At 36.7% G+C, this 72,089-nt stretch overlaps 2 protein-coding genes and 1 long non-coding RNA gene across 3 annotated transcripts; 1 reads left to right on the forward strand and 2 right to left on the reverse strand.

Moving 5' to 3' along the window:
* Nucleotides 1-28,026: 28,026 nt before the first annotated feature.
* Nucleotides 28,027-29,638, reverse strand: LOC114526801. The gene is made up of 3 exons (XR_003687364.1): nucleotides 29,551-29,638; nucleotides 28,841-29,030; nucleotides 28,027-28,580 (listed from the first exon to the last, which is right to left on the reverse strand). It is a non-coding gene; the product is annotated as an uncharacterized LOC114526801 (long non-coding RNA).
* LOC114526800 lies at nucleotides 29,040-29,936 on the forward strand. Its single transcript, XM_028548318.1, has 2 exons — nucleotides 29,040-29,240; nucleotides 29,572-29,936. Exons 1-2 carry the CDS (start codon nucleotides 29,179-29,181, stop codon nucleotides 29,912-29,914), a joined length of 405 nt encoding a protein of 134 aa, XP_028404119.1. The 5' UTR covers nucleotides 29,040-29,178; the 3' UTR covers nucleotides 29,915-29,936.
* A 27,275-nt stretch (nucleotides 29,937-57,211) lies between these two features.
* On the reverse strand, nucleotides 57,212-57,961 carry LOC114526799 (nucleoporin GLE1-like). The gene has a single exon (XM_028548317.1). It carries the CDS (start codon nucleotides 57,959-57,961, stop codon nucleotides 57,212-57,214), a length of 750 nt encoding a protein of 249 aa, XP_028404118.1.
* Between the last annotated feature and the right edge of the window lie 14,128 nt (nucleotides 57,962-72,089).

A 72,089-nucleotide genomic window follows, 5' to 3' on the forward strand; every position in this document is an offset into this window, starting at 1 on the left:
GGCATTGTACTCACATTTGCCCTTGAATTTGAACTTCGTTTTCTGTGGGTTTTCCCTGACTTGCCATATAAATAAGCTAAATTGTGGTAAATGATACAGTTTTAATAACATATATAATGTTCATTTATACTTTTAAAGTAAAATAATCGATTAAAAATGTGTGTACTTTTTGTAGTTTTTGAAAAAAAACACCGCCACCAATCCTATCAACTTGCCGTCAGTCACTTCTCACCATAGACTGCTCACACCATAAAAAACACCCGACTTACTTCCGGTTGACGTCCATGTTGACAAAACGTCGCTATCTTAGGCTCTCTAATCTATGATCAATTACTATCATTTGTTAATAAAAATTATATTTTATATCAGTTTCGATTTGGATTTAGAAAAGGCTATTCTACTGAAAAGGCTATTCTTGAAACTACTGATTACTTAAAAACAGCTATAGACAAAAAACTATATGCATGTGGCATCTTCCTGGATTTTTCAAAGGCTTTTGATACTGTAAATCATCAAATCTTACTAAGAAAGCTTGAAAAATATGGAATAAGAGGTTTGACACAACAATGGTATTGTAGGTATTTTAGTGATAGAGCTCAATTTGTTCAGATAGGAAGTGTTAAATCTAACAGATTGACAATGAAATGTGGCGTGCCCCAAGGTTATACATTGGTCCTTTATTATTCCTTCTTTACGTAAATGATCTCCAAAACGCATCTGAAGTTCTTCAATTTAGAATATTTGCTGATGATACAAATATATTTTATTCCGATAAAACTCCTCAAACTCTCAAAACTACTATTAATGAGGAATTAAAAAAAGTTTACCAGTACTGTGCATCAAATAAGATTTCAATAAACTTTAAAAAACAAACTACATGTTGATAACCTCAATAACTAGGAAAAACACCCAAATAAATATTCTTAATATTGATTGTAAAAGCTGCATTAAATTTTTTGGTGTTTATATTGACCAGCATCTCCAGTGGAATGCTCAGATTTCACATGTTCATAATAAAATATCTAAAAACGTTGGAATACTGTATCGTTTACGACGTTACCTTGACCTTTCAATGCTAAAGAATTTATATTACACTCTCATTTATCCATATCTGACGTACGGCTTGATGAGTTGGGACATTACTTATAAAACTAATTAAAAAAAATATCGCTTAAACTCAATAAATGTATTAGATATATTTTCTTCTCTAGCAAACAAGAGAATCCGGATCCATAGTATAGATTACTTGGGATTTTGAAGTTGGATAATTTAATAAAATTGCAAGTTGGATCATTTGTCAACCAAATAAGTAACAAAGACTCTGATCTCCCTGATATATTTTTAGACTTTCTTAAGCCAATATCTAGTGTCCACTCTTATGACACTAGATACGCATCTAAAGGTAATTATTATAGATCTAAGGTTAGAACAAACTATGGTAAATTTACATTTAGGATTTTTGCTTCCTAGCTATAGGAAAACATACCATTTGACTTTAAATTGCTTCCTTTTAATAGTTTTAAAAAGAATTATAAACTCTATTTGCCCATCAATCAGGACTGATTAGTCTTGAATAATTTGCTGATGATAAAAGAAAAGTTTATCTATTACATTATTAATACACAAAAATTGATATGTTTTTGCCAAATCTACTTATATTTATTAAACATTCCGGCAACCAGCTCGAAAGCTTATGCTCCTCTGGTTGCCGTTCACTAATAACTTGATTCAAACTGACAATCTTAAATGTGTGTAATCCAAATTTTTGTATATTTATATCCTTATTTTGTAAATTTCGCTAAATAGTGACAAATATAATTGATTGATTGATTGATTGTTTAATTAACTTTTATTTAAAAATGGATTTTATCAGTACGCACACAAGTGCATTCTCTGTAAGTCAACCACTGTCCAAACAGCTGTCAACTCGGTCACAACGGATTGTGCATCCTGCAAGGGATCTTTCTTATCAAGACTAGCTACTGTAACAAACCAGTGCCTGTTGATACTTTCACATAATAACTGGTACACAGCAACTCAATCTGTAAGTATATTAATGTCACAGTGAAATAATTTTAAATCATGTCAACTCACTCAACTATTCTTCTTTAAAGATTATGTAAAGTCCGTTCTGCGCATGTATTCTGCGAATAACAATGTTTGTTTACGTTGGTTATATAATCTTTACAGGATGTATGAGTCGTTTTAATTTGTCCTCATTCAACAAATAAATTCTTGGAGCATTCCTTTCAACATGATATTGCTTTCTTCTCGCAGCCTTATGATAAGTTATCTTCGTCACTCGCAATTCGAGCCTCTTCGCCTTGCGACATAAAATAAAATAATTGTGCTCCTGAACTGCTGTTTGTAATACAACACGCTAATATCGCATATCATTAACATCCATTAACACCCCACTGATGGAATGTGTTGCTGCGCAGAATATATGCACAGAACGGACTTTACCTCATATTTAAGGTTTAACCAAGGTTATTGGGTACTATCCAATATGAAGATTCTGAAATTGTAGTAATTTTTAAAGAAAAACTTTATATTCAAGTGGAAACAGTAATAAATTAGCGTGATTATAAAAGGAAGTCATCTATCGGTTATTTGTGTGGTATTTGGTGTGACGTCAAGTCCATTCTTGTTGAATGCTACCCTTGAATACCATATATCCACCTATCGATTCAGAACTCGCAAAAAGAACAATTGATAGTTTGTATGTGGATGATCTAAGCACAGGAGAGCAGAGCGACGACAAGGCCTTCACAACCTACCTCAAATTGAACAAGATCATGAAGATGGGCGGTTTCAACTTACCAAAGTGGTGTTCAAACTCGGCTAACCTTCGAAAGAAAATTTCGAAAGAAAGTATGTGGAATCCGAGTCAAAACTACAAGAAGAAAGTGACCGATCACGACACCAGAAAGTAATGGAAGAAGATCTGTCTTATGCAAAGTTATTGATGCTCTAGCTCACACCCAGGAGAACAAAAGGTTTTGGGACTCAACTGGAACTTTGCAAGAGATACATTCGTATTTCGGTTTGTAACATAACCAAGCTAGCAAATGAATTACCTTCTAGTAAGCGAAGTATTCTGAAAATCATTGCCAAGGTGTTTGACCCTTTACGTGTTTTTACTCCTATCTTTACTGGGATGAAGGTCTTATTCCAAGAACTCTGTAAGAGCAAGTTGGGCTGGGTAGAACCCTCAACGAAATTCGTAGTTTAGTACCAGTAGAATGTTGGTCCCACACTCCTGGGAGTGGTAACCCGGCAGACATTCCCTCACAGGGAGCAAAGGCATCGCAACTACAGAGTAGCAATACTTGGTTTCATAGTCCTTCGTGGTTGGTTAGCGATGAAACTAAATGGCCAGCATCTGAACCTCTTTCCCAACCCTTTGATGAATGCATTCAAGAGCTAAAGTTGAAACAGAGAAATTTATCAACGACAACTTTGGTAAATACTCAGGTCAATTTAATGTACTTAATTGATCCTAAACATGTATCCAGACTCCTGCGAATAACTGCATATGTAGTGAGATTCATAAATCACATTCAAAGGAAACCATGCCACACCAGTTCACCTAGGACTGCAGAAATCAAAGCTGCAGAAATCTTATTGATGAAAAAGGCACAGCGTGATATGGAAATAAAGCAGTTAGAAAGTCAACTCGGACTGTTTAAAGACGAAAATCAATTGATTCGTTGCAAGGGATGTTTGGGCAATGTGAAGCTTCCATATGTTACAAGATTTCCTGCCTTATTGCCTCGTCATCATTGGATCACCACTCTGATTATACAATATGGTCATGAACGTGTCCTTCATAACGGTTCGAAGGAAATACTAGCTGAAGTCCGACCAAAGTTTTGGATTACTAAGGGGCGTCAAACAGTTAAGTCTGTACTCTCTAAGTGCTCTGTCTGTAAAAGACTTCAAGGGAGACATTATCCAGTACCAGAATCTCCAGATTTACCATCATTTTGTGTTCGTGAGGATTATGCATTTAGTTGTATAGGGGTGGACTTCGCAGGTCCACTCTATGCAAGGTTATGGAGCAACGGGAAAAAAATAAATGACTAAAACTTATGTTGTGTTGTTTACCTGTGCGACTAGCAGAGCCGTACATTTGGAACTTGTTCCAAACCTCGAAGCAGAAACATTCATGTTATGTCTAAGAAGGTTTGTCAGTCATCGCGGGCTTCCTGAGCTTATGGTCTTGGATAATACTAAGACGTTTAAGTCAGCTAAGAAAACACTGCAAAGACCATTCGATATACCCGAGGTGAAGAACTTTCTGGTCAATAAAGGTATCGAATGGAGATTCAACCTTGCCAAATCCCCCTGGTAGGGGGGGGGGTTTGAGCGTATGGTCAAAGGAGTTAAAACTTGCTTAAAGAAAGTGGTTGGAAAATCTCAGTTACCATTTGACAAACTATCTACTATTCTCACAGAAATCAAGGCTGTTTTGAATTCGCGTCCTTTGACATACTCCTACAGTGATGACATCGAAGAACCTATTACACCCGCACATCTTATTATTGGTCGAAGACTGTTGAATTTACCTGACAGTAAGGTTCTAGAAAATGATAATTTCGAAAGCGTAAGCGGTAAAGTTGCGGTCCAAAGGCGTGCATTTTGGCAACGGTAGAAACAGGAGTATCTTGTTGATATTCGTGGGTTTCATCCTTCAAAAAAGGATGGTAATAGAGCATCACTAGTCCAAGTTGGAGATATTGTTTCGATTCGGGACGAATCACAGTTACAACAAGGATTGTGGTCGATGGGCAAGATTGAAAAACTTGTGGAGGGCAGAGACGATAACGTTAGAGTAGCTCGGGTTCTTCACGTGAAAAATGGTAAGCGAAGTTTGATTGAAAGGCCTTTACAGAAACTCTATCCATTGGACATACAATGCGCACAAACGGAATAAGAGAAGGTAATGGCAGCGCGAGGAGACGAAGGTAAGACTGATACGTTTCGACGAGTTATGCCCACGAGAGCTTCGGTGGTTATTGCGAAGGAACGGATTGGCTAGTATTTTGAGGACGAATAGTACACACCAGCCAATGGGTGGAGTGTAGTAACTTTTAGAGAAAAACTTTATATTCAAGTAGAAACAGTAATAAATTAGCATAAATATCGCCGAGCCAGTGCGAAGCACCAGGCGAGGGTACTAATTCCGCCCGGAGATTTTGATTACGCCCGGGAATGCAAATGCGAAATGAAAGTTGTCCGCCATTATGTCATGGACGTTGGGCGTTTTTTTAAGTTATGCGCATGCACGAGTTTAAGACGAGTTAAAACTGGTAACCAGCAAATGTTCGCAAGCGTGCGATTGGCTAAATTAAAATTTTGGTTCGCGTCAGCATAACTGATATTTTGAATTATAAAACTTTTTAAAAAATATTTTTCTTTGGATGGTTTTGAAAATATACGGAAAAATTCACTCGTAAAAATGATTAAAATGTGAAGTAGATGATGCTTTCAGATAGAAAAACTTTGATTGAAATAGATGGTGAAAAATATACGATTTTAAAGCATTTTTGGAGTGTTTTTGAACAGGTAAATAGGTAGATTTTGTATTTTAAAGCATGCAAGTATTTTGCAAGTTTAACTTGTAGATTTATCAACAAATGTATGACACCTCTTTGAATTTATTTGTCAATTTCGTTAAAATGATTTTGATTGGGAAAGCATTTATTTTTTTAAAGGTCAATCTGTTTAAAAAGGAATTAAAATTTCGCTAAAAATTGTAGTATATAAAACTATTCGTAGCACAACTTTATAATTGTAGACTTTATAATTGTACCAAGATATAGGATTTTACTTATACGGCTTCGATCATTCAGCAGAAATGAGTATTATAGAATTTCAGTGATGGAAATATAAGTTTATTGCTTCAGGCAAGGGGACTTTGCATGCAATGTATTTCTAGTAAAAGGATTTAATGTGATTGGTTAGTTGAGAACATTATTGACTCTCGCGTTGGTGTTAAGAAACAGTCATGGCACGGTGAATGATATTGATTCACGCTTTAAAGATCGAAAATGTATAGTATTTTTGTGTGTATGTCTGCTAAATTGGATAGGGAAATATAAGTACAAAATATCGAAGGATATAAGAAAGATATGACCAATATCAACCAAAGTTTTTATAGAAATGCCAAAAGATGACCTTAAAACTTTGGACATTAACTAAGTTATTAATTGACATTTTAGTCTTTTGTATGCTTATACAGGCTGTTCAAGTTTGAAATTGTATATTTTTCTGAATAATTTCCATCATTGTAAATACTTGCTTTCTAAAAAAATCCATTTTTGAATAAAAGTTAATTGAACAGTATCTGATTGTTCACTTTCATTATTTGTTCTATATACTTCCTAGTTTCTTTTACACTTAAGTTTTCAGTCACAACCATGTGCCTTAATTATCTCTTAGCTGCACCAGCAACTTTCACAATTAAAAATTCCTCTCCCAAATAAAGTCTGACATCTCCTATATATTACACAAGTTTTCTCAATTGGTCATGGTTAAATTTGAGATGTGTACGATTTTATCTCAAACAAGAAGCCTGTTCTGGCGTTAACTCAGGCGCACAAGCCAGTCTTTTTAATATAGAGCTTCTGAACATAAACAATACAGTTCATATTCGCATTTAGATGCCTTGCGAACATAAATGTTTGATCGCGAAATTCAGAAGCACATCGTACTTTAAAAAGTATAGAAGTTAAATTGTTCAAAAATGCAAATAAGCCGCATGATACATTCGCTTTGTCTTCCACTTTGGCTTTGGAATTCACGCTTATATAGTTATATTAAATCTTCAATCCTGTGCAAACTACGACATGTCAACACGCCCTTACATGACCACATCATCTTGTTAAATGGCGAAGTAGCAGCAATATTTTTGAAATAGGACCATAATTTACATGTATTAAATATATTCTTACTTCAATTCAATCTAAACTTAATCGAAGAACATGAAAAGAACGGTTTATTTGTTCCTCTTGGAGGAATTGCCGTATCATGCAAGCGAAATCAAATCACGCATTGGAAAATTAGCCAAAGCTGTGCACCAAAACTCTTGAGAGATAAGACTGGGATGTAGATAATTACGGTTACATACACATTTTAAATACTAGAATGTTTCACGCCATTTAAGACTTGCGACTAAACCATTAAATGGTTGAAAAAATCATCATATATCGAGTGCAATCACCAATCAAAGCAATCAGCGACACTGTATTTTAAGGCACAGAATATTCCTTACCTCTTGGTTGTAGAATTATATCCACTATCTTTTAAATGCTTTGAAAATAATTTCGATTTTCCCACAAGTAACGTACAAGCAATCTAATAATTTCAAGGGCTTAATCTTCTTTTTTTCATGGTAACTGAATAACGGTAAATTGTCCATATTCAAAATAACCAAAAGTTAGAGAAATTTAAAATATTGTGTGCATATATTCCGTATATATTATAACATTGTTTCATTATACATGTAATAATTCGATTAAATGATTACCATCATATGATATACACAGGCATTCTAAGGTAACATTGTAAAAATCTGTTAAATGTGTGCACCATTTTAATTTGTAATAAAGGCTACAGAACAGTTCCAATATACGATGACTTGTTATAAAGTAATTATTTAGTACTCTATGCAGGTAACGACAGAATCATGATCAGAATAATAAACACTGAGTACGGAATTCCTGATTATTTGTAGGGAAGTTTTCTTAATGTAGACATGATCTAACAAACTACCAGAGGAAATAAATGTGGGTTCGGTAACAATTTGGGTATAGTTTAATGACTTAATCAAAAGCGTAAGTGGTTGAGAATGATTCTCATTGAAATAGTTTATGTTAAAGTACCCTAAGACCATGTGAATGTTGGAATTACAAAGCACATATTCCAATACTTCCAAAAATTGTGGAACATTCAAGTTGTTTTTTCTATACAGTAAAAGGAAAGAACATGTTTGTTGTTGTTCAGTATGAAGCAGATTAAACTTTAGCGCATTTATCTAAGGTATATATTGATAATTCCCATTTCGAAAGTACTGCTAATACAGATTGCCATACTTAGATACTTGTCTGTGATATGATCTTGACGATATATTTTGAAAGCTTTTAAGTTCTCTGAAATTTCATGTAACGAATTGTTAGGTAAAAGTTGTGTTTCAGTAAATGCAAAAACATCAGATTTAAACAATTGACGATAAACTTGATATCCTTATTATGCTTTCTTAAAGTTCTAACATTTAAAAGAGATATGGTGAAATGTGAGTTTTCATTCTCCCTAATACTTTCTATAAAAAAATCACTAGAGTTTCGAAGTCTCTCGTATTCTTCGTCAACCTTAGGATTCGCCTTAGTGTGTTTACTTTGTATTTCTCCGAGGATGTGTAAAACTTGTAAAGATGTAACCATAATTACCATAATTAAAATATATTTGTTTATTCAACTGCATGCTAACAACTACATTTTGCAGAGTAAGACCTTGAACTTTGTGAACAGCGCATGCCCACGAAAGTGCGGTAGGAAATTGTACTCTCTGTATTTCTGGAGATGGTGCTTTTCCAGGTCTAACTTTGATTTTTGCAAGAACATGCTCTATCGGTACAACATGATTCTCTCTTGCAAATATGTTGGCAGTAGTGTTTGTCGTAGTTTTACCAGCTTTATCATCATCAAACTTAATATATAAAACATTTGGTTCATTATTGGAATTAATATTATTTTAACTATCATTCCAATTTGACCATTGATAAGTCGATCTTGTATGTTGATATTTGTAGTAAGCATTACTCTGGCGCCTTCTTTAATTCGTATTTCATAATCAAGTCCACATGTGTCATACCGTCCTCTTGCTAAAAGTTTATTAAAGTCTGCTTTATTGATGTTTTTTGGATGATGATATTTTGCTTTAAGAATAAAGAGAAGTCTTTGAATTTCTTCAAGCTTCTTTTGGTTATGTTCATTAACAGGAGCATTTTCAGCAAAAATATGAAGTGCATCAGATGGATAGTTTGGATAGGATGGTTCAATGGATCTTGACTGAATAACTTTAATATCATCTTCTGTATGGGAGGCTGTTCTGATTCTGTTAAGGAGTTCAGTGAATGCTTCATCGTTTTTTTGTCTCATGATTTCTGTTAGTTCAATCATTTTAAAGACACTCCATGGATGACAAGAGTTTAAACTTAGTTTTTGTAATTCTCGAACACTGCTTTCTTTTTTATTGGGGGAAGTTGATAGAAGTTGCCAACAGCTATTATACTAATGCCTGCAAATAAGGTGGAAGATGAGCATCAAAAAATTTCTTTTAATCGTTGGTGGATGTGTAAAAGAGTTGTGTTTCCCACGATAGAAATCTCATCTACTATAATAAGTTTTACGTCTTTCAAAGTGAGTCTGTACTGTTCTCTCCTTTGATCAGACATTGCAGGAATGTATTCATTAGCTTCTTTAGGAATAGCCAGTCCCGTATTTATAGTTGTTCCATCAATATTTATTGCCGCAACTCCTGTTGGTGCCATTAATAAAACAGTTGGTAACTCTTGGTTAAATGGAGGATGTCTAAACGTTTTAACTGCTGTGTAGTATATAGTTTTTATCAAATGACTTTAACCAGCACCGCCACCTCCAGTAAGAAAGAGATAGAACCATTTCAACAGGTTTCAAGCTATTAATGTTTTTTATTAATCTTCTACACCAAGACAGAACTATATCATAGGCTTGCCTCTGTTCTGGATTCAAAGATCTAACTGATTGTGTAGCTCATCATCAGAAATTTCTGATGGTTCTTCAGCTTCATGAAAATTAGATGAATATGTTTGATCTGCAGTTAATAGCTCTGTTTCTTCTCTCCATGAATAATACAACATGAGCAAGTCATGAAAGTATAGTCATGAAAGTTTCTTTTGTTTGGTGTGTGATAACTTAAAACAGCTTTAATTTTTCTACATTTTATATATTCATTTTTGTTCGTTAATTTTATTTTAGCGGGAAGACCAGTATCAACATTATCGAGAGTTGAGTTATGTGATTCAAGTAGATCGTCATCTAGACAACTAGGTTGAGAATCTTTTGTCTCAGCATCATCTGGTTTATAATCCTTATAATATAGTGTAGCAAATTGTGCTAAACATAAGGCATCGACAGATGGGATTCGATTTGGTCTTAAACTATAACGTTCACTAATATTAGACTTGAGTATATCATTGCTCTCTTCATCAAGTTCATCAAGCTCATTTTCAGTTTTGGTTACACGTATATAATATTGTTTTGGGGAATATTTTTCTCAACCACAATTCAGGCATACATCTATACACACATCCTTGTGAGCTAACTTCCCTTGTAGAAAGAAAAGCAGCACCAACTTTTTCAACCCATCTCTGACATTTGCTGCGTGAACAATAGCTTGGGAACACTCAGTTTCATCTATTGTGGAGTAGGAGAAAACGTATGTCACACATTTGTAGTGATTAAAAACTGGTTGTAAGTCAACATTTGCTGCAAATCCTTTGATACCAGCAACAAAGTAGTTGTTAATAAAACAACTGTCTACTGGCTGTTTCAGGTATAGGTCAAAATCAGAGTCTGCTGAAATTGATAGTGCTCTGTAGTATTCTTCTTCAGTAATAATATCTGCTGAATCAAAGATATTTTTCTGTGTTAAAGTTGCATCGTACTTATTGTTTTTTTCCCTATTGGGTTAATTTCACTTAGAAGTACCTTACAAAAGAAAGTTTCAACTCTGTGTTGAAAATGTTTTGCTTTAACAACTGGATTTACATTTAGCAATTGACATCTTTCAGCATAAGATAAGGCTTCAATTTCGTCTTCACTTATATATTTCTTTCTTGCATTCTAGCAACTATTTGAAACAACTCAGTCCATCTGAGGTCAGCACATGATAATGTGATAAACTATGTTGGAATGCCATGTTGTTTTACCATTGCAACAACTTCGTACATAAATTTCAGCCAATATGGCAGTGTACCAGGAATTTGTCTTAAGAACAGGTATGCTTGATCTTGACAGACCAAATTCTTTAGTTTATTTATATCTGATTTCATTTGTGATGCAGTAACCGGTTGCCCTTGGATCTTTTTTAAAGCTATATTAATACTATCAGCAACTTTCTTTTGTTCCACGAAGAATTGTGCAAAAAATAAATATTCTGGATTTGTAGCAAATCTTCCACTGAAATGCAACAGCCGAGCATTAAAGTATTTTACTGGAGATAACGATATTTTCTTCCATGTTTGTAACCAAAGCGTCCTTTTGGAAATAATACTGGGAAAGCAAGTGGTTCACATTCATGATCAGTCATTATTGATGCAGGATGTCTCTTTTCTCCTGGTGCAATATTATAAATCTCATTACTCAATGACACATTTACTTCTTGTAAAGTTACAGGATAGTCTGATAGAGTTAACTGTAGGCATGTTTCATGTGTAACCTGGCGATATTTATTTAATGGATCATCGTTTTCTTCATCACTATCATTATCTGGTAATTTATTGGAAGATGTTTTTGCAGGTGTATTATTCACCTGTTCCCTTAATTCTTTAAGATTGTCACTTCTATTATTTATGTCAATTGCTACACTGGAGTACAAATAATTATTCTGTTCAAGCCAATTCAAGGCATCTTGAATTTGAATTTTGAATTTATTTGAATTTAATGAATTTGCCATAAGTTACATACTATCATTGTAAGTATATGACAGGATTTTGAACAGGACTTACATCCCAATTGCAACGAAACCCTTAACATAAAACTCCGAAAAAAAATGTAGGAGAAGTAATAATAGTTTATATTAAATTAGAAAAAAATAAATAAATAATAAACAAATAAGTAGTACTATACTAAGGAGGACAATAGTCCAAGCACTTCGATGAATAAAAGCTATAAATAGCAGTCTTGAATTTTTGAATAGATTCACATTGTTTAACCTGAGATGGCAAAGTGTTCCATAATTTGGCTGATCTTATAAAGTAAGATTTCCTATATTAATCTGGCTTATGCTTTATGATTAGATTATAATTATTTACATCATAATTATGTGTTCAATACCTAGGCTCAAACAATGTCAGAAATTTATTGATGTCAGTGGTTACCAAACCATTTCTTGGTTTAAAGAAAAATGTTAGGTCTGAAATTTGTCTACGGTATTCTAAGGGTAATAAGATTAGTTTGGTCAATCTATCATTATACGTCATATTTTCAGGATAGTTCAGAATAAACTTGGTAGCTCTTCTCAGGCCATTTTGAATTAATTTCGCGTATTTCTTGGTGTATGGTGACCAAAGACTACTACCATATTCCAACTTGGGTCGTACAAGGGCACAGTAAATTATTCTTCTGGTTTGTATGTCTTGCAAATCCCGGAAAATCCTTTTTATTAGCCCAAGAGTCCTGTTGGCTTTAACAACAATTTTCTCAATGTGGTCTGCCCAGGATAAATTGTGAGATATAGTAATCCTGAAATCGACAAATGAGGGCACACATTCAATCAGTTGATCACCAAGACTGTAATTCCTGTTCATTTCCCGAGTTGACCTTTTCTTCGAAATATGCAACACTTTGCATTATTGCAAATTAAAATCTAATCCCGAACTGAGGCTCCATGTATGCAGACAGTCTAAATCGGCTTGAAGTAAGGTATGGTCATAACTTGAGTCCACCGTCTGGTACAATTTCGAGTCGTCGGCGAAAAGAGCAATATTCGAGTTATTACTAATGCAGCATGGTAGATCATTTACGAAAACCAAGAACAACAAAGGTCCTAGAATGGAACCCTGCCGGACGCCTGATGTTACTGGTAGCCAATCAGAGGAAACACCCTCCAGGACAACCCTCTGTTTTCGTTCAGAAAGATAACTCTGCACCTAGAGTGGGCCAGCAATAGTGGGCCTGTGATACCATGCAGCTGAAGTTTGGAGAGTAGCAAATTATGGGGCACTTTATTAAATGCTTTTGTTAGATCAAGATATAACACATCAACCTCTTTTCCACTAGCAACAGAGTTTACAATATCGTCATAGACCTCAACTACCTGTGTTAATGTTGATCGACTTTTCATGAAGCCATGCTGTAAATGGTATATCTGGGGCTCCGGATGCTTGATACAATGGTTAAATACACAGCGTTCTAGTACCTTAGAAATTGTATTTAGATGCGATATGAGTCTATAATTGGAGGAGAGTGTTGGATCATCGGTTTTTAAAATTGGCGAAAGATTTGCTAACTTCCATTCGGAAGGAACAAACCTTTGGGACAATGACAAGTTAAATAGCTTGCATAAAGATGGTGCAATTTCGGTCGACACATTCAGAAGAAGTCTGTTCGGTATTCCATCCGGTCCATGCCTTATTAGGATCCAAACTCATGAGTACATTAGTAACTTCACTTTCACAGTTAGCATATCTAACGGCCGTGCCTGGAACCCCGCTTGATGACTGGGATTGCAACAGCCAATGTTGGTCAGATGTAGTGAACACGGAGTGGAAGTATTCATTTAATAATTCTGCTTTAGCTTTACTGTCTGTTACAAATAATTGACCATCTCTAAGAAATTTTGGTGTTGGTTTTGTTATTGTAGATGATTTAATCACTTGTTGAATCACTTGTGGACGCACTGCTTCGAAATAAACATGACCTCTGAATTCAAGTTTACGTTTAAGTTTCAGCATTATTATACCAGATTTTTCTGGAGGGCATGGCAATACATTACATATTTTTCTGTTGTCCTTTTGGCATTACAATATTACAAATATTTTTTCAAAAACAATTCTTTGTGCAATAAGAATTTGTTCAAGTTTTTCTAGAGCTGCAGGTTCGGCTGGAATTTCGTCAACAGACATGTCGTTGTACACTGATTGACAAGGAATTTTACCTTTTGAAACCTTTAAATGACATGTTACACAAATATATTCTTTGTTGTCAAATGATGTTACGTTCGTGAATACAGTGTTTGGAATGGAATCATAGTTTTCTCTCTTGAGATCTCACAGACTTTCTATACAAAAGATGATTCCAGACCGAACATATGAAATAAGGACCTTCTCTTATTTTTCCGTCAAAGATTGCTATGAAATCATCCAGTAGGTTCAGTTGTTTAAAACAATTGTCAGAGCAGTTTTGATGTATGGCTGCGAAGCTTGGAAATTCACGAAAACAGAAGCAAAGAAGCTGGATGCTTTCCAATACAAATGCATGAAACGCATACTGAGAATAAGATGACCACAGACCATCTCACACCAACAAATCCAGGAGACCACAGGAGTGAACAGAACAAGTGATGAGATCAGACGCCGAAGGTGGAATTGGATTGGGCATATAATGAGAAAGAACAGAGTGGAGCACTGCGTCACAGCATTGGAGTGGAAGCCAGAGGGAAGGAAAAGACCAGGTCGACCAAAAACAACATGGAGGAGAATGGTTGAAGACGAAAGACGAGTAGCTGGGTGGAAATCATAGACGACTGTCAGAGCTTTAGCAACAAACCGAAGTGGATGGAAAGAGAATGTCAAAGCCTTATGTGCCTTATGGCACGAAGAGATATAGAGATAGAGATGAAATCATCCAATGTTAAATTTGACTATTTGCTTGACGCTCATGTTTTTTGCTCATTTTACTTTTTTCATGGTAAACTTCTTTCTCACCAGAGTCCATTGTTTCATAATTCATTGTGTCTTTTTCATGAAGTACCTTTTTTCACATGGATCGATTTCTTTGTATTTACATGAAGCTTCTTCACAAAATCGTTTCTTTTCTGCAGGACCCATCTCTTGATATTTAAGTTTCTTTTTTTCAAGAAGGACATTCTTTTTGTGAGAGTTCATTTCTTGGTATTTCATCTTCTTATTTTCAAGAAGGCTATTTTTTTCTGTAGGAACCATCTCTTGGTATTTACGTTTTGCACTTTGAAGCACTTCTTTTTTACTAGAGTCCATTTCTCTGTATTTACTTTTGTTATTTTCACTGAGTGCATCTTTTTTGCAGAGTGCATTTCTTTGTATTTACTTCTGTTATTTTCACTGAGTGCATTTTTTTTTGGCAGAGTCCATTTCCTTGTATTTGGTTTTGTTACTTTGTACGAGTGCATTTTTTTTCGCAGAGTCCATTTCCTTGTATTTATGCGCATTTTCATCAAGAAGACTTTTCTTTTGCATAGAATCCATCTCTTGGTATTTTAGTTTATTGCTTTCAACAAGACGTTTCTTACTTGTAGGATTCATAGAGCTATACATGTTTTTTCTATTCTTATTTTTTGCCTCCATCTGAGCAGTAGACTTGTGCTTCCTTAAGGTTTTTTGTTTTTCAGACTTCGTCATTGTGCCAGGAATTGATAAAAACTGGATGATACATGGTACTTTTTTAAGGTTAGGACAATTGCGCTTTATTATATCACATATTATTCTATTAACAAAATTACGCGAGTCAGTAAATTCTTCATAGATACATACACCACTTTCTGAATCGAGACTTAAGAAAAAGTATGTAGTTGTCTGTTTTTTAGGATATGTCTTATTCTGCATTATGCAACCCAATGACTCTTCTAAAAACCATAACAAAAATCCAATATTGTTCAAATTTGCCAATAGTAAGTTCTGGAAATCAAGGTTACTGAATTCAGCTGTTAACCAAAGTGTCTCTTGATACTGTGATGTATACTCTATGTTGATTTCAGAACTGCATATTTCTTTGCTTCCAGGTAAACTTTTAAAAACTGAAGAGCCGTGCTCACCGTTTTTAAACGATTCGTTCATCATCCTTGTGGCTTTTTCAGTAATAGCATTTAAAGTATTATTACTCCAATATTTAGTCATCATGATTGTAGAAAAACAAATAGAATAGATTAACGGGAAAAAAAATGGAAAATAATTTAGAAATGGGTTTTCATTTTATTTTTGATCCTCAATTATTGTTGTAGAGTAATGTACATTGATATCATTATTTAGTTTGTGCTTGTTTGGAATATTTTCATTGACGGTAGTGTTATTTAAATCATGTACTTGTTGATTACACGTAAGATTGGCAATCTTAACAGCTCTCATTTCAAACATACAGGGTGTATCAAAAAAAAGGAGACCTTTAGAAATCAAACTATTGTTAAAATTTGAATGCCTTTTCAATTGCATTTGCACATATGCTGAACCGTAGTGCGTGAAATATTGATGCATACATTAGAAAAAGAAGACTATTTACAGCGGGCTCAACCAGCGCTCCTATAAGAACAGGCTCGCAAGTTACTACAGCATAGATGAGGATTTTGATTGAACAAACTACATCTCAACATGTCGCAAGAACAAGTTCCAACATTCAATACAGACGATTCACAAACTCAAAGCTCTGATGTTCCTTCGACATCTGGAAACAACCCTGTTATTAATACACAGACGAGCTCGAGTTCTTCTGCTTCTACTAATAATACTAGTTCAACAACGGCGACCACTCCTTCGGCCTCGGCGACAGCAACAAATCTTACATCGTCAAGTACGCTTGAGGTGAGAGTTTCTTCCATCAAATTCATCGATAAACGAGTTTTATATTACACCGCGCCCTTCTTCACCGTTCTCCTAATCCTATTCATCCACTTCCGCCTTGTATTCCTGCATCGCTTTGCACTCGCAGTTCTCTACGCTCGTTTATTTCGTATTTTCCTTTCGTTCGATTTGTATTAGTATTTATCATTTGACTTTAGTGTTTAGCCCGGATAATTCCAAACAGATTGTGATTTGCTTGAAAATTCGCCATCATGATTATAGCAAGCTTTCAATTTGGCTGTCATTAAACAACAGTCTTCCTTGATCATTGGCCTCTGATCTTGTTTAATTTTATTACAATATTTGCCTTGAGATAATTTCAACATTTGGCTTTTGATTGAAATATTAATATCAATATTTGCCATGAGATAATTTCAACATTTGGCTTTTGATTGAAATATAATTTGCCATGAGATAATTTCAACATTTGGCTTTTGATTACAATTTTATAATTTGCCATGAGATAATTTCAACATCTGGCCTTTCATTACATATATATAATTGCCATGAGATAATTTCAACATTTGGCTTTTGATTACAATTTTATAATTTGCCATGAGATAATTTCAACATCTGGCCTTTCATTACATATATATAATTTGCCATGAGATAATTTCAACATTTGGCTTTTGATTACAATTTTATAATTTGCCATGAGATAATTTCAACATCTGGCCTTTCATTACAGTATAATTTGCCATGAGATAATTTCAACATTCGGCTTTTTTGATTACGGTATGATTTCCCATGAAATAATTTAAGCAACATTTGGCTTTTGATTACAATAAAATTTGCCATGAGATAATTTCAACATTTGGCTTTTTTGATTACGGTATGATTTCCCATGAAATAATTTAAGCAACATTTGGCTTTTGATTACAATAAAATTTGCCATGAGATAATTTCAACATCTGGTCTTTGATTATTGTATACTTTGCAATGCGCTTTGGCTTTTGACCATGTCTGATATAAGTACAATCTATTATCGTGATATGATATTAAAATTTCTCACTTGTCAGACAATCTGTTATTTTGCCTTCTAATTCAATTGCATTCTGCCTCTTATTTGGATATTTATATCAATTGTTAGTTATCATTTTTCAATTCTTTCCATTAATATTACAGTTACACTCTCTCACTATTATGATTCTTTCTACTCTAATATTTCTTCCTGGGTTGTTAGCTTTGAAAAGGGAGTCTAATTCCCTAGTCGGATTACTGACGCTTCATTGCTTTCATTCCCAGGGCTTCCACCTCTTTCCTTTTCTTCCCTTTCTGTGTCTTAATTATTAATTGTTATTTGTCTGTTTACTTGATTTTAATCTGGAGGCTCTGGGAATGAAGGCAAATATATATTATTTTGCTTATTCATAGCAAATCCATTTCTTTTCAGGGCAAAACTGTTACAGATTTAGCTAATCGTATTGCTGTACTTGAGAAGTATCAAAAACCTGATATTGATACTAGAATTAAAAACTTAACGGTTTATGGCACCAGGAAACTGGTTGATTTTGACCAATACACAGCTTTAGCCATGGCTGACACGCTGGCAAAAGAAGCTCAAGATAAAGCACACCCAAAAGCATCCTTTTTCAATGTAGCTCTCCTTGCTTTGCGTGACAGGATTGAGAAACCAAAGGCTGAATTCCATGCATATTTTATGACTTTATTTGCGGGTGATGAATACAACAAAGTTTATGATACCTTAGCTAAAGTGGAGAAAACCTTCAAGAGATCTTCCAAGTCCACCTCACAAAGTCCTGGGACTACTTCCTCAACCTTTCAAAACCGTGCCCCACGTCCTTCAATTCCTACATGTTACCTCTGTGGCATTAGAGGACATATTGCTCCACGTTGCTTCCGTAACCAAAACCGTTTTCGCCCTTACCCGTATCCTCCTCGAAAATCACAACCAGATATTTCCCAACCGTCAAAGAAATAATTTATTTGTTACATGCATAACAAATTGAACAAAGCCTATTTAATAGATATTAGATATTTGTTGACATATTCCACTTGTAATTTGTAAAAGTATTACATTACATTTCCTCCCTTCATGGTAATTAATGTTGTCCTTTTCTGTGTATTGCTTATAGCCTGCACCTAAACAGCCAAAATTAGAATATGTTGTACCATCCTGGCAAGTTACGCCTGGCTTTGATCCTTCTTCTGTTATTTCGCGTTCTCAACATGGTTGGGTTACATATGACCTCGCGCATCTGGATATATTGGAGAACTCCACCCTTTTGCCAGATAACAATCATATCTCAGAAAAATTTGTCCAGGATGTCATCCATGGTTTGCAGTTAGGAGATGTCTCCACCCTCGTGTTTCCAGATCCCCAACAGTTCATTGCTGGTAAACTTCACAGCTACCTTCCAGTTTGGGAACAAATAGCAAATACCGCCCCATATGATTTCTCACCAACAGTGTTAGATTGGATAAAGAACTTCGTCGATGTACATTATTTTTTCCAGCCATTCTCTGGAAAATATGCAGGGGGAAATTATAATTCAGCTATACCTCCTTCTACAATTTTTTACAATCTTCCTTCATGTAAAGGCTTTGCTCAATTCATATCAGATACGATTCTGGATCGTTTAGCCTCTGGTGCCATCTCCCTATGGGGCAGGGTTAATGAAGTTACTCCACCATATTTGGTTATGCCTCTGACAGTAGAACCATCTAAACCAAGACTTTGTAATGACAATAGGTTCCTCAACTTATGGATCAAAGATACTCCATTTCGATTAGATACCCTCCCTTCCCTTATACCCTATGTATCTACTGCATCCCATCAAACCGTATGTGATGACAAATCAGGTTATGACCACATCTTCCTTTCGCACGAAAGTAGAACCTATTTTGGTTTTCAATGGGGTGGATGGTTCTTTACTTCCAACACTCTCCCATTTGGGTGGAAATCATCTGCTTACATTTACCAGTCAACAGGGCTATTAGCAGCTCACTACTTTCGCTCGTTGTCCATCCCTTGTTCCCTTTATATTGATGACCGTCATACAGGTGAGCTTCTTCTGTCCCCCACAACCTCTACATATGCGGTGTTACCCTCAGAAGAAAAACGATCATTTTCACGAGCTGCCTCTGCCATCTTTATTGTATGTTATACTTTGGTTGCTTTGGGTTACTTTATAGGCCTGAAAAAATCCACACTAGTTCCCTCGCAGGTTGTTACCTATTTAGGTATGGGTGTGGACTCTGTCGCCCAAGCTTTCATTCTTTTGGATTCCAAAAAGCGTAACTTCTTATCGCTCGTCAAACATATTCTCTCGAAAACGCATGTAAACACGAAGACCTTACAGCGTTTAGCCGGGAAATGTATATCCTTTTCTTTGGCAATCCCTGGAGCAAGGATGTTCACCAACGAAATGAACCTTGCTATTCGGAAAGGCTCCAAGTCTTCCCGTCCGTTACCTCTTACGGGGCCCCTTCGTGATGAAATCAGCCATTGGCTGTTTTTGGAGACATGGGACAGTTCTCTCCCATGGCGCTCTCCGCAGCATCATCAAATAAAACTTTTTTCTGATGCTTCAAACCATGCTTGGGGCGGAACGTTTAGCTCCAATGAGAAACGTCTAGTTTCTCGTGACTACTGGAGTCCAGATCAAGGTTCTTTACATATTAATATTAAAGAAACATTAGCGTTAAACAATGTTTTACTTTCGTTTGCTCCCTCAATCAGAGATGCATGGGTGGATGTCTTTTCAGATAGCCAAGTGCTCATTAATGCCTGGAACCGTCAGGGTTCCTCTTCATCTGCTTTGGTTAAAGCTCTTAAGACGCTTTTCGACACAGTTACAAATCTTAACATCCATCTCAATCTGATTTTTATTCCTACTACCTTAAATGACGCTGATAAACCTTCTCGAGCGTTATCTTTAAATGATTCAAAATTGTCTCCCCAGGTCTGGCGTGACCTTGACCTCCTCTATGGCCCTCACACGGTAGATTTAATGTCTCTACCATCCAATGCCCAATCTGATTGCCAGGGTAACGTTTTACCGTTTTTCTCTCCTTTCCCCACCCCCGGGATGGAAGGTGTAAATGCTTTTGCACAGTCTCCTCCCTCTAATAAACGTTTGTTCTCTAATGCTTATGTTTTCCCTCCTATTTCCCTCATTCCCCACGTGCTAAGTTTCATTTGCCTACATCATATACAGTGTACTCTTGTTGTCCCTGATATATCTCCCAAACGTTCTTGGTGGCCACATCTCAATACCATCTCGTCTTCTTCCTCGTTAATTTCTCCTAAAGGCACGGTTGGCGTTGTTCTCCCTCCATCTCGAGATGGATTTTCCTCTAAATGGCCACTCCCGTGGGACCTATGGGTTTTTCGTTTTTCTCGTATGTAATTATTTACTTCTACTGGTTATCATATACAAATATTTTCCTCCTACGAGCTTTGTTATGAATGTTTGAAGACTATTGTTAAATAAAAAACAATTTTACATTATTGTTGTTTTGTATTTTACCATTTAGGCGTTACCTCCAGTCGCACGTCTTTTTGTCCATGCTGTCTCCTGTCCTACCTGCTCCTATCCAAATGACCACACCTTTCACTTTTGCCAGAACTGTGGTTACGTTAGGAAAATTGTAAATCCTCAACCCCCAAAGCATACACCTTGTTTTAACCTCGAGAATATTGATCTACGTCTCCACCAATTAAAACTTCGTTCAATGTCATCTGCTTACTCCAAGCAAAAATTATCCCTCCAGCAGGAATTAGAAAATTTTCTTTATGCCCTTCCCGGCCATCAAAACCTTTTCACTGCGACTCTGCACGACATTTGCCCATTTCTTGTTTTTAAAGATTGTAATGGCAAGACTAAAGTCCATCATAATGGATGTCCAGCAGCGGTCGGCCACACCGTGAATACTTGTCAATGCCCTACTCGTTTATCCTATAAAACTATCGACTCCTATATTGGTAAACTGCGATCAATTTTTAATACCTGTGGTCGTCAAGGCGAGTGGAATAACTCTCTTTTACTTGGAAATCCTGCCGCTGATTATATAGTTAAACATTACCTCAAAGCTGTTACCTCTGAGCAGTTACAAGCACACGTCATCCCAAAACAAGCGACTCCAATTTTCTCTGACAAGGTCTTGTTACTGGCCCGCTATTTTGACAAAAAGATTGCAGAGCCGACATTATCTCCCACTGACACCTTTTTATTAGCCCGGGATCAGGCATACTTCAAAATTCTGTTTTTTAGTGGGGATAGAGGAGCAGATTTAGGACAAATTAAAACACGTGAAATCGCTCGTTTCCCAGATGATCAAGGCCTTCTATTTAATCATATATGGGGGAAGACGTTACGTGATGGTGGATCTAATGTCTTTGGAATCCGGCGCCACCCTAACCATACCCTTTGCCCTATCAAAGGTCTCGAGTCCTATGTTGCCACCTGTTGAGAGCTATCCATTGATCTGAGTTTGGGATACCTATTTCGACCTACTAACCCCAAGGGAAACATCTTGGATAAACCATTCACTAGTTCCGCAGCAGAAGCGCGGCTTAAACTCCATTTACAAGCAGCACATCTCTTTGCTGGAGAGACATTACATAGCTTTCGTTCAGGTTGCGCTCTAACACTAATGTTCTCTGGATCTACGCTTGCCGATGTCCTCTCCCATGTCGGTTGGAAAAGCCCTGCCACAGCCTCCTATTATCTGAAGCTTGCGGATGTTCTACGGGCGGGGGCTCCGGCAGATTTACTATGCCAAAATAACGACCAAATACAACGCGCTGCTAGGGAATACTCAGAATATAACAGTCTTCTAAACTTTGTTACGGCTTTCCCCTCGCAAAATATCTTGAAACGCCCATGTCCTGATTAGCGCCACTCCTTCCGCTTTTCAGCGTTCTCCCTTCTGGACGGGTTTGGTTTTCTTTTGAGTTTTGGATATAGACAAGGAATCTTGTGGCTATTTATAATATTATTTTAGTTATCTTTTGCCCACTTTGTGTACATTAGTTGCGACCACATTTATCCCTAACTAAAAGGGGCGCAATAGAGACAGGTGTAAATAGTATACTATTTACAGCGGGCTCAACCAGCGCTCCTATAAGAACAGGCTCGCAAGTTACTACAGCATAGATGAGGATTTTGATTGAACTCTTACGGAATTTCTCATGAAGCATCAGATATACGCTTGCCTCAATGTGCCTCGCAAAAACATATTTATGTGGTTGTTTTTCTCCCACCCCTTCCCTCCCTATACTCCTCACCTTTCTTCCTACTGATAAGGCGACCACATTTATCCCTAACTAAAAGGGGCGCAATAGAGACAGGTGTAAATAGTATACTATTAGAAAATGAATTGACGTTTGTACACAAACTGCTCCTGCCTCCGCCTGCTCCTGGGAATTTGAAAATAACTTTAATAGCATAAGCAAAAATAACAACCCAAAAATTTTCAAATGACTAAGCACACTACCAGTACAAAAATGGTTCAACTGACTTCGGAGCAGAGTTTTTGTAGTCTTAACTTATACCCAGACTCGCAGTATAGCTGAGGTGCAAAACGCTTTTCGAGAAAGGTTTCGTGATCGCAACCACCCGTAAATAGTACAATTTTTTAAAAATGTGCGAAAATACTCGACATTCAGTTCTTTTGATGTTCAATTTATCAGTAATTTTCAATCCGGATCGAAATGTCAAGTTGTCAAGCTGTGTCAGATCAAGTTGTAATTCATTCCTGACTCATGTAAACATTTTAATATCCAGGGTTTGTAAAATGGAATGCTGAGCCATTCCAGATTCAAAGTCAATTCTAACATATGTGAACAGCCCTAATACTCGTACGCAGTGTTAAAAATTAATGGCAAATATTTGTTCATTTTTTGAAGGAACAGCTAAAACAATCTACCATGCATACTGTAATCGCTGTTATTTTGTGCTTAGTCATTTGTGCTTAGTCATTTGAATATTTTTGGGTCGTTATTTTTCTTTATGCTATTAAAGTTATTTTCACATTCCCAGGAGCAGACAATCTTGTGTACAAACGTCAATTCATTTTCTAAAGGTCTCCTTTTTCCAATGTATGCATGCACGCCATCAATATTTCACGCACTACGGTTCAGCATATGTGCAAATGCAATTGAAAAGGCATTCAAATTTTAACAATAGCTTGATTTCTAAAGGTCTCCTTTTTTTTGATACACCCTGTAGAACCAGGCTTATACAATTCAGGAGTTACCTAGGGAGGATCATTGACATGTAAATAAAAGATTTGAATGGCATGATAGTGTCTACGCCAATTTTAACAAGGTCAAGAAACAGTGCTAGTTTGTTTTTGCATCCATTAACAAAAGCGAGAACGGACCAGTCGATAGAGCTCAGATATCTACCAAGTTCTTGTCTTCGACTTGAACGAGTGTCTCTTCGAGTAACAAAGCGACAGCTAGATGTGAGCACAGGTCTTAGTTTAGGCTGCAATAGTAACACTGAATGGTCAGACAAGCCAAATGGTGGAAAGCTCTGCACCGATTTTTTGTCATAAAGATTGGACATGTTCGTAATTATGAGATCGAGTATCTGCTGGCCTCTTGTTGGGGCACTGACAAGCTGTTTCAGTTTGAATTGCATGAGAAGTCAACTGATATTTAAACGATTAAAGTCACCAGTGAGTAAAATTCCACACCCAAGATGACGTCCTTCGATGGTTATTAATGTTAAGTATTCTAACATCGCCTTATCACTGGCACCTTTAGGGTAATGAGTATGGTACACAGTGCCAATAATGAATCAGGGAATTCCTCTCGGTAGTTGTGCTGGTCTGACGTAGGTCCAAAGCACCTCGAATTCGTGATGGAATAAGTCAGTGAGAGCTTTGAACATGACGGAGTTTTTTATATTTTTACATACGGTTCTTTAGCAGTAAATTGAAGCCAGGAACATTAAGGTGATGCTTGCTAACAGAGTCCTTGGTCCAAGTCTCAGTTATTGAAATTTAATCCGGATTAGTATTGTTAGCAAAACATCTTAACTCATCGATCTTTGGTGCAAGAGACATCATATTGGCAAGAGCAATAGATGGACCAAACTCCTTTTTTGAACAATTGCCAGTCCGTATATTTGGTGTACTCAGACCTGGATTTGTAGCGATATCCCCAGCAAGAAGGATGCACATGACTAAATGTACACTTTTAAATACTCATCTGTCAAATACTTCTATTTAAACTTAATTGAAACAGATGAATACTTGTGATAAAATACTAGGATTTGTCAACTCACTTTAATATGCCATTTTTAGCTAATTCTTCCACATTTCGAAAATGCATATTTAAATTGAAATCGCAATATCTCTATCAAAACTGCATGAAAAACGTCATGCTATATATTAAAATTTAATTTAGACATTAGAGAATAACAAACATAACTTTAATTTAATAGCTATTTTAATTTTGAAGTTATACTCAATCAAACAGGTTAACTTTTTTTCCCCACCCGGTATTTCACGCCAATACAGACTTGTGACGACAAAAAATAAAAAAAAACAACAAAACAAAACCAGGACGAATTTTAAACTCTGTCGCTGACGCCGGAGTAATAAGTTTGTAGAAAGAATGTTCAACACACACAAACTGGAACAATTTAGATTCAAATGTTTATACATGTAAAACATGGATATCAATTAACAGAACACCCCACCTATAACAGAAATTTACACTGTCTATATACATGTAGCAAAACAATTAACAGGGTCCCCACCTTTTAGTGAAGTTGAAATTCAAGGACTTTTCCAGAAAATTTAATGGAAAAGACTTCAAGAACTGGAAAAGACTTCAAAAATCACCTAATTTTTACTGTTAAGTTCAACGATAGGGGTTGCAATTAGAAAAAATGGCATCAACAATGTCGCCAATTTAATTAAAATAAATATACTTGTCTCATATACAAAATATGTTCCTCAGTTTAACAGTAATGTAAACGAATTCACAGAGATCAATTGACAGAAATGTTTAACAATTTTTTAGCTCACACAGTTTTTCGTTCAGTTTCTGCTCTACTTGCTTTAGTGTATCCTTCTTTTCTTTAGCACTTCTGCGAAGACTGTTGGACTTTGCAATGAGTGTCAAATTTCCAGTTTTTTCAGCTTTTAATGCTGCTTTGTCTGCTGATTCTTCTAGTGACTTCTCATCTACACATAGCCTTTGTTTCTTTGTCTTCAGATTATCAATTTCGTCTTCAATTTACCTTCTCTTCTCTCCTTTCTCCTTTTCTTTGTTTGCTCGCTTCTGATTTTCAAGCTGAGTGATATACCGCTGTCTTGCAGCAGAGACAGACAACAGCAGACTCTTGTCAACTTCAACATTTTCAATTCCGCCAACAGCTCTTACATGATCACAAACACGTCTTGCAACATACGTTTCATCCTTCATGTTCTCCACTTCAATCTGTCTGTTGACAGAAAATCCTCTCTCAACAGAAGCTTGGCCATGAAGAAGGGGGAAAAATGTTGACCAATCAGGGCGTTTGTTGACATTTTGGTCTCTAGACCAATCAGATTACGTGGAATTTGCAAAATGTAAACAGAAGGAGTGAAATCATAACACCCTGTTCTAAGCCTTCTGCAGCAGTCAATATTTAGTTTTTCAATTTTAAAACACTAGAATCTGATAAAGCAATTCCTTTTCTACAATTTTGTCGTCGGATTTTTCCAGAATCGTCCTGGAGCGAAAATTATTTATGTTTGAATTGTCACGGCATGACCAGTGTAGATCACCAGTCCTGTCTCTAGACTCTACAGAAATTGCATTGTTTACAAACTGATTTCTCTAAAAAATAATGGTTACCAAGACGTTAACTAAATAATATATGACAAAGAGTGTATATTTACATTATAACTAACAAATATTGCTTTGCTTACTTTTTAAAATATTATGAATATTATATCGTATACAGCGGGGAAAAATCGCGCGCTTTTTCCGAAAATGTTTCTTTTTTCTCAGCGTATGCAAAAGGATACTACAAATTGTTAAAGTGAATAAAGTCTGTCAAAATGCCAAAATTTAAAAAGCAATGCAACAATCCGTTTCATAAAAAATGGTCGGGGCGTGAAGGAGAAAAGGTTTTAAATCTAAGAAATCGTGGCCTGCTTGTAATTTCAGTAGTTTTTGAGCAATATGTTAAGGAAGAACTTGGCGAAAAATCGTCTTATGGAATCCAGAATCTATGCGCAACATGCCTGCACAAATGCTTCACGAAACGGAAATTTACGCGATTGCTTCCTAAACAACAAGCCGACGAGTTGAAAAACAACGTGAAAAGCCAGGTATGACCTACAAAAAGCATTAAACTGATCAGTGAACTTGCTGTAATTATCAAAGAAAATCCGTTATTACAGAATGACAACATACTCTGGGCCCTCACATTGTAAATGCCCATACTTTTACATTTTAGAAATAAGTGGGTGGGGTGTGTAGGTGAAGAGCTGAAACCATATAATTACCTTATGGCCATTAGTATGGCCCTCAGAGAAAAAAAAGTCAATTAAGCACACTTGTAATTTAGCTTGTGGTATTGGAATCTTCTGCTAAAAACGAGATGAACAGGCAAGAATCTGAAAAAGAAACTACTGAAGTCAGCTCCCAAGGTGAAACTTCAACGGCTTACATCAACTCGCCTGTAGTTTTGAGTGGTGAAGAAACAATTTCCTGTTGCTCCAGCCAAACAATTGCAATTAGCAGTCAAGAATTGGAAAGCAATTCCAAAATTGTTACAGCCGAGCAAGAGTGCCAAACAGATGATGGTGTTTTTATGTCAATAGACAAATATGAAGAACTTGTAAAAAAGGCATCCTATCCAAATTTCAAAAATGATTTGAACAAACTCAGACCTGTCATAACAAAATTGGCAGAGCCTGAAATGGATCCAGATGTGTTTGAGATTATGTGCAAAGATATTGGTGCGGATAAATTATATTCATCCATACAAGAAGCCATAACATTGGATCCAATGTCTGAAAAGAGAAAAAATCTTAACAAAATGCGCACAATGGTCATAATCTACACCATGTTTATACTCACAATCACAAAAATGCAACTCATTTCAAGTCACGCTATCCAGGACACTGCAGCAGTTTGGAATCAGCAAACAAGGGCTTGAATCTCTACGGAATCTTGGAATTGTTGCACATATTAAGACAGTCAACATATTAACTAAATTAGCCTCTTCAACCCACACAAGTCATGTTGTTACATTCATTACAGATGCAATTAAGAAGAACCACAATATGACTACCACAATATTCACACACAACACCGCCCGGAGACAAAAACCCAGACTCAAGTGGTTCACATGGCAACTTTGCTTTTAAAAGTGTTCCCAGAAATTCAAGCAGTTCCACATCAAGGAAGTGATATACTACCAAAACATCCAGTTGAAATTCCTGATGTGAAAAACTTTATTTCCATTAACATGCCAAAATTAGCTAAAACATATGCTGAAAATATGCCTAGCTGGGCATTATCAAAATATTTTGATCCAGAAGCTGAGAGACAACGACTTCTAATTCATGATTATCAACAAGTGGAGAATCATAACATTACATGCATGGATAACACCAAACTGGTTGACAGCATCGAGTTACCTCTCAAATCTGTAGAAAATGCACTAACAGCTATAAACAAAATGCTTACAAGTGGCTTGGAAATTTATCTTAAGGACTTTATTGCACCCTTTGTTGGGGACTGGCCCATGCAATATTTCATTAGACAGTTGGTTTATTCATCATCTCCCAGTGTGCCAACAGTGTTGAAAAATGTGGTTCCCCTGATTGGTCCACTACATATATCCTTAAATGCAAGAGAATGTGTCTTATTGAATTTTCACAATGTTTTTGCTGACCTTTATGCTTTCATCTTTGGGAAAAAAGCAAAGCTGGCTAAGAAACCAAAACCATGGCGTACATCTCTGTTGCTTGAAATCATTTATGGCGGATGGACATTGATCAGGGATCTTATTCTCTCGATGTTCTACAAAAGCAAAGATATTCAGTTTTTAACACTGTTAAATCTTCTCGACAATTATATCCCATTGGTGTTAAGTATCTACTCAATTAACTTCAAGTGTAACAAATTTGAACTTTTTTTCCAGTCCATACTTCACTGTTGGGTTATGTTTGTAATATTCCGAAGGCGCCACTATAACAAAGCTTTGTTAATAACCCTGTCAACATTTCTTCATTGGCAAGAAAATGCTTCAACTATGCTTGAAACCATTGGTCAACATTTACCTGCATTCGATGAGTATCCAGTGGAAAACTTTCACTCAGTCTTGAGAAAACAAACCAAAGAAACTGATACAGCTGATGAAATTTCACGCAAAGCTAAAGAAATTGATGCTTGCAAGCATGAACTCCATTTCTTCCAATCTGCATTTGTTCCACCCAGAAAGCCAAATTACAGCAGAAAGCGAATTGACACCTTAAAAGTGAAAGCAGCAGAATTCCTCACCCTGAAGTTTGAATCTATTTACACCCACCCTAATTCAACAATTCAACAACCCCAAGCCCCTAGACAGCCAAAACATACCACTAAGTGGAAGCTACCCCACCTTTTTGGTGAGAAGATCATGACAAATAGAGTCCTTCCACTTGGATTTACATCCATCAAAAATCCCCCAAACCCAAACAGGTAAAATTATAAATTAAAATTCAATTGACTGAGCCATGGATGATGCAAATTTTAGGGTGATTACATTTACAAGCCAGTCAGGGTGAGTTTAGCCACCCTACTGAAATTTATAACAGACAACATAGGTATTAAATAATATAACCAAAACACATGAATATAAGCTCACAGTTTGCAACGGTGGGCTCCTCTGCCCTTAAGAGTCATGTCTTATCGTAATATAGGTAATAATCTCCTGCAAATTTTGCCTGACAAGCAAAGTTTTTATTAAAACCTGTACTAGTTACTAAATTGAAATTATATTAAGTCTTACTTTATATATTCCCTGTCATAGAAAGTGCGATTTGATCAGCTGCGAAAGAGTTAACCCTCTCTGGAACGTTTTCCGCGGATGTGGCCATTCATTTCATATCGAATGCCTTCTGCCAAATATTAGCAATTGCCCTGTTTGTGAAGCAACGTTGCTGTCGAGTGTTCAAGATCTCGGTACGACTGCAAATAATGCTGTATTTACTCCAGCGACCTACTTTGAACCCAGTGAAGATGAAAACGATGAGCAGAGCGACGACAGTGATAGCGATGTTGGAGAGACCGAAGACGAACAGAATAAAACAACTGTGGACGAACTGCTGCGAAAAATAAACCTTTGGCAAAGGCCATCCTCTGCATTGCTGTGAAAGGCAGAAATCGCAAGGGTAATACAGGCCTGTAAATTCCAAGAAGTAAACCGGATGTATACCTACACTTTAGTGGGGCGTTTCCGCATAAATTACGCTCGAGTTTAAAAATACAATGTCAAGGATTAAGTTTTTTTTTCATAAATCGGTTTAAATCGAACCCGGCACTCTTAAATCTCAAATTTGATCGTCTGTTAAAACACGACTTTGTCCAGATAATTCAAACATAAATAATTTTCGCTCCAGGACGATTCTGGAAAAATCCGACGACAAAATTGTAGAAAAGGAATTGCTTTATCAGATTCTAGTGTTTTAAGATTGAAAAACTAAATATTGACTGCTGCAGAAGGCTTAGAACAGGGTGTTATGATTTCACTCCTTCTGTTTACATTTTGCAAATTCCACGTAATCTGATTGGTCTAGAGACCAAAATGTCAACAAACGCCCTGATTGGTCAACATTTTTCCCCCTTGTTTTGGCCATGTGATAGCAAAAGAAGTTTGCGGCACAAATTTCAGAGCTTTTCATAGTTTTTATCCTTGGATATCAGTCCATGCAACAGAGTATCTACCCCTTCAGTGAGTGGATTGAATTCTGAAAATAAAGTGATTGCCCTCCACAATTTCATCAATGAATCGCATGTATTGTTGAATCATCTCATCACAATCCTCTTCTTTCACACGTTTCTGGCTAGCAAGGTACATTAAGGACCTTTTCAGCCATTTAGTGCACAGCTCTTTTGTTTCTGGGTTACACGTCCTCCGAGGATCCAGGAATCGGAGATTGGGCACAAGAGAATATTTCAGTGGTGATTTCTCTAGTAGCTTCTCAACAATGGATTTCAAGCATTTTTTACATGCTATTCTGAATTCAAGCACTTGTATCTGCATTGCTTGTTTGTCTGCAAACATCTGCTTTGTGATTCTTTCTGCACTGAAACCCACATCCACTTTGGTATGATTAACATGATTCGCATTTGCTTTTACATCAACATCAAGAAGCTTGTCAACAGACTTGACATCCTGCATTATATTTGGCTTCATAAACCTGCACATCAAACTCTTCAGTAACTGGTACAAGTCCTTTGCAAAGAAAGGCACCATTGGCTTATCTGTCTGATAGAGTGTTAAAAAAGGTGTTACCTCCTTGCTCACTGAAAGCAAAAAGTTGATTCTAGCTACCATCAGTGAGTCCTTGACTGTTTCCTTGATCTTGTCAAATGATTTGGTGGCAGGATCTGGGAATTTTTAGCTTTTTACTGCCTGAACATATTTTAACATGTCAGGAAGGACCTCCAATGCCCTTTCCAAAACAGGCTTGTTTTCCACCCACCGTGTTTTGCAAAATTATTAGCTTTCAAGAGAATTGTTTAAAAAAATTTAGATAATTTTCAAACATTTTACTTACATTTATAATGAGTGACCTTGATGGGGGCATTTACACATAATTGTTTCAGTTGGTCTCTACACAGTTTTTGTATAGGAGTGTCATCAAATTGCAACAAAAATGAACAAATCACATTTCTCTCCAAATTTGGGGAAAACATTAAAAATGACAACTCAAAGGATATTAAAAGATATAATCTAATGTTACAAATATCTTAATGAGTAATTAGCCTTCTCACGCCGCCATTTTTGGGGAACTTTTATGTAAAACCAATTATGTAAAACCACCTGATGGCGACATATTATTTTTGGGGCATTTCATGGTAAATTTGCTCTGTAAATGGTTAGTCTATTCTGAAAGTTTAAATTCATTTTCGAACTAGGGATCCAAGGATAGTGCAAAGTTTTCATGCCCTGTAATACCTAAGCAACTGTACGTTTGTCCCAACGTAAACATTTTGACTTATGCCAGTAAAAATATAATGAACTAGGTTAAACATTAACCAAAAGGAAATTACTCAAAGTACTGAAGTTACGTTAGCAGCGGATACTGTCACTGTTAAATTATAATTTTAGTTGCCCATGTAAACTGGCCTAACTGGGCTTGATTTTCTCAGTTTACTCTCTTTTCTTCGTTAAACAACTGTCACTTCATAAGAATAGTCAAAATAGTTGCCTTGTAAATAATGTAAATAAACAGCGCTGCATATTATGTCTATGATGTGGATACTTTGACGCGTAAATCATTACAAACAATATGCTTGTAATCAATACTGTATACCGCCCAAATGTTTGTTTTGTATAGTATCATTTGTGTATTGTATTCAGAATATCAGGTATCGACTTGCTATCGACATAATATACATTCATGTAAGAGATCTATCAATACATAAACATCACAGGATCGTTTCTTCCTAACCTCTTAGCTCTATTTATGGAATAAAACTTACAAATTATATTTGTGTTGAATGAGTGCTTGTAATTTGTAACATAGGTTGATAAATTGTGTAGATTCTCAAAGAATTGCTCGATTTTTACGCCCTGAATGTTTTTGCAATGCTTGTCGCTCCTCATTTTTTTACACTGTGAATAATGTTCAAGTCTCGACGGCACATGCACAGCTGCAACGTATAAGAAAAAATCAGGTGTTATGGGGGTAATGCTGCGCAAATCTTTTAAAACAAAACCCAAACAGCGGAAAAGCAATGCTTCAAAATTTACAGTAACCATCAAAATTCCTCAATATTTTGGTGAACTTTGCAAAAGGGATATAGTGCATTAATAAATAAAGCAAGTTGAACTGATTTAAAAACTTTAAATTACTGATCATATGCAAAAAGTTACTATACACATAAATCAACATACCCTCTGTAAAGTTTACACTATGACTGACTGACTTACTGACTCGTTTGAATTTTCGCCACTCATCACAATACTGCAAAGTTTCTCAAACTTTGCACTAAAAATGAAAGTACCCCAAAAATGGCAGTGTGAGGAAGGCTAATTCCAGAAAACATCGATATCTTCCCCATGGCACAAATTGTCCTCTTGCCTGTTCAGGATCAGGGGCGGATCTAGGATTTTTTTTACGTTAGTCAAAATTTTCGCAGGTCAATACTATGTTTACAGAGTAAGAGGAATTTTCGCTCCCCCCCCTAGATTGATGAAATTAGTTATATTTCACAGTTTACTAGCTGATTCGATATAAATCACACCTTTATTGTATTGAGCTTGGTCAAAGCAAAATTTGCTTTATAAGTTTATAGCAGAAACACGCGGGCCACATAACAAGCATTAATATACAATACTATTAAACATGTCTGGATTTTATTTCTACGGTGCAGACATATAAACATACAGACATAACATGATTTTACAAATATTCATATTCAAAATTCAAAATCTATCACACTTTTAAATAATACAGATATAACACACCAGCTCACGCTCAGCTAATATGAATAAACAATACAACAAATGAGAATATGAACGGCTCCAAATTCTAAATATTAATATAATTTTATGACATTTGACCGGCGGCGGGCGAATGCAAATAAATGCTAATAAAGGCAGCTTCAAAGTCCAAGTGAAATATACAGCTTATGTTATCGTTCGGTTTATAGTTTATATTAAATTATAGTATTATCGGAGAATAGTTTCAATAAACATGAACAGAGAGTGAATATTAAATTTACCTTCGCGTAGAACACTCGACATTACACTTCTCAATTCGTTACGCAAACGAGTATATTATGAAAACAAACCTCCATAGCAAAATTACTCGACAACATGTTATCAGCAATGGTTATCAGTGCCACAAATAGCGTCCGTTGCAAAGAACTGTATTCGACTGCTAAAGCTTTCTCTGCATGAAGTCATCCGGAAAGCTCAAAACGAAAGCTCACAGGCACACCTCCAGAACGAGCAGACCAAACCCCCAAAACGAGCAGACCAAACCCCAAAAACGAGCAGACCAAACCCCCAAAACGAGCAGAATTTTTGTCTCCATGGAAACTACTGAATGGGCCAATCAGATTGATGAGAAACGCCCCTAACCAACCTCCAAAACGAGCAGACCAAACCTCCAGAACGAGCAGAATTTTTGTCTCCATAGAAACGAATGAAAAGATTGCGCAAGTCTGCATTCAGGAGCGAGGAAATCGAATGAGATCAGTGTTTATTTCATTTAATAAGCGCAAAAATTATTATGCGACTGTACAAATTTACAACAGGACTGCGATCTGAAAAATATAATCTCACTGCATTCAATTAGTGCGAAATTTTTACGTTAGTCGCGTGATCGGTGTGACTACCCCTAGATCCGCCCCTGTTCAGGATATCCTAATACTCTAACTATTGTGAGAAACTAATTTTTCTCCTACTCTCCTCAGGATATAACAGATTTCCTCTGTGGGAGACAGAGTGTGTATATTTTCTGGAGTGAGTCAATATTAAACTAATAAATAAATATGAGTAATACCATCATTTTCATTCTTACTCTTGATTGGGGTGTTCTATAAAAAAGTAATTATTATGTGATACTTTACACAATCACAAGCAAATTCACATGTTTTGGAAACTTATTTTTCAGATCATAAAGCACTATGTGCTTTCATTAATTGTTTTGATTCAGTGTGAGAGTTGGGTACTCTTTAAAGAGCAGATATTTCAATAGCAATAAAAATACTTTAGTATGGTGTAAATATTTGGGACTAGATAATTTACAATATACTTGAACTACTATATGTATAGTGAAAAGAACTTTTTTACCAATTTTTAAATGTCCTAACAGAACTGCCAGGTAAGCATATTTTTCATATTTATCCCCCTCCTTTATAGTTGCTCCGTACTCTGTGTTTTATTGTCTTGTCTTCTGACATGAATCTTTTTGTTTCTACTGTAGGTGAATGCAACAGTCATAAGAATGTACTGGATATTATCTGGATAATTTCACAAGAACAGCTCATTAGTATGGCCAATCCTGTATATTAAGGGATGGACGTAACATCTACAGTAATCCTACATATTTTTTATCAAATGGATACATCTTATCAATGGTATGCAATGTGCAGAACTAAATCTATGCTATACATATTTGGTATGTGTTAAATACTGCTCAATATCCAATATATGTGACCTACTGTATGCCTCAACAAGGAAATAGTCAATAGATGCTAGAATAAGTGTTTTCCGTCACCACCCGGCTCCAATATGTAACCTCTCTCCTGCTAAACATGTTTGTTCTTGGAGTATTATGTTGCTCAACACTGGCAATTTGACAATCGTTATGCTGATTAACAAGTAATGACAAACTACCCTGTATATGGTTGTGTGTTTATAATGAAGTTCCAAAAACGTTTAAGACTATGGATATGGATTCAATTTGACAACATCTGCTATCCTGACTGGTTAATGTTTCCAACTACACTTGATTGTTACCTCATGGACTAAGTATATTGTGAAGTGAACCTATTAGTAATAACAATACTTCAGGTTGCTAATGTCCAATGTATTTGTCAACAATTGCATGTCATAACTTTTGGTTACTGTACTGCAATCACATTTATTGCTTATTTTACTGAGTTTTGAAATCTAAACTGTCTTCTACAGTAATTATCTCACAATGACAAATTATATTTTACAGATTATTTTACATAACTTTGAATAAGATTTATTATTTGCCACTTTATACTGGTGGAACTGTATTGTATAAATATCACGATAATCTCTGCAGCTAAATCCATTCTGATTCTGAAGAAAATACTATATATATGCAAACACATGTACATATACATATACTTTGATATAAACAATATGATCTCAAAAAGGCCAGGTCTTAATTCTTAAGAATGCTCAAATTAATATACACATATCTTTGATTTAAAGGACTCACATATGTGGGGAATGACGTTTGTCAATAATCCCTGTAAATTGGTGGAATGTAGGAGAGCCTAAGGAGTTAAGCTATCACCATCTTTTATTTATTTATCCAACTAAAGCACTTTATAGTAGCTGCTCACTGCTTCAAGTAGTTAACTGATGGGGTAGGGACATTGAACATACAAATTTGATAAAATTTGGGTGACTGGGCAAGTTAAATCCCATGCAACTCCTAGATGAAAACCATGCATTTATTGGCTCTATTAAATTTCCCTTAGAAACTACTTAGCCATGACATAGGAAAATGATGTTGCTGAGATATAATTGGTTGCTAAGGAGATTTCAATTCGTCCCTGGGAGCATGATTTTAGATTCAGACATAAGTTGCTTCCAATCAGTCAACTAGCTTCAAGATCTTTTCCTTGATTTCACTGAATTCACATTGCAATACGTCTTCTTTTGTTCATTCCAATCTTTATAGCAATTTATAATACTTTTCACTAAGTGCAGATACATGTACGCTTAGCGTACCTATTTTTTTGACTGCATGTTCTCTCGATTTGTACCATTGTTCCAAACTTTTTCACATCAATGAGGACACCTGGCATGCTACAGGTTGGACAAGTGCCATTCCATGAGTTGTGGAAGAAAGACAGCAAACTTTGCTTGTGTCCTCAAATTGTCATATTTGATATAGACTCTTAAATGAATAGAATGAAGTAATAAGATATCAATATATAAATAAGGTATTTTGCTTATGTTTGCATACAACTACATGGGTACTTTATTTTTGATAGATATTTTATTTCGGTCATTTATACATGAATAGTGTATTTGAGTAAAATTCATACCTTTTCCTAGAAATATCATCTCCGATTCTGTTAGCCTGCTCACAGACTGTATAAGGGGGGAGGAGCGAGGCGGGAAAAATACAGTCTGCTGAAATCTAAGCTTAATCGTGTTTGTCAACAGTGTTTTGAAAAGCTTCGCAAGAGAAGAAATTTGATTGCCCAAGAAAGAACTGTTGTAAACAAACTTTAAGAGACATACGAGAGGGGAAGACTTAAAAGGCGACAGACCTTGCCAGAGCAAGGACCAAACAACAAACGACTGTGTGTTGTGAATTAAAACAATGCCCCAATGTCGCAATTGCACAATCAACGCCTGTGAAAAAAAAGACAAGGACAACCACTATCCAAGATTCAGTCAATGTAAGGGTTGCATGGTAAAGTCAGACCAGACAGAGAGAACTTCAAACTGACTTACAATCATTGGGAAAATGTTGTTTTGTGGCACATACTAGCAGATAGCAAATGCCGCATGGAGAAACCAGCAACTAAGAAAGCATCTTGTTGTTCTCATCTGTAAAGACATTAATAAAGAATGTGTTGGTTTGTGCTCCAAGAAAAACCCGAACTGCTTGCTACTTTCTGTATTGGTGGCTGCTGGTTCAAGTAGGACCAAAAGGGAGGAAAAGGCATGGATCCCTCCTGTTGGCATGGCTTCATCCATACTTTTGAGGAATCGGTCCCCATTTATGAACACTGTGCAGTTGATGCTGGGTATATTTTTATACCATTCAAATTGGGCAGTAAGTACTGTAGATAGAACTATAATACTAATTATTATATGGCATGCTGTCTCATGACTAAAATGACATGCGCTGATTGGTTCTTTGCCGATCTGAAATCCCCCAGTATTAGACCGTTGCCATAGTAACGGTCCAACTCTTATATTTTTGAACAAAAACAAGCTTGCACTTTCATTTTTGACACGAAAAATATCGACGGAGAAAGGACGAAGAAGAGCATTATTTGGTACATGTGAATATTATATTTATTCATCTTTGATTTTTGTTTATATTACTGTATCATTCTTATTTAACAAGTAAAAAACAAAAGTTGTGGAAGCCACTTCAGTGCTTGCTTGGCGACTGGCTGGAAAGAATGCAGCAGCACATTGTATAAATAAATGAAACTTAATACTATATGCCATATAATAAATCCCTTATTAACCAAATACGTTCGGTCCATACTGGAAAAATATCAGACCTCGGTCTTTTATGTACGGACCTCGCTATTGCTCGGTCCGCACTGTCAAGACCTCAGTCTGATATTTTTCTAGTACAGACCTCAAATTCGGTTAATAAGTGGTATATACTAGAACCATAAGTATTAAATATAATTGATTGGTTACTGGCAACCAGTAACATCATGTATAATTTTCCTTGCACCCTCATTTTTGTTCAGGGTTTTGTTTGGGTCAATCTGTTTGTTGTTGCAAAGATATGTATAGCCATAATTATACCTAATTTACATTTTCTATTTTTGTATATAGCCTGTAATGTCGCGATTTGCTAAACTCAGGTTGGTTACATCTAACCAGCTGAATAAGAAGCTTGAAGAATTTGGTGTTGGGCATAATGAGGAAATAAAAGATATGGTGAAGCAAGATGAACTATTTCTCTTGAGCCAAAAGAAAGATGATGAAGATAACACCGTTGTACCAGTTGTGGAACCCTCAAATGGATTTAAGCTCACAATTGACAATATCGATACACACACAGAAAGTCCATTACATGACTGAGCTACACCAAAACAAGGACAAACACCATGTGTCCATTAATGCGACCATTAATAGGGTTACAGGATATCAGTTAAATGATAACAGTCCAGCAGGTGGTATAAATCGAGTGGAAAATGGAAAGTGCATTCCCAACACCACAGAACAGATGGCGCAGAGAGAGAATTATATAACACTTGTTCAGCGTATATTACCTTTTCCCTGATGTTATTGTCTTCACCACCAAGCCTCACTTAAATGCTATGTTAACTTTACATCAAAGTGAGGCTTGGTGGTAAAGACAATAGCATATGAGAAAACCCGTATAAGTGCTATTGTGTTTTTGGGTGTACTGTATATACTATGTTTATTCACCATGACTTAACAGTAATTATAAGTTGGCATATAAGTCAGTAATACCAGTAAGCACATAGCCTGCTCGCAGACTGTATTTTATATTTCTCTGTGTTTAATTATTTACTGTATTTTATATTTTCCTCCTTCCAGTAAATATAAAATACAGTATGTAAGCAGTAATATTTTGATTAATTAAATAAAAAAGTATATAATCCACTGTCAACATTCATTAATATAAGAAAGATTTTCAAGAAAACTGTCATTTCCATCTTCATTTGATGCAATTGTTGTCTATGTTTCATCAAACTGGGATACATTGCTGCCCCAAGGGATCTTGGGCACTTGAATCATCTTCCAGCTCCTCCCAATCCATATCAATGTCAGCATGACTTTCATTCAATACTGACATATCTTCATCAACTGTGGTGTCACCGGACACTTGAGCTACTGCATTCAATACACCGACTGCATGTTGTCTTCGCCAAATTTCGACATTTTGCAACACATCTTCCACTGTAAATAGTCTATGACATGTCTCTAGAATTTGAATAATTTGCAGCCAACCAAATTCAAGGAAACATTTTGTATACCAACAGTTGATATCCTTCTCTATCATTTCTTTCTTGAGTGTTAGCAGCAGTTCCTTTAACTTGGCCTTGTCAGTTGAATTTACTGCTCTCACTGCCTGTGACACTGGGGCATTACTGGTGTCTGAGAGCTCTACACAACTAGCAATTAGGAAGATTGCGCCACACTTGACATCTCCACATTTGCAATCAGCAGCACAAATGTCACAACATTTGTGATAATTTCTATCATTGTAACTGTAGCCAAACTCTTCCATTAATAATTGTTGCAGATATGCCTTGTTTTCATTTGTTAAGAAGTTTTTCATTCTTGGTGCGGAATAAGTGGAAAGTAACCCATTGTACAATATAATGCAGTTACTTTCCTTCCCATCACGTCCAGCTCCCCCACTTTCTTGCACATAGCACTCCAAATTTTTAGAGGGTCCAAAGTGGATAACTTGGTGAACACACTTGCAGTTCACACCCATCCCAAAGGCAATTGTGGAGATCAGGACTCGGATATGCCTTTCTTCATCTCCCATATCACTAACAACATGTTGTTTCACCAGTTAAGGGGTACCTGCATGGTACATCTCCACTAGTCTGTTTTTCGGATCTGAGTGGCCATGGAAGAAGCTTTCTCCTAAACTCAACTCGAAAGTTCTAAATATCAATGCACACTGTTCCGAGTTTAGCAATATATCAAAGTGCGGTCTGCAGTTATTCCACACTTTTGAACCTCATCAATAAGACCAGAGAAAACCATTTCAAGAGGCATATTGTTATCAATATACTGGACACTGTACCTTAAGTTCTGCCGGTTTGGACTTCTTTGAACAGTATAAGTTATCTTTTGGGAAAGTTGTAAGCAATTGAATATAAATTCTGTTGTCAACTTTGTTGCTGTTGCTGTCAGGACCATAAACTTCACACCTGAAGGTACTAGTGATCTCAGCTCATCTAAATTCCCATACCATTGTCGAAATGGTATACTTGGCTTCCCAAGTCCATAATTTGATGTACCCCTAAAAATATGTAGGCAAAATTAACCCTCTATTACATATCACCTCTGCCTGTGAACAGACTCACAGAGTAAAGTACATAGCTTTTGTAGGTAGAGGAGAGGTGTATGGCATTTACAGACAATGTAAAATATAAGGTATTTACAAACAGAGTAAAGTATATGGCATTTACAGACAGTAAGAGTTTATGGAGTTATAGAGAGAAAAAGCATGTGGCATTGATTTTAGGCATTTTATGGCAGAATAATAGTCTAGCCATTTGTCTAACCAGTGGACAATATTCAAACCAAATTGTCAAGCCTATCACAGCAATCTAAGAGAAAAATCCTTACCACTGGTGAATGCAATGTGCTTCATCTACCGCAATTCCAACCAAATTTTCTAAGAAAACTTTTGAGGCAAATATTCCCCTCCACTTGCTCGTTGAAAGTAGACATTCCGGGGAGGCATACACATGAGAATACTGTCCTTGCATCACAGCTACTGTAGCAAGGCGATTTAGTCCAAAAAAAAGTCTAAAAAAGGAAATATGTTTTTTGACAAAAGAGACAGTAGCACTTTTACAGACGACAATAAACCTTGAACATAAAGGCAATCTTGCTATATAACGATGACGCTATATGGAAAATTGGAAATGCATTACCAATGACAAGGGCTGCAGAGAATCAGACTTACAGAAAAGTACAGCCAAATACAGCTTATAAATAAAGTAAAATGCTGCGATAGGGACGGGAAATATGCTAATTTCAAGTGACCTGCCTTCCATATAATTATGACGATGTGCTGTCACATTTTATAGTATACGTTGACATTATGTTTGTACATTTCTTGAACTTTTGAACAACATGTAATACAACTTAATAGGGTAATGATTAAGAATTATGTTATGTGTTAGAAAGTAGCTACCTTCACTCGGCTATTCAGCTGCCAGTATTTGCATGATTTATATATCCCTCATAGTGTAGGGAATTCATTAAATGTCAAAACGTTGGGTCGTGAAAGTTAATACCTTCACTCGGCTATTCAGCTGCCAGTATTTGCGTGATTTATATATCCCTCATAGTGTAGGGAATTCATTAAATGTCGAAACGTTGGGTCGTGAAAGTTAATTGGAAAATTAAACGAAACTTACCTGTAAGTTGAAGTTTGATGAGGATTCTACCGACTTGTCATACCGGAACAAGGGGTTACATGGAGATCATGTGAGATAGCCAACCTTCAGTCTTCAACGCATCACATAACCACACCGTTAATGGGGTGGAGCTGACAATGTTGTATATTAGGTTGGATGTGACCCCTTGTTCCGGTATGACAAGTTGGTAGAATCCTCATGAAACTTCAACTTACAGGTTAGTTCCGTTTAATTTTCCAATTCTACCTCCTTGTGATAACCTGTCACAAGTGGTCACATCGAGAATTTAAAGCCCAGTGGTTAGGTGATGAAAGAACTCAATACAAGGTGTACACCATTTGGTTTATATATTAATATATAATATCCTTAACATCAAAAACTAATAAACACAACAAGTTAGTAGCTACAAATTTGCTGCTAATATAGACTGTCCAAAAAGTCCAGGTTATTGGATTGATTTATTATAGAATTTTGCAAATGTGGTTTCTCTCTACCAACCTGCTGCTGCCAGTATTGTGTCAAATGGCACATTGGCTGCTTTAGCAGCTGAGTAGATGCAGCATGACCACTGTAAGGTGTAAATCTTTGAACATCAATTCCAGATTGAGCCATAATACTCTTAATCCAACGACTCAAAGAATCCACTGTGACTGCCTTGAACGGTTTTTGACTAATCAACAGTCTGGACTCTTCACCACGTCTTTCCTTTGTCATATCCAGGTACTTAATCAGAAGTGCCCTTATGCATAGGCTCATTTCTTGTGGATAAGCTTGTATCTCAATTGGTGCCAAGTGATTTCCTGGCTTAGTTTGTTTGACACATTTGTTTATGTAAAAAGTGCAACAGGAATCTGTGATGTTTATACTATTGATATCAAGCAATGCTAGTGTTTGAATTCTTTGTCCGGATAGCAACATAATTAACATTGTTAGCTTTTGTGTAAGCTGTTTAAGTGAATTTGTTCGAGGCTTGACAATGTCCTCAAATAGTTGGACACCATTCCCACATCTCATGTGTCTATATAGCACGGTAGTGCTGGTCGTTGTTGGAAGATGCCTTTTAACAACCTAGAAATGAGTGGATGTTTTCCAAAGGGTGTCTTGCAAGGTAAAATCAGAATTGATGACAATGCTGATCTGACTGTGTTTATCGCACTGTATTGCTTTCCTTCATCAAACAGCTGTGTGAGGAAATCCAAAGCTTCACCTAAAGGGGGGCAAATTGGATCAATCTGCCTTGCACAGCAATATTGTCCCCATCTGTCAAGGTAGACTTTATATTGTTTTTGTGTGCCATTCTGCCAGGCACTGATGAGCATATTTGCTGATCAGAAACTCCTTGCTTTTGGTAGCATTGCCTGAAAAATGGCAAGCTATTAACTTCATTTTTCCCTGTATTAGGTGTTTTCTGTTGGGGTAGAAAGGAAGGTACACAACTTTGTCCTTGTTTGGTAGGATCCCGGGTTTTGCAACCAGCATTCTCATTGCCTGAGGAAACCATGCCTGAGTAGTCCAATAAGGGATCAACAGGATCCCCTGTGCTGACTCTTCCTCCATCTTGTGCAGTATTCTGCTGATCAAGCTAAAAGGAGGAAAGGCATAGAACCTCAAGTTAGACCAATTCTGGCCTAAAGCATCAATTGCCCAGGTCTGTGGGTCAGGTCTCCAGGCTATGTATTTCTCAACTTTGTGGTTGAGCCTTGAGGCAAACAGGTCTACTTCAGGTGTAAAAAATGCTTTGGTTATACTAGCAAAGATCTGGGGGTCAAGAGTCCATTCAGTTGTGTCATTGAACTCTCTGAATGCTTTATCAGCCAGTTTGTTCAACATCCCAGGTACATATGAAGCAGTAAGCCAAATGTTTCTGTCCAAGCACCATAACCAAATCTGCCTAGCCAGAGCATTACAAGGTTTGGAGTGGCTGCCACCCATATTATTAATATAAGCAACAGAGCAGTAACATTGTCAATTTTCAGTCCAACATGAATATTTTCTAGTTTGTCTGAAAATGATTTTAGGGCAAGAAATGCAGCTAGCATTTCCAGCTGATTGATATGGTATGCTGATTCCACCATACTCCATCGCCCACCTGTTTTTTGGTTAACATAGTGTGCCCCCCAACCTTTTAGGGAGGCATCTGAGTAAATGAATATGTTAGGATTGCCCTAAGAGATGGGTTTTTTACACCCTTCAATTGATTTCACCCACCAAAGTAAATCATCTCTGGCTTGATGTGAAATCACCATTTTTGCCTTAAAGTTCCCTCTATTAGAACGCAGGGCTTCACACTTATCTATCTCTAGTGTACGGTAGTAAAGTTGGGCATAGGGTACAGCTAAAAAGCTGGCCACCATATTAAGCCTACAACATGGCCCACCTCTTGAATAGTGGGCATTTGCATTCTGTAAAGCTTTTCACATGCTAGTTTTAGTTTGCATTCTTGTTCTGGTGTCAATGACACAGACATACTCACATAGTCAAGCACATGCCCTAAGAAAACAAGTTGTTGGCTAGGTATAGGAACAGATTTATCCTCATGAGGAATAAATCCAAGTTTCTCAAACATTATTGTGGAGTCTTGAATATTTTGTTTGCATTCTAAATAATTATCTCCTTGGAGATGGGAGTCATTGATATAACCAAATATGATATCCCTTAAGGTAGAATATACAAAATTCAGGATTTTAGTAAAAATGCCGGGGGGGGGGGGCACACGCCAGCCCATTTGGCAAACAAGTAAATTGGTAAATATGCCCTTTCCAGTTAAACTTAAGATATTTCTGATGCTGAGCAGAAATAGGAACTGAATAGTAAGCATCCCAAAGAGCGATAGATGCCATAAAACAATTTTTCTTCATTAGCTGTAGTGCTGTATGCACTGACTCCATTTTGAAATGGTGGTAAGTTACAAACTCATTTAGTTTTTTGAGGTTTAAAATTAACCTAAAAGTGCCATCCTTTTTGGGCCTAACAAAAATAGTTGAAAGGAACTCTTCTGGTTCATGAAGCGAAGGGACAATGACGCCCTTTCTTAATAAGCGTTGGATTTCAAAGTCAATAGCTTCATTATCAGAGGGACTAGTATCAAACTGTCTTGGGGCAACAAGTTGTTCTGCATTAGCAGAAAACTCAATGTTTACCCCTTGTATGGCATTAAGTAGCCATCTATCACTGGTGATTTTACACTAGGCATCAATGTACTTAGCCAGACGACTTGCAATATTGTCACACACTAGTATGGTGTTAGGACATGTACTCACCTGATTTGTACAATGCCCTGTCTCTTTCAGTGTGCCTGTGATTGGTTCTTCCCCACCCCCCTTCTTTTCCGCTGGGAGCTCTGGGGGCGATACTTCCAACGCTCATTTTTTTAGTGTTGGTATGAATAGTCCCGAGAATGTGATGATCCTTTATATGATTTATGACCATAATTTTGCTGGCCTTTGCCAGCTAATTTCTGACCAACCCTGTTTGTGGTTGATTGTGGTTTACTCTTGTAGGGATAATTTTCCCACAATTTTTCAGGTGAAGACATTTTTGCTGCTCCTCTTTTAATTTTTCTTTGGTCATTTTTGGTTGTAGAATTTTTTCCACAAGTTCAGCAAGCTGTGTGGGGATGTCTTCACCACACAGATCGATCAGGTCAAAATCGTTGGCAATGCCTGTCAAAATGGCGTCGCTACCACCTGCCGTCTTTTCGGCGACTACCGATTGATCGGTTGACTTATTCAAAAGCGCATTGACCGCGTTATCAAGTTTATCAGCCGGATTTTCGCAACTCTTCTTGCTATTCGGCTCTAGGGCCTGTTTTTCGGAGCTTTCAGACGAGCTATCGTCGTCTGAGGACAAAGGACTTGCTTGTCGTTTTCAAGGCTGTGTTGGCACCATATTGCTTTGTAACAAAGCAAGGCTGGATTGTAACGTTTTTGCAAGGCTTTGTAATGAGTTCGTCATGGAATTTTCCATGCCTTGTATTGCCTTTAATGTGGCATTAGAGACCTCTCTTGAGTCTTCATCGTCTAGTAGCCTAGATTCCTCGTTTTCACTTAATATGTCTTGGACTTCTTGTTGTGGTTCATCCATATTCATGGGACCACTATATCCTTGAGAGATTTCTCCCCTTTCCTGGATATTTCGTTATATCTGTGCCCTTAGATAAGGTATTTTGACAGATAATGTATTTCGTATCAATCTGAAACCGGAGAAAAACGTAATTTTCCCCCAAAAAATTATTTGTAAGTAAAGGGCAAAATTGTTTGCCGCCGTTCGACTGCAGAAGGTCTCACGAACTGAAGGTTGGCTATCTCACGCGATCTCCATGTGACCCCTTGTGACAGGTTATGACAAGGAGGTAGAATCTTTGTGTGGTGATTACTTTCATTTATTAAAACCAGAGTAGTGATGATTACGATGAACTTGCTTTCAGTTAAAAAAAGTTGAATTTACTTTACCAGGTTGTAATTATCTATGCAATTTGTAAAATTTAAAACAGTTCTTGTTTTCGAGAAGAAAATAAAAAATGCACTTAAAGTTAAATGCAAATGTTTTGTTTTGACTATTTTTTAATTCAGTTTACTAGGATTGCTTGTACCTGTTCTGAAGCAATAATCTTTAAATACCAACAGGCATTCGATATTGAAAAATTGAAAAGGAATCGCATTTTTAAATATTGTTTGTTGGTTTAATCATGTATATTGAAAGTAAAATTTTATTCACAAACTTAGGTAATTGGATACTATATACATGAGGTAACGAACAGCATCGCAGCCAGGGCCGTAACTAGAACGATAATTTGAAGGGTGAAGTATTCATATATTTAGTTCTGCCTGACAAATTACCATTGTAAGCTATTTCACTTAAAACGAAATACATCTGGCAGAACTGAATATGTGAATATTCACAGCACCCCAATTATGGAACCTAGAAAGTAAAGAATAATAATCCACGGCATAGAAAGGGAAGGCAGCAGCTAAGAAATGCTAAAGAATCATTAAAAATTTTAACATCATAAATAAGGTGAAAAAGTTCAAAAAGGGTAAAAACTAGGGCTATAAAAAGTTAAAACCTTTAGAATGCCGCAAAAGAATATGTTAAAGTAAAAACAAAAATAGCTGTAAGAATATTAAAAAAAAAAAAAAGGATGAAAAATAAACAAGAAGCCTGTTCTGGCGTTAACTCCGGCGCACGTGCCAGTCTTTAATATAGAGCTTTTGAACATAAACAATGAAATTCATATTCGTATTTAGATGCCTTCCGAACCTAAATGTTCGATCGTGAAATTCAGAAGTTCAATTGTTCAAAAATGTAAATGAACTGCATGATACATTCGCTTTGTCTTACAGTTTGCCTTTGGAATTCGCACTTATACTTTAAATCTTCAATCCTGTGCAAACTATGACGTGTCAACGCGTCCATACAGGACCACATCATCTTGTTAAACGGCAAAATAGCAGCGATATTATTAAAATAGGACCAGAATCTATATGGTTTCAATCCAATTCAATCTAAACTTAATCGAACAGCATCAAAAGAACGGTTTATTTGTTCCTTTTGGAGGAATTGCTGTATCATGCAAGCGAAATCGAATCGCACATCAGAAAATTAGGCCAAAGTTGTGCACCACAACTCTCGGGAGATAAGACTGGGACGTACAATAAATATGGTCACATACACATTTTAAATTACTAGTATATTTCGCGCCATTACAGACTTGCAATGACAAAAAATAAAAAAAACAACCAAAACCGAGGCAAATTTTCAACTCCGTCGCTGCCGCCGGAGTAATAAAAATAGATAGAAAATTACAGATATGCATGCATGGATAATTTACATGGTGCAAATGCGAGGCTGCAAGCTTTATTTTTTTATTTTGTGATGATTTTTGTAATTCAATGGTTTGATTAATTAACTGCTGCTTATAACTGGGCAATGAACTGTTCAGTGTTAAATCTGGACACTGGAGGTGAGCTTGAGTAATGTGATTTTACCTTATTGGCGCTTTCACCAGCGTGAAATATTTTATGCGATATATACATATTGGCCGATTAAGGGGACAAGCATAGTGTAATAAACTATATTAGTATAAATGTATTCAATTTTGAAGAGAAGGCATAATTTTGGCCGTCGTATAGAAATAAGGTTTTAGTATTGGAAAAAACGTGCTGAGTTGACTCTCATATATGTCTGATTTTCCCATTTGTGGTAGAGTCCTGGAGGCAGAACTCGTACCGTCGTACATACTAGGGGAGACAAAAAAATCAGCCTATTGTGATACTCGGTTTAGACAACTTTTTTAATCCAAGGCTGTAAAATTCTAAGCGTCTGCACCGCAGGCTATTCAAAATCTTGCTGTCTAACTTGTTTTTGAATTTGAAATTTGAATCAAATTATACAATTTCTACGGACTACCAACTTCTTATTTACCGAGCGTGAGGTCTTCACCGAGAAATATCCGACCGAGGTCTATTGAACAGACCGAGCTCGAAAATAGATCAAGGTCTTCTGTATAGTACACTTATCCCGTTTAAATATTTTGGTACTCGTTCTATATTATTATATTTCAAAATTTAATTTAATATTTTATGTTGCTAAATTGGGTATGGGCAATCAACATTTCACAGATTCCCTATTCCTCTCTTAACTCATTGCCGTCCGGTCGTAAACGACGCACGCAGAAAATTTCAATTTTATCTGCAAGTATTTTATCAAATCAACTAGAAATTGTATTATCTTAAAGCTAAAACAATTATCTATTTGTATAAGTTCAGTTCATTTCAAGAGCTTTCCTATGAGCCAAGATATTAATTGCCGATCTTGTACTTTTTAAAATTGAATTTTAGAGAAGCGAAAATATGCAAAGCCTTCCAGAAATCTCGCCTAAAAACCTCCAAATGTTTGTAGCTTACATTGTGATCAATATTTCCATCTATTTTGCTTGAAATACAGTTGTTTTGGTGATTTGTAGTGATATTTCCAACAAAGGTGTTTACAAACGGAATACCCGAAAATTTGCATATAATCATCACCATATTGGCGAAAATTTGACAAAAAATCGGAAAATTTTCGCTCCAAAAAGGCTGAATATATGACATCCATATTACCCCTAGGGGGTAGGCAACGTTAAGTTTTTGACACCTCTAACCTCACGCATGTGCGTGCGCTGAGCAACGCATCTCGCTAGAAACAATAGCGAGCTTAAGATGCGATGATGACGCAGCCACCTTAACCGGGAAAGACTGGGGCGAACTGCAGCCGCGTCGTGACAACAAAAACGATTAAGATCACGTTTGATACAACGTCAAATTGCGACGGCATGTAGGTTCATTTGTTTTCATCGCAGTTGCCAGTTGTATTTTGTCAACTTTATTTATCGATATCTTTTAACACAATGGCTACATTTAGACAAACTCGGGACCTACTTGCTGCAGCATTTGATGATGCGTTGATCGACGAGGAAGAATTTTTGTTGTTGTGTGAGCCGAACACGTTGAAAAATCCAGACTTCCCCGTTGATAAGTATATTTTCAACTTGGATGAAAAGGATGCTGCGGAAGTCAAAGCAAAGTTTCGCTTTGACAAGGCTGATATACCGGCACTATTTAAAGCGCTACGAGTTCTCGCAGCAATCACTTGCCGTCTGTTTGGGACTGTTTGCGACGGGATGACGGCTTTTTGTATTGTCCTGAAACGGCTAGCATATCCGTGTCGTTTCAGCAATATGATGTCTACGTTTGACTTGTTCGTACCCGAGTTGTGTATGATCTTCAACACTGTCATTGAATATCTATACTCCGAGCATGGTCATCTTATCACTCATTGGAATGAGGCACTTCTTAGTCCAGAGAAGCTTCGCAAGTACGCCGAGTCGATCACAGCAAAAGGGGCGGCCTCGCATAATTGTTTTGGTTTTGTTAACGGGACAGTCCATCCAATTTGTCGACCAGTCAAGCAGCAAAGAACTGTTTACAACGGCCACAAGAGGGTACACAGCGTAAAATTCCAATCTGTTGTCCTCCCGAATGGCATGATCACTAATTTGTACGGCCCAGTAGGTGAGTTGTCTTTTATATGTAAACAGTTTATGGAGTGATAACTAATTTCAGTCGGAGAGTCGCCTGTTATAATTTTCATATAAGCTTTATAATACTATTTGTTTACTATTTGTGTGTTTCCTGTTAGTTGATCATTAGAGCCAGTATAAAGAAGTTAGGCTCTGTTTACATGTACAGTAGGTAGGGTGATTGTAGCAGTGAGTAGGGTTACCCTATCAGGTCAAACATTTTCTTTACCATAGAAGACCACTATAATATTCTGTGTGAATGGTACCTTGGAACTAGATCTGTATATTCTGTATTTGACATTTATGGTGACATTTGTGTTCTTTATATACTTTGTTTGTGACTTGTCTGTGAGAGCATAGATGGTCATGTTTTTAATTTTTATCTTTTATGTTTTTTTTTTCAATCAAGTAAGTTGTACATGTACTTTTATCTACTCCTGTAGAAGGGAAAAAGTATGATGCTAGAATGCTTGCAGAATCTAATGTCCTTGAAAATCTCCAGAAATGGCTGAATATAATCAAAGTATGTCCAGAGTTCGAGTTTCTGTTGAGTGGATCTTTGGTGACATTGTTAATTCATTTAAGTTTATGGATTTAAAAAAAAACTCAAAATAGGACTAAGCCAAGTGGGCAAAATGTACATTGTCTCTGCCCTTTTAAGAAATGCCCGTACATGTCTTTATGGAAACACAACATCACAGTTCTTTCAACTGGAGCCTCCTACATCGCAAGAATATTTCTTGTGAATTGAGAAGCAGCTGCATGTTGAAAGTATTACACTTTCGATGCCAATCTAAGGGCCAGTTATTATTTATCGAGGGGAGTGGGTAGGGAAATAATAACATGACTAAACCAAACACGGTTGACTCCCTTTAGGATCTTCAAATTTGCAGTGATCTAGATCAATCAACTTGATGATTCAGTGTATGTTGCCACTTTTTTACTAATGGGCAATGTATAGTCCTTAGAACGTGCCAACAAAGGTGTCTATTGCACTTGCGGCAGGCTCTTGTTTAGTTTCAGAGCATGATCATCTGAAAGATTTTTCTGACCCCCCTCATCCAAATGGTGTAATAGCTCATGGGTCCCCTTTTTTTTCCTGTTTTCCCCACCCACCCCCATTGATAAATAATGACCGACCCCTAAACACATAATTATACTATAGTATTTGTGCAGAAAATATTACAATGCATCAGTCAATCCAAGCATTGTCCATCCCCTGCACACTTTTGGAAATTTGCATTTTTTCCTTCTACAGTGATATGCAATGTCCTGGCATAGTGTTCCAGAGGGGCAATGCATTTTGACTGAAGCATGCTAGCTCTAGAAACTGACAGTGAATCATGATGTTGCACAAGATAACTTTCAACATCTTGTTGCAACAAAAATCGTTTCTAAACCAATCAAATTTCATGTAATCTCATTTTTGTTGCGAGATTATGTTGAAAGTTGTCTTGTGCAACATCGCCTTAAATTTAGTAAAAATTGACCAGTAACCTAAGAAAACATTTCAAAAATGTTAAATATTAAAATTTTAATATAAATACTGTACATAAAATTAATTTGCATTTCAAAATGTCATATATATATATATATATATATATATATATATATATATATATATATATATATAACACAAGATGAGAAAACGCAGGTTACTTCATCGAAATTTTATTTACTACAGGACTGTTTCGTATGACAAGCTTATAGCTTGCCACACTCGTCAGGTAAATATAATATTACAACAGCACAACGGACTATATACAGGAGATGCATAATTAATTAATTAGATCATGTTACATGGGTGTTACTAAGGAGAAATTTCTTTCGATGTCGGCAGGCGGATACAAGTTCGTTGCGTTTGTTAAGAGAGCTTAATTCAGGGTGACAGATAATGATGAATTTTTCGGAAAGGCATAGATTACAGCGTTTGGTTTTGTTGCAGTATGGTTTTAACTTTTTCATTATTTTCCAATTGATGGTGTATGGTGTATTATTATCTTTTAATTGCCAAATGTGTTTGCTCAGTTCAGTTGCATTTTTCTTAGTTTTGTTGCGGAAGGTGCTGGTGTGGTTGAGATAGTGTGTTTTAAAAGTATTTTCGGTAAGACCAACGTATGTTTCAATTTCTTTCGTCGCCTCATTGGTTACAGCAGCTTGGTACACTACGGCTTTTGTTTGACACTCGCCTCGAAGTGGACATGCGTCTTTCACGCAGCAATTACATCGGTTTTCTGTGGTGATGTTGTTGTTAACTTCGTTCCGCAGTATTGTTTTGTTGTGGGATGAGATGATGCTCTGTACATTTGGCATACAACTATAACTTAACTTTAACATGTTTCGGTTGAAGATTTTGTGCAATGGATGGTTTGGGGGGAAGGATTCATCTATGGCTTTAAGGAACTTGTGGCCAATATCGGTTTTGATGTTTGAGCTGTAAGGTGGGTTGTACCAAGTGACGTTTCTGGTTCTTTGTCGGGTTCGTTGAGTAGGTTGGGAGTTGTAGTGTAAGTTATAGTTGTATCCACTCTTCTTTAACGCTTCTTGGTATGGGCGCTTGCTTGAATCGAATGATTCCTTGTCTGATGAAATTTTTGAAAGGCGTTCATTGATCGTTTCGGGGATTCTACGCATAATGGAGGGAGGGTGGTTGCTCTTGACGTTGACGTACTGGGGCATGTTGCCTGGCTTTGTATACAGTTTGAATGTTCCGGTCATTAGATTGAATGTAATGTCTAGAAAGTTTACGCATTTCTTGTTAGCCTCGATAGTTAGTTTGAGTTTATTGTCGCTGAACACTTTACAGATTTCTTTCTTTATTTTTTCTATCTCGCGTGGAGGGACGTTGAACGCGCTCAGGCCATCATCTCGGTACAAACCAATAGCATTTCTATACGTGGCAGGAAGTTGTGATAGCAAGTAGGCTCCCACCAGTTCGCATGTTTCCGCACCGTCAAAACTGCCCATTGTCGCATCAAAATTCGAGCTACTGGTGCAAGAAGCTTGTCATACGAAACAGTCCTGTAGTAAATAAAATTTCGATGAAGTAACCTGCGTTTTCTCATCTTGTGTTATGCCGCTCTGCATTAGCATTGAGCACTCAACCCAGACGATTTTGTATGCGCTAGTTTCTATCTTCACGATAGTTTCTATCACTACACCTGTATATATATATATATATATATATATATATATATATATATATATCAAAATTTAGAAAGGTTGTTATAGCAAATCAAGAGTGCACAAGCCGAAGCATGCTTAATTTAAATTTACCGAGATAGTATGAGGAGCTACAAGCAGGACAACATATCACTATTGCTTACCATGATCAATTCCACTTTAGCTACATACAATAATATTCCTTCCCCTCACCAATTTCTCATTCCAGGCTTGGGACTGGACAATGGCTGGTTTACAAGGAGGAAGGAAACCAACACACAAACATAAAAGAGATTTTATTCATGAAATGAAGATGTGATGCCAATGTATTATATTACTAAGGTGGGATTATTACTAACACGCATTCACGTGTTATTCACATGAGCGGGACAATCAGTCGCGAGCTGTCATACAAAATTTACTATAACGAGAGCGCACAAGCCTAAGCGTGCTTGATATCAAAATTTAGAAAGGTTGTTATAGCAAATCAAGAGTGCACAAGCCGAAGCGTGCTTAATTTAAATTTAATTAATTTTTAAATTTTAAATATTAATATTATTGAAGGAATATTATTGTATGTAGCTAAAGTGGAATTGATCATGGTAAGCAATAAATTAAAGAATTAAAGAATTAAAGAAGTACAAATTAAAGAATACTAATTAGGATGAAGCATTATATGATGAACAGTTATATAATGGCTCATTTTTTCTTAGATTTCCAGTTCTCCACAAGGTGTATGTATAAATTATTAATTGAACATTTTAAGGATATATTAAAAGTATATAGTTTAGAAATATATAGTTTTTTCATTGAAATCATTGAATAGTTAACTGAATATTGGTGGCCTTCGGACAAGTAAGTTAATAAAAACTTTTCTCAATTGCATAATTTATTTTATGCCTAATTAATGTTTTTCAATTTAGATTACGTGTACTTTCACATTTGATTTACCATGGATGAATCTATGACTGAACAGGATCAACAACAGACACAAGGTAAAGATGTACTGTACATCCAAGTCTTCTTAAATGAAAATTAAAGCCCGGCAAATAAATGAACGAATTAGCAAATTGGCTTCAGAAGTAGCAGTGAAAAGGATTTTAAATCAGACTGCGAAATTGGATGTTTAGTGATATCGATCTGAGTGACTATGTCTAACATAGTTCAAACAGAATGTTAGCCAATGAATTTCATCTTTTGTCCGTCTTGTCAGAAAGTCTTTTGCTGGGTTTTAATTCTTATTTTTAAATTAAATTATATGTAGCTAATACATGGTTAATTTTAATTGATACAAGATACTTTATCCTAGATTCCTCCGGCTTAACATGCTATTTGCATAATATTTCGGAAATCAAGAATGCGTCAGACTCCAAAAGAAAATATTTTAATTGTATCGTCCAATGCGCTGACAAGCCAGTCAGAGCAGTCTGTTTTTCGCCGTAGAAAAGGCCAGGATAACAGGCTCTTTCAAACTCAAAAAGCCCAGTTAAGCTGAAAAATTACAAACAATCAAGCAACACCAACGATGATCTGACCATCACCAAATTTACCAAGGTTTCAGCACTTGATAAGAACGAAGTCAATTTTGCCTTTTCGGAAGAAATTTCTTCAGCGTCGACAGGCAAACCAGTAAATATTTCCGCCATATCAAAGCTAGCTTCAGAACAACTGATCGAAATCAAAGGTAAAGTGATGAAAATGTCTGGTATTAAAGTACAGTCAACACGTTTTGGACAAGTAAAGAAACAGGATGTCATTATAGCGGACCCCACTGGCACGGTTAAACTTGTTCTTTGGGGAGAGTACATAAATTCTCTCCAACAAAACGAGACCTACACCTTAAAGAATGTCCGGGTAAAATCGACGAAATACGATCACTACCTCAATACCCCGAAAAACGAAGGTTTTGTTGCAGTTGATGCTACTCCTTATTCTGTACCTGTCGTGGAATATGAGGACAAAATTGACACAACATCAACAGTCAATGGTACCATTATAGGAGTACAACAAGCTTCCAAACATATCGGTTGTAATGGCTGTGCCAAACGAAATGTTGAAATTGTTGCTCCCAACAAGGCTATCTGCCAGTTTTGCAAGCTACAACAGCTACCCTCAACCTGTTCTGTCCACTGGTCTCTGCGTATTCTCGTTAAGCCCAAAAGCGGCTCCAAAAATCTCCATCTTCGTCTAGACAGCGTTTCAACGCAGCGTTTGCTGGAGGTCATCAACCCTGCATTTCAACTTAAGACAACTACCAAAGATGCCATCACTACGATGATTCTGGAGAATTACCAGACCTCTCTAACTTTTACGTATGATGCGTTTAGTTACCAAGTTAGTGACATTTGTCGTTCCAAGGCTCCGTTCCAAGGTGGAGCCTGTTTAACTTTCTACACCTTAAAGAACACAGCATGTTATCTACATTTAAAACTGTCTATCATGTAAGGTAGAACTTTTCAAACACTTGTTGCAATTTTTGTTCGTTGACCATAGTTCATAAAAAAACTTCTTATTGACTTTACTGTTGCGGGCCATACTACAATATTGCAATGTTGATATTAACAAATTGCTCGAGCAAATTGTAACCGTCGCAAACAAATTGCAAGTTGAAATTCATAGTTCATAGTGCCATCAGGGGCTTTGTTTTAAAATTTGTTGTAAATTTTAACTTGCAATTTGCTCGCGTCTGTTGCAATTTGCTCTAGCGATTTGCCAATATCAGTGAGGGATTTGTTACTTGATTTTTTATTACTTAGTTTTGTTACTTAGTTCTGTTACTTAACACTATACTCTATACAGTTACATCAATTTCTTTGTCTCAAAAAAGTGAAGCCTTTTAACTATACAACATATAACTGTAGTCATCCTACACCTGAGATTGCTTTGAGACAGTCTCTGACTTTGAATTAATGGATAAATAAGAACACATGAGATACTGTATTTTTTAAATTTTCTTATTTTTATTTATATCACCTCTGTGCCATGAGTTACAGAGCTATCAAATTATTTCAAAATTTACACCTAATTTTAAGTTGAAAGATTAACTTTTTATAAGACTGTAATTTCAGTAAAGACAAACTGTATATTTTGACATTTTGTTGTTAAATAAAGCATATGAGCCATCACTGTTGTTAAATTACTCTTTTTGCTGGTAAACTTTTAATCATACGCTGTGACGTTTAATGTTAGCATTTTTGTTAATCATCCTGAACCGAAATTGACACATTTCGAACCCACATTACTAATCTGTGATTACTTCTAGTATACAAATATATACAACCTGTATAAAAAGTACATCCTTTCAAAATATATGCAAATTAGCCATCTATTGTATAGTGATTTGACTGGACTAATCCATTATTGGTAATTTGAAAGTGTGTGTTTTTATATACCGGTAGGTTGCATAGCAATTACTTTATTTTTTATTTGTAACACTTGAATAAATATATTGAACAGTTCAATTAGTTATTATAATATAATGTTTTTAAATAATATAATGTAATAACATAATATGTTTTTAAATGTCAGTTTTATATCCAATATTGCTTTGTGATACTTGTGGTTTTGTGATTGTAATCTACATACACTTCTCAAATTTGCATGCTTGACTGCATATGAGACAAAAATATGAACTCAAGACTGACAATGCTTATCTCACTTAGTTGTAGCAAATAAATTGACATCCTTAATGTTGCAGCAGGGGTGCATATAATTACCAGAGGGGGTACTTTTGCCCCAAAACATTTTGAAAAGGATTACTTCCTTCCCCAAGGTAGTACTTGTGCGAGGCAGGGTGTTTTCTAGGGGGTGGGGACATGCTTGTCCAGAAAAATTTTGAAATTTGAAGCCTGCAAATGGCCTGCATATATGTAACATACAACAGTAAACCACAAGTTTTAGAACCTGTTTACAGCTGGTACCGGACACATAATTTTGGATTCGGTCTCAAATTTGTCCCTTTTGGACAAATTTGAGACCCCTAACATAGAGTAAATGGTCCATTTAAACAGGCGAAAAGGGAAAATTTCAGACTACAGTTGTCCCTCGCTAACTCGAACTCCCAAGGGGAAAGAAAAATTGTTCGAGTTACCGGGGGTTCGAGTTAACCGGAGTTGGTGTCAGATTACGTTTATTATAATATTACAATAAGATATAAAATCCAATCGAATCATTCTTCAAGGGATACCAGGCCTCCCAATATGAATGGTCAGCGAGAGTGGACGACGTTTTAAAATTAAAAAGATCGAAAGAATACAAAAGGAACTAAAAAAGTTGGATCAATAACGACCGTAGCACCACACAAAATCTTTTAAAATTTATAAGCATTTATATACAATTATACACTGAGTAACTTGTTGTTATTTTGATAGTTTCCAGTTGTCAAAATTCTATCTTCTCACATTTTAAAGTTTGCTGATCTATGATTCGAAACCAAAGTTCGAGTTAACCGGATATATTTGACCAAAGGGAAACAAAATTTGTTCGAATTAGCGAGGAGTTCGAGTTAAGCGAGTTCGAGTTAAGCGGAGTAAATTACTATAAAAAACACTGTCAAATTCAAGGGGAATTGGAATTAGTTCGAGTTAGCGAGGAGTTCGAGTTAAGCGAGTTCGAGTTAGCGGGGGACTACTGTAATTTCAAATTTGTCCAGTACCATGCAAAAATAGCCTTACTTTGACAGTTTTTCCAGTAGTGCCATCAAAGCCTGACTCTGTTGTTGTTGCTGTTGCAATATCATCAGCTGCATTTGTTGCATTTGCTGTTGTTGTTGCTGATGCTGCTCCAACATTGCTTTCATCATGTTTTCCTGTTGGGAAAACATTTTTGCTTGATACTCGGCTTGTTGCCGCTGTCTTTCTTTCTCCTGATCAGCTTCTGCTCTCTTGAAGTTCAACTCCTCTTTTCGTATCTCCATTTCTTTTTCTGCCCTTTCTCTTAGGTATACCACTGTTTCACCTCCACTTTGCCGTCTCTTCTTTATAGCACTTTCCTCACCCTCTTTTCTTTTCTGCTTCTCAGCCAGAGTCTTCTTTGCCTTTCTCCTCATGTCATCAGCAGCCACCTTATCCGCCTCTGTTCTCTTCTTTTCACCATCCACTGCGTTCTCCTTCTCTGCCTCTGCCACCGCATCCCTTTCCACAATCTCCTCCAACAATACATCCAACTCGCTTTTCTCCGGACTTATCTCGCTCGCATTCAACTCCTCTCGAATCTTTGAATACCTTTGAATAAGTTTCTTGTAATGGTCCCTCACCGACCTTTGGTCAACTCTAAAAGCTGGTTCCCGTATGTCACATAGCTTCTGAGCAATTGATTCCCAAACCTGGCCTCGTTCAATAGATGACTTTCTTGTGTTAAACAAGTTTGACACTAAAATTTCACGACAAAACAGAACATCTCTGTCTGATGACCATGACATAATCTGAGGTTTTGTTGACCTATATTGGAACATTACAAATGAAAATAATGTCAACAAAAAGCAAAAGCACAACTTATACAAAATCCTAAATTTCACGTTATTTTGACGTTTTTTTAATTAAAACTCCAATCTGTATTCATTTAAAAGCATAATGAGTCAGAACAATGATAGACATAAACTCAATAACATCTTATTTGGAAAAAAAAATATTTGTTCAAAATGTAAACAAAGCGTTTGTTTACAAACGCACTTAACCGTCCTTTTATAGGTAGACTGGGAAGTATTTACTTACTTTTTGCTTGTGGATGCACAGACTTCAATCACTTCGGCCATATCAATAAAAAAACGAAGCAAAAAACAAAGTGAATACAAAGGATCTATGACGACGTGAATTTTGTAAAAGTACGTCGTCGACGTATTGACAACGCGCCTGTTTTGTATCTCAGTTATTTGTCTCATTATCTTTTCTTTCAGCTCAGCTGAACAGGCTCCAATTACGCCCTGATTATGTATTTATCACGACAATCAAATGATTGATAAACTATATCATTGTATTCATCAACTAGAGCATTTTGAATGAATAAACATGGAGCTTCTTTGGGGCAAGCACTCTCTTCAATACATCTTTCCTTTAGTTTTTGTAGATCACTCGGAGTATGATTACCTTCACAAAGTCGATTAAGTATGGAAAGCCGTAACTGTCTTAAGTGATCAAAAAGCATTTTACGCGGTGCTTCAATCATTATACGGGGTACTTTGAACATCATACGCGGTGCTTTTAATATTTTACGAGGTGCTTTTAATATTTTATGTGGTGCTTTTAATATTTTACGCGGTATTTTTATTATTTTACGCGGTGCTTTTAGTATTTTACGCGGTGCTTTCATTATTTTACGCAGTGCTTCAAATATTTTACGTGGTATTTTATCGATATGTCGTGCTTTTACCCTTTTACGCGGTGCTTTTATCATTATGTGGTGGTGGTTAGATCGAGATATACCGGATATTGTCGGATTTTATCGGACGCTCGGCCGAGATGAACATCGACACCTGAAAGATCCAATTTGCAACTAACTACCCGCCATTTTTACATTTTTATGTATGCCATCTTTGTCATCTACGATCACGATATTTATCTTGCATGTTTTGGGATGGATGTTATTTTACAAGAAGTTGGTTTGGGAACACTTATTGATAGATTTAGAGAAGAACGCATTGATCCGGAGGCGCTAGTTTCACTAACTGACACGGAATTGAATCGTCTTGGCGTAAATACAATTGGCGAACGAGCTCGTTTACGCGAATCATGCCGCAAGAAACTGGCCAGTCAATCTATAAATACTAATCAAAGTCATTGTTTCGTTTTGGCTCGAGAACGATAGCTGCTGTTTTCTCCCAGCACATCATCTTCCCGAAGAACAACATCGACAGAAAGAAACAAAAAGACGACTAAGAAACGACCATGGACAGTGCAGTTTTTGTGCCTTGCAGATAAATACACTTCGAAAGTCCCATCGGTATCCGAAAAGCAGATCCTATATAAAGCTGGTTTGGGTGTTAAGAAAATTAAATTAGACCTCGATGATGATGAAGAAAAAGTAAAAAATAAGGTCACATCTGATGCTAAAGACGACCTGACTCAAACCGTGATGGGCTTTCCACAGTTGCGTTCTGCTGGTGGTTTTAAAATGATGTTATGCATGCCCAACTGCAGGGATCTATCTGTCATCAACTCATCGTGGTCAGCAAGTGACCTCAAAGCTTCCCTAGGCGGTGGACAAGCTAAAATTTATCTTAGGCCTATTCAACAACCACTTTCAACAACACCTGTTGGTAAAGATACCAATATTTCTTCTATTAAAGAAACATGCAACCTTTGCCAACAAGAGTTCTTGGTTAAAGGTTTGCGAAGTCACATATGGCTTTGCTCAACTAAATTAATCAATGACAGTCCTGATGACAATGCTGGCAATAGTACCAGTGGTGAGTTAAGTGTAAACCCTGTGAGAAATGCTGATGAGGACTCTTGGCACTAGTACTAGTTATGAGCCAATTGAGAGCCATGTGAGAAGTGATCCTGCTTCAGAGGCTGACCTCAATTCAAGAACAAGAGAACAGCAAGGTTCCTTCAATGCCAATGACCATCAGAGAGAGGAAATCATCATAGATGATAATGATGAGAACATAATGGTGACACACCATGAAACAGAAAAAAGCAGGCAAGATGTTGGAGGTAATGTTGGTGGTATATTTGGTAGCAATCATTCTTTAGAAGATGCTGTTGAGTCAACTTTAAAATATTGTGAGCAACATGAAGTTGTCAACCCCGTCGAGATTTTGAGATCCCTCTAGCTCAATGTTGTCTATGGTAGAGCTCTTGATGTACAGGATCCTTCAACCGTATGCGAAGGGGAAACCAATTTTATTTTGGTTGACAGAGATAACCTACTGGAGACTGCTTTTGATGAAATTAGCAGTATCACCGACCTGAGGAGAACATTAGAAGTTCAGTTTTATAACTAGTAGTTATTTTCACAAGGGGAGTGCTGGCGAGTCTTATATATATATATAGTCATATTTGCATAGTATACTTTTTATTAAGGTCATCAGCTTAATTGTACCTCAGTGGGCTATAAAAGTTTTCAATATTATCTAATTGCAGCCCTGGACCCCTGTTCGTATTGATGAATAATATTCATTCCTCCATAGACTCAATTACTCCTGATTAACCTAATGAATTTAGTCCTCTTGGGTTTGATACCATAAACAGAAAATTCCAAATTGAAGATACACTGCTCAGTCAATGCATGTGTATATATATTTCTTTTATAAATATAACAATGGTTATAAAAATATCAGCCAACAACATATGAAGGATAACAATGCAGATTCATAACAATGTGTATAATACATCTCAGTTCAATGTTCCAGCAAATTGCATGACAATTAATAAGCTCTAGCTTGCCTTATTTCATAGCATCTTCATCTTGAAAAATATAAATGGAGATCTGATCAAGATTTATTCACAAGGTGCAGGAAATTAAAAAATCAATTAACTATAAGCCATGATAATTGATAAATTGATTTCAATTTGACAAGGCAAACAAGATAATATATTAACTAGGTTTTAATAGTAACCATCATCAGAGGTTGAAATTTACACTGTTTGCAGCAAAAATCTTATTACTTTGTATCAGCACCCACTCAGCACTTTTGTCAGTCAGATCATGTTAATTAATGCTTGAATCTAGTAGACTCACTGGGGGGAAGGATTACCTATTTACATTATTGTTTGGGTATCATGAAAACAAAATAGACTTAACTCAAAGATTGACATTGCCAGGAATTTAATTCCTTCCCCACACAAGTCAAGAAAAATGATAAAGTTTGGGTATATAACATTGCACATGTACCAAAGGTCTAAAATAGTATATTTGCTGTTTGTACCATAAGTTTTGATGGATTTATATGGCTCAGAACCTTTGGTAATCAGTTTATATTCGAGTCCAAAGGCAAAAAACTGAAATTGTTATAAAAACCGGCTTACCTGGATGCTATAAAATAACAGCCGAATGAGAGGCATCAGCAAAGCTCAAAATCCACCATCTTTTTGCGGACACGATTTGGCCTGTGATTTCGCCTGCGATTTGGCCTGTGATTTCGCCTGTGTCTGTGATTTGGCCTGTGATTTCGCCTGTTATTTGGTCTGTGATTTTGCCTGTGATCTCGCCTGTGATTTGGCCGGGAGGCCGCAGCAAGTACTCCAGGAATTTTAATATAGCTCAGTGGGCGGTAGTCCTAGAACCTGCCAAGCGGGTAAGAAACACAAGAAACACCCAGCCGCCTGCGTCTACCGAATGACAAAAATCGAGCCATCGACTCTATATACGTGCCCAAACTCCAACTCGCGCGGCCGGATGTGCTTCCACAGGTATTGTGTATTGAATGATTATTATGCATATTGATTACTACGCATATTTATAATATTAAAACTGAAATGGTACTAGGGATATTCTCATATTCATGTCATTGTCATATAGGTTGCTGCAGACTATGGTGGCCCCAGAAAATAATTTTTTAGGTTGATTCTCCGTCAAATAAAGGAAACATATTTTGACCATGGGTTAAGAGAAATGCTTTCTGATAAATATTTGCCTGTTGGAATAGTCTTGGGTAAGTAGTGACATGAGTTTGAAACATGTGCACAATATATAGTAGATAGTGATTATGATAGGTTCAAGACTTCAAGTCATGCCTCAGGGGCCATGCCTGCAATTTATCACACACAATTTTTTTAGTTGGTGTGTAGGTTCTGCTGTAGGTTCATACAAGAAAATTCTTTGATTTACTATGATTACAGTATGTTAGCTCTTTTATCAGGGTTCTAAAATTATTAAACATAATTATAAGGCAGGTTCTGAAATTAAATGAGAAAGTGTTGGTCCCTTAAAAGTAATGATCCAAGTAGAGCATGTTTACTATTCTCATAAAAATGTAATTTAGTGCTGTACAATCTCTATATATAATATTAAAATCCTGACATTATTCTTTCTTGTTTATTGGCCTTAGCATTCTCCAAAATTGAAAAATGCCAAATTTTATATCAGAGGAAATAATCCAGTGTATATTTTCTGAGGATAATCCATCGTCCCCTTGTGTACTCCAATTACGTGAAGGCCTCAAGAAACTTGGGATATATCAGGTCAAATTTTGCAGACATTCAAGTCAAAATCTTGTTAAATACCTATAATTTGTGTACATGAAAGTATATTTTTACACTGTAGATTGGATGTCGACTAGCAGTATTTTTGAATCTTTTAAGACCAGGACCAGCACAACCATTGACTTTCAGGAAGGTTGTATGGTTACTTCAACCAAACTTTAGTGAAGCTGGTTCAAATGCCCGAAAATTTGAAAATGAAGTATATGCCCAACTCACCAAATATCTTAGAGAAGCTTCAAGTAAGAAAATAGTAAACCGCCTATAATCAAAGACAAAAATTTAATTTGGTCAACGGTGGTATATTTATAATTCTGACTCGTGTTATTTTTCTTTGTATTTGCAGGCGGAAGACAAAATGGTGTAATGTTGAGTGATGTGTTACAGTTTGTCACAGGGGCTGATGATGAACCAGTATTGGGATTTGCAATGCGTCCGACGATAAATTTTGTTGAAGTTGAGGTCTCATTTATTCCAACATCAAGCACTTGTACTAACAGCATGACCCTTCCCAGACCATCACATTATGCCTTTACCAACAGCCGAACACCTTTTCAACCTTTATGATTATGCATTTGCAAATGCATACTTTGGGAAACATTAGAGGCTATGATATAGTATACTGGTACATATAATGCACATATTTGGTAATGTTACCATTAGTCACATTTGTTTTATACTGTAAATCAACTGGAGCTTGTTGTTTGAAAGGCATTTGGAATTAAACAGCAGATAAGTTCAAAATGGGAGAAAAATTATCTATTTATTGAACAGCTGAGCTGAAATATTTCAATGTTAATTGTTTAATTTTCGATTGAAGTATATATTTAATATGTAGCATGTAGTTTCAAAAGTCTTTCACAAGATGTGTGAGAGCATTTTTAAACCTTGGCTTATCCACCATTCAAGCTAAATGCTTTTCAAACAACTAGCCCCACTTGTAAAGTGACATTTTTGAAATTGTTTTTAGCTTGCTATTGTTTATGTTTAGTTTACAGAATTATGTAAATGATATTTTAACTTATTTGTTGCACAGCAGGTTTTGCCTTCTATTTCCTTATTATAATGTACAGACTATAACTATATACAGACTATATACAAAGGTAATATATCTTTATCAGTACAAATGTTAATATTAAAGGTTAAACTTAAACTAAACTACATCAAAACTTTATCAACACTTATCTTATAATTCTGTTGATTCTGTGTGCCTTTGAATAATTGTTACTGCAGTTACAAAAGCATCAATGCCATGATTGGTTGCAATTAGTTCTTCAGTTATTCTAGACTTCAACTCATCCATGCATTCTTCATCAACTTCAACAACCGGGCGCTCAAATATGGGTCGGTCATCAGAAGGTAATGTATCACTAGGAGGGTGAACAACTCCTTCTACTCCATACTCAGCTTCAGAAACAATAGCTGGTTCATTTATACCAATTGGATGTTGGTATTGCCAAGGCCACCCACAACCGAAGTGGGGTTGATTTAGCTGTTCTTAATCGATGTCGTGACCAGGCATAACTCCATGAGTTCAACTTGCTGTTAATCTGTGGAAGATAGATAAGGTGCAATGCAAACACATGGAAATCATTAAAGACATTAAGAATACCATTTTCTTCCATAAAATAGAATAGCTGATGGTAGAAGCTTAAGACACCAGTGAAGACATCACGCCACAATCTTTCGATGCGTTGATTGTGGGTGCTTTTCCCAGTAAGCATACTCCCTCTGTTTGGACCTCGCTTTTCAATCATGAAATCTGCAACAAGAACATTCTCTCCCCCATAGTCAGATCTTACTCTGCTTGGTAAACCATAGTTCTCAACACCTTTAAAGAAACATTGAAAGACGGTATCAGATTTGTTGTTGTCTGTGCATTCTAATACAACAGGTAGCCAGCTGAAACCATCTACACATCCAACAATAACAAATGACCATCTTATCAATTTGTAGTTTGGGCCCATCACATTATACACCCGTCGATGTAATCATCCTTTCTTTCGCTGTTTTACCCCTTCCTCATCTATGCGGTGTATACTATCTCTGAAACATCAACAAGAAGCACTATAAAGATTGTGCAGGAATCAATAATAAAGATACAAAAACCATGATGTAATTTTATACTATGCTACGACAATACTGGTGTAACAGGGATCTTAGCCTTAAATTTTCATGTAAGCAACCTCAAATGCACTTGAGTTGGCCATTTATAGATGAAATCAGTTTTACAAACTGCAACCATGCAAGGCTGTTCATTGATTAATAATTTACCTGAGTCTCATTCTGGCTACCTTTACTCCTTTTTCCATTAGTATCTGCTTCAACATGTTGTATCCACAATAGGGAAATTGAGTAACAATTTGTTTTAACAAAACATCAAGCTCTTGATCTGTGATTTCGGTAAACGCCAGTTTGCTGAGCCCATACGCAGACATTCTTCCATAAATTGTACTCTCAGATACGGATAACATGTCAAACTTGGGGGGCCCACAACTTTCGTGCACTTTATTCAATTGTTGATGGCCAAATGTTGATGCTGCAACTCGTAGAGCCATCATGTCGCGACTTAAATTGACACCCAACAGTCGAAGTTCATAAGCAGACATCAAACAAATTATGTCTGGGGTTACCTTCTCCTTGCGAAAAGTTCCACAAAGATTTCCTAACCCAAGTTTCCTTAAAATCGCTTCCATCTGAAGACTTCACATCAATCTCATAATCAACCTACTTTAAAAAATGCGTCTTTTAATTAAGAAAAATGGCGGGTAGCCAGTTGCAAATTGGATCTTTCAGGTGTCGATGTTCATATCCGCCAAGCGTCCGATAAAATCCGACAATATCCGGTATATCCCGATCTAACCACCACCACATAATGATAAAAGCACCGCGTAGAAAGGTAAAAGCACGACATATCGATAAAATACCGCGTAAAATATTTGAAGCACTGCGTAAAATAATGAAAGCACCGCGTAAAATAATAAAAATACTGCGTAAAATATTAAAAGCACCGCGTAAAATATTAAAAGCACGTCGTAAAATATTAAAAGCACTGCGTATGATGTTCAAAGTACCCCGTATAATGATCGAAGCACCACGTAAAATGCTTTTTGATCACTTAAGACAGTTACGGCTTTCCATAATTAAGTATCTTAGCAAAAATCTTGCTTTCTCTCTGTCGCATGATTTCATCAAGCTTAAACATTCTAAAATCTTCTTTACTACCTTTTAAATCTTTCAAACGGTTGTTCAATTGAATGGTGAACATGCTGTTGCCAACCATTGATATTAGGCCGTTTGCTGTGGCACAATAACGTTCACTTTCATTAAGCATGTCTTGGAACTGAAATATTTTTGTATACCTTACCATTTTTTAACATGCTAAATTCAAAGACTTCCCGCGCAGTAAACCCGCAGTATTTTTGCAAAATCCGTGCATATTTTCACTCCTTCGAGAATGTTTTGACAATATTCCGCCATTTTGAATTTTGTCCCTGATAAATCCCATCACTCGAAATAAGATTTATTTCATATTTATTATATATTTCAACTTTTCGATTGCGTTATTATTGACATTTGAATGATGCAGAAATATGCAGGATAAAAATAGAAAAGCAACTTGGCAAAAAAAACTTGTCATGGAGGGCGAACGGAAACCTATATGTATAATTCATTTTGATGACAAAGAAGGAGAGCTTACAAGATTAGGACAAGGGTCATTGGCTAAAATTATTGAAAGGAGAAAGCAATGGTTAAATCTGTCTTCCTCACCATACACTGTTTTTAGTGAAGTAGCTAAAAAATCATTCGAATATATGGGTGTCTCGAAAAAATTGGATATAAATTATATTCCACCAACTTATTGCTACCATCCCGTGTGTTATCGCAATTTTACCAATATAACTAAAGTCGAAAGAGCTGCAAAAGCATTGACCAAAAGTCAAAAGCGATCGGCTGAATCAGTTGGAGCAACAAATGAAACTGGATCTAACAAAGCAACACCGAAAAAGATTCCTGAAATACTCGTCAGAAATTAAAAAAACTATCTGGTCAGTTTTTGCAATCGCCAAATGTCTTACCCAAAGTTTGTTTAATTTGTAAACGTGACGCGCCGATATACTTCTTCAACAAGGTAACATGTAATTCAGTGTAATTTTCATTTGACAAAATTACAATTAGATATTTCTCTATGCAGACTGAACAGAAAAGAGTTAAACAAGAATTGTCAATGGCGCAAGCACTGTCAGCTGGAAATTTAGAAAAGGCAGCAATATTGAGGAAGGATGAAAGCATACTTGTACACATCCTTGGAAAAGACTGTGTTACAGTTGAGGCACGATACCACAAGCGCTGTTATCAGGGTTATACGATATGCCTTACAAGAAATCCGAAAAATATCGACCACAAAGGCCCAACGTTGTATGAAAAAGCATTCGAAGAATTTCGCATTGAATTTATAGAAAATAGAATCATTAAAAACAATTAAATTCTGCTACTTGGCTACTTGTTGAAGAAGTTTATCAGCTGTGTTCATGCCATAGAAAAAGTGGACGTCCCGTATCAAGCTGCAGGACTAAGAAAAAGAATTCAAATGCGATATCCTCAAGTTGTATTCCATAGTTCAAAGACTATGAATAAGGGGAGGGACTCTTGTCTACGTCGATAGTTTGTCCGCAGGTGATGTTGCTGACGACTTAATGGGAATCCGTTCAGACTACTGTCCTGAAGATGAAGAGAGTGATGAAGGCGATGATCAAATCGATAATGATGGCGATGATGAGTATAGCAAGGAAGAGCACACCAACGACTTTTCCCTTCAGCAATTGTTTCATGCCGCGTTGGAAGTTAGAAAGCTCATGAATGAGGGAAAAGGTGTTCAAGCAGGGTGGCCTCCGGAATCCCACGATCTGACGTTGACGTTAGCAACCAAATCAATTCCCGTGAAGCCTTACAACTTTCTGGCATGGTGTCTTGGATTTTCCTGTGAACCACTTTAGCACGAAATGGTAAAAATTCGCTCAAGTGAGAAAACAAAAGTCCTATCAATTGCACAGGGTTTGATGTACGCAGAGTCAAGTAGCAAGAAGCAAACGCACAAATCATTAGCTTTAGGAATGACAGTTTGCCAGATGACCGGCTCAATACGATTACTGAAGATTCTACATGGTTTAGAACATACGTCTTCGCCAGATACTGTCTACCGACATGATACAGCATTAGCTCTTGCCAGCAGCATAGGTCAAGAAATCATCATACCAAGAAATATGAATCCAGAAGCATTCACAACAATTGTTTGGGATAACAATGATTTTAGGGAAGAGACTGCATCAGGGAAAGGGACAACTCACATAGCAAACGGGATTATTATACAAAATGGTGACATCAGATTGCGAGAAAAAATCATTGTGAGTAAGAAGCATCGCACAATAAAGGCACCAGAAGTCAACATTGCCCCATATAGAAGCAAAGAGAGAGGAAACATATCTCTACGGGATCAAAGTTCTGACATTTCCCTCGAGGAGCAAAGCTATCGTCATGAGCAAAATATGGCCAGAAATGCTGATTTCGTGTACATGTTGTCTAGAAAGGGCGCTTCGGAAAGTGGAGATTGTTTACCAGGATAGACAGGATTCAACACCTAAGTTTTTACTGAGAAAAGGAAAACATCAAACATTGGTTATTTGCCAGTCATCAATGCCCCAGTCACTGACATTGCGACAGTCAACGAAATATTGCGACATAGCGTTTCCATTAGTAACCGTCTCAAGCTCCCAGAGATTGTTCTAGTATTCAATGAAGCAATCTATTCCAAAGTGCAGATGATAAGATGGAAGGATGAAGAGCTTAAGAAACGACTGGTAATTAGACTGGGGGATTTCCATACGCTGATGTTGTTTTGCACTGCCATAACGAAAATTTTTAAAGACGCAGGGCTGCAAGTGAGTGTTAAATTTCTTTTTATTTCTTTGTTTTTACATGTTTTTTTTTTCGTCTGTCTCTCTGTACGTTCGTATCTACCCATATCTCTCTTTGATTGGCGTGGTTTCATATATCTTGTCTAGGACATAATGATTGAGTCAGAGATTGTTGCGCCAGGATCGTCGAAAGGTGTTTTGTCTGGAAACCGCTGCGTGAGAGCTCACAAATTGATGTATGAGGCCATGGAAAGGTTACGCTTCGAAGCCTTCGCGAAAACTTTGTCAACATTGGAAAAAGGTGATGTTCTGAATATTGATGTCAATCTGCAAGAAGACAAGGAGAGAAGGAAGTTTATGGAATAATGCGCCAGTGACACAGTCAACAATTTTAAAAAGTTATACGACCAGTTTATCAGAAAACAAAAGTGAAGAAAATCCCCTGTTTGAATTCTGGTCAAAGTACATCAAGATGGTACAGCTACTCTTACTTTATATTCGGGCGACAAGAATGTCAGACTGGAGATTGCACCTCAGTTCAATGATTCCCTGGTTTTCCGCAACTGATCGTGTACATTATTCCCGCTATGCACCATGCTATTGGCTCGAAACCCATCCCTGTAAGTTATTCTTTGTTGTCATTTTTCTTATTTTTGTCACTAAAACTGTACGTATTAGCAATCAATAATACCAAATTATCCTGAAGGAAATATTCATGACGTATTATTTATTTTTCACATGCTTGTATTGAGCAGACCCTGAATAGGTGATATTTTTACAAAATAATTATCTAACATATGTACAGTATCACTATGTCATTATGCATGCTATAGCATTTGTATTATTTCTCATAGGGACTCAAAAATGAAAGGTGGAATGGTGGGCATGACGCTGAACAAAGGAGCTGTCCACCAGTGGTTAATGGGTCAAGCGGAAAGAAGTGCTATTACCAAACAGTGTGAAGCCATGGCAGACGTGACTGAAGTTACAAGGTAGTTAAATTTAACATCATTAGAATTCATCTCTCTCTGAATACTTTTAACAAAAGCGAGATTTTCTCCATGTGTTAATTTTCCCAACTAGGTTAAGAAAGAATTTGGACCAAACGCAAATACAGGCAGATGAAAGAGCAGTAGAGGATGTTACCAAGACAATTGAATCCATGATCAATCCTTTTAAAAATGAGCATAATGAACTGATGCATTTGGCAAGCGGGACTATTGCCCCTCCAGCAGTTGTGGAAGACATGAAAACTATGTGTCAGAAAGGAGAAACTGCTGCAGTTGAATTTATGAAAACCCATATCACTGGAGATGAACCCAACATATATTCAACATTAAAGAAAACAAAGCTGCAAACATATTCCGTCGTTGGTAAGAAGGTCATAAGCAAAAGCAAGAAAGGAGAACTTGTGGCTATGAGGAACTCTAAAACTTTGTTTGCTAAAATGCTTCCCAGAAGTAGAAAATTACAGATGGCGGAAGTATTAAAGTATTCTCTCCGTCTGTTCCGTAGTTCATTGGCAACAAGTGAAGGAGGTCTTATTAAAACTGCAAAATCAAAATTACTCCATAAGATTGAAGAAGACATTGCTAATGCTTCTGTCAAACTTCCCACTGTTGAAAGGAAGTATTGCAAACTTTAACGGTCATTCCAGCGACTTTCGGCAAACTTGCAACCAATTTACTTACCAAAGTTGTCAACGCTACAATTTATTCCAAATGCAAGCGTGTGGACTTCCTGTGTGACCGATACCCACCTCAAAGTATTAAGAATCTGGAAAGAGTCAGACGAGCCATGAGCGGTGTCCAAGTGATACGCATATATAGTGAGCAGCAAAAAGTTCCATGTCAGTGGAAAAAATTTTGACAACAAAGAGGAGTTGATGAAATTCTTTTTCAATACCTGGAGGAAAGCAGATTCGCAACTATTGAAGGGTGTAGAAATATTTTTGACACACGAGGAAAATTGTCACAGGCTGTTTGATTCCCATGGAAAGATGATGTGCTCTGAAATCAATGAACTTTACTGTGACCTCGAAGAGGCAGATACGCGGATGATTGTTCATGCAATGCACGCTTCTCAAGAATATCCCAACATCATTATAAAGAGTCCAGATACAGGCGTTCTTTTGATCGCACTTAACACTTGTTTAAACATTGATGCTGATATCATGTTTGAAACTGGTGTAGGATATGGGAGACGAATTATTTCCCTTACCAAGATGAAGCATTGCCTTGGAGATGAATGGTGTCACTCGCTAATCGGCCTGCATGCAATTACGGGTGCGTCTCAATATTTGAAGGCTTTTCATCAGTAATAAAACGAAGCCGAATATCAATGTGTTCAAATTCATTATCTGAGCTAGAACAACACAAAAATGATAGGTTAATTTATGACTTTGTGCTTTATAGGTTGTGACACCACAAGCGCATTTTATGGCAAAGGCAAGGTAACGGCACTGAAAATCGCGAAAGAGAAGGAAGAATATGCAAATATCTTTGGAAACGTGGGTAAAGAAATTGCACTGTCAAATGAACTAAAGAGTGGATTGTACGAGTTTGTGTGTCATTTGTATGGCTTCGGAGAGTGTCCTGATGTCAATGCTGTTCGATATCAAGCCTTCAAGAGTGGAAAATATGATGAGCAACTTTTACCACCGAACCAGGATTCACTTGAACAGCATATCTGTCGAGCGAATTATCAGTGTTATATCTGGAGACATGCAGCGCAACCTGTCTTGAACCTTCCGTCATTTTGTGAGCATGGTTGGGAAGTAGATGATGTTGGAAATGTGGTCAAGTTGATGACTATTGGCCCTGCTCCCAAATCTCTCCTAGAATTTGTTAATTGCAAGTGTCAAAAAGGCTGTGAAACAGAAAGATGCTCGTCTGTAAAAGCAGAATTGAAGTGCTCTGACTTATGTAAATGCGTTGGTTGCAAGAACAACAATGGCGATAAGGATGACATTGATTGTGATTCTGACACCTATAATTCGCCAGATGACTCCATCTCAAGTGAAAATAGTGAAGATGAGTACTAGTCTTTTCTTATAGCATGCGGCAAGCACTTGTCATCAGGGGCGAAACTAGAGCGTTAATTGTGGGATGTGATTATTCACATATTCTGTTCTGCCAACGAATTTCTTTTGAAAACATGTATGCGTACAAAAAAATCCGTCGGGCAGGGCAGAATATATAAATATTCACCCCCCCCCAATAACCGCTCTAGTTACGCCCTGCTCGTCGGTCACCACAAGTTAGTTACAATGCGAATTATTCTGGTTTATTGTCTTCTAACAAACTGTTAGGAGCCACCTTAAATAACAAGTTTTGCTATACTTCCATCATTTAAAATGACACTATTTGAAAATCGGGAGTACAATCGGGAAGAATAAACGCTCGTTCAGGTGATAGGATGTATCGTGCACGAAATTCAAAATGGCGGAATATTGTCAAAACATTCTCGAAGGAGTGAAAATATGCACGGATTT

This window comes from Dendronephthya gigantea, unplaced genomic scaffold (assembly GCF_004324835.1).
Source record: "Dendronephthya gigantea isolate DGI-Jeju-01 unplaced genomic scaffold, DenGig_1.0 000041F, whole genome shotgun sequence".
Lineage (NCBI taxonomy): Eukaryota > Metazoa > Cnidaria > Anthozoa > Malacalcyonacea > Nephtheidae > Dendronephthya > Dendronephthya gigantea.

Excerpts from the sequence above, each read along its gene's own strand:
- LOC114526800 (XM_028548318.1), top strand. The coding sequence starts at position 29,179 with ATGACAAATAGAGTCCTTCCACTTGGATTTACATCCATCAAAAATCCC. Across the intron at positions 29,241-29,571 it reads AATCCCCCAAACCCAAACAG|AAAGTGCGATTTGATCAGCT; the intron begins GTAAAATTATAA and ends TCCCTGTCATAG.
- LOC114526799 (XM_028548317.1), bottom strand. The coding sequence starts at position 57,961 with ATGTCATGGTCATCAGACAGAGATGTTCTGTTTTGTCGTGAAATTTTA.